The sequence below is a fragment of the Ranitomeya variabilis genome, chromosome 4 (genome assembly GCF_051348905.1).
Source record: "Ranitomeya variabilis isolate aRanVar5 chromosome 4, aRanVar5.hap1, whole genome shotgun sequence".
Lineage (NCBI taxonomy): Eukaryota > Metazoa > Chordata > Amphibia > Anura > Dendrobatidae > Ranitomeya > Ranitomeya variabilis.
This window is the reverse complement of record NC_135235.1, coordinates 82,294,555-82,366,643: the sequence shown is the minus strand read 5'-3', so window position 1 is coordinate 82,366,643 and position 72,089 is coordinate 82,294,555. Positions and strand designations below refer to the sequence as shown.

At 46.6% G+C, this 72,089-nt stretch overlaps 1 protein-coding gene across 1 annotated transcript; it reads left to right on the top strand.

The window, feature by feature from the left end:
- Window positions 1–42,603: 42,603 nt before the first annotated feature.
- On the top strand, window positions 42,604–53,241 carry CISD1 (CDGSH iron sulfur domain 1). The gene is made up of 3 exons (XM_077258866.1): window positions 42,604–42,815; window positions 51,605–51,807; window positions 52,846–53,241. Exons 1-3 carry the CDS (start codon window positions 42,791–42,793, stop codon window positions 52,933–52,935), a joined length of 318 nt encoding a protein of 105 aa, XP_077114981.1. The 5' UTR covers window positions 42,604–42,790; the 3' UTR covers window positions 52,936–53,241.
- The last annotated feature ends 18,848 nt before the right edge of the window (window positions 53,242–72,089 follow it).

Here is a 72,089-nt window from a genome sequence, read left to right as displayed (position 1 = left end):
TCTCTGTAGTCATTGGAAATGGGAGTGCGTCTATCAGACAGTGATGACTTATCCTGTGGACAGACAATGACTATTTATTGTGGAAATACCCTTTTATTAGACTGTTTCGTGTTTAATGGAATTTCTATGAGTTGAAAAATTCTAAACTTGAAAAGTTTTTGTGTTGAAAATTATTTCAATGCATTTTTTTCTTGCTTTGCTTTTTATTTCTGGCCCATTATCCTGGTCACATGCCAGTCATTTGCTTTCAGGCTTGTGGTCACTTTGCCAGTTCAGCTTACTACAAATATAACTGTACATTGTGGCCTCCTGTTCCCACCATCTTTATCCGGCCACTATACCTCTTTGTTCTGTAAGGCCAACGACATCTCCTTTTCCATCTATCTCCACCCAATACATCTCTTGTTGCACTAATATATTCTATTCCCATTACATCCCCTTGCTCCAGGTCACCTTTCCATGTGTGATGGGCTGGAGGCGACTGAGATGGTGCACGGTGTTGGGTCAGTACAGTGACTATGGAATATGGCGTCCTCTACACTTGGGGTAAAGAGCAGTCGCTGATGATGTTCGCCCGATCCCATGTACTACATGTGATTGATGCTCCGGTGCACATTGGGGCAGTGACATTAGTCTGGGAAAGCAATATGACAGTCGGCCATAATATCGCTGTCATGGTGGGAAAAAGTCGGCAGCGAGATCACGAGACCCAACTCCCCGCAAAAAACATAGGATTCACTCTTAATATCTTTCCATTTGTAACATTCACTACAGCAGCCCAAAATTATAATAAAAATCTCAGCGGAATTAACAGAATATAAAGAAGACACAGACACAATAAATAGAGTTTATTCATTTTTATTCTTATTTACTATCAAATTTGGTTTAATTTAATCATCCAGCGCCATTTATAAGATTTACTGCATAAAAAGGATGTGAACCAGAGGAAGGCGAAACAACCCCATGTGTGGGGAAAAATTCCTTCCCGACCCCAAGTGCTGGCGATCGGCTAATCCCTGGGTCACTGCAGTGTTGGCTCTGGATGGGCCTGTCACACTTTATAGAGGATATTTTATACATAGCTAACACATGTTTCTATATTATCGTTATATCTAGACTACTTAAGATTATTTTATTGAATTCTAAAATATACTTATCCTTATCTATACTTTTTTTTTATTATTTTTCAAATATACTTATCTTTTCTATCCATACTTATCCTTTCTTACCTATATTTACCTATACATAAAGGAAATCTGTCACCTCTGGACGATTTTGATCTATTACTATGGGCATATGGAGATATTAATTTATAATCATTTATACTAATGATTTCTTCCAGTGTCCGTGGCGTGCAGTGCCTGGAAGAAATCCCTGCCTCCTGATTTCGCTAGAATGGTACCCCCTCCCATCAGCGTCACACTGACCTGTTCGGAGCTGTCATCCCACACATGCACCATGCACACGCACAGTTACACAAAGCCTGTTCGCCCTTGTATGAGCAATGTCTGCATTGATCTTCCTCGCCGGGGCAGACACTGCTCATACAAGGGCGGACAGGGTTCGCATAACCACGTGCATCACACCTTCCATTTTTGCCACTTGCTCTACAACCTGTCAAAGATGGGCTGTAGGAACACTGTATGTATAGGTTTTCATTAGCCAATAACTTTTGGGAGCCTCCCATGGACATTTTTTAAAAACGGATCCGTCGTAAACCGGATAAAAAAAACTGAAGAAATGGATGAAAAACTGATGCGACGGATCTTTTTTTTTCACCGGATTCGCTAGTCGGATCCGGCGAAAAAACGGATCCGTCGCATTAGTTTTTCACAATCTACGAGGATCTGTCGAGCCAACGGATTTTGACTGATGGCAAAAAACTGATGTGTGAAAGGGGCCTTATTTATCTACAGAGGTTACATTGTGGACTCACTGATAATGCTATATTTACTCTAATATAATGAAATCATGTCACTTTGAGGGTATAAACATTATTCACTGTGGTCACTTATTCACACTCACTCATCATTGCTTGTTTGAATATGTAACAATTATAGATATTCTTTTTCTCTCTTCACCTTTTATCATCACTTACATTTAAACATTACACACTTTTTATTATATTCAATGCATTATTTATATTATATTTTTATTATATTTATACAATCAATCCTTTTCCATTTCATGCTGTTTTTCAGCGTTTGTCACTATAGATATTATCATTAATATGTGTCTTATTTGTGGCAATATTAATATCCCAATGTCATAATATCACATACTATGATGCTCCTTTACACCATCTTGTGGCCTTTTTTGAGTATTACGCTTCCACTGTGCACATTGTTGATTTCTCCCAAGTATGAATGCTCGGCTACTCTTGCAGATCGGCCCGGCAGCGCACATGTGGATCTGGTGTCCGGCCGCCTCTCCTCATCCTGCATCATATGTGCCCTTTGGTGTCACAACCCAGTCACGTAACTCGGTCACGTAACACGGGTCAGGGCAAGCTCCTAGATTTAACCAGTTCAGGCTTGTGTCACTTCACATCACGTCCCTCTCCTACTGGCTAGCGCTGCATTGTTATACTCCCTCTTCCTGTGATGACCCCCAAGTATGTACTAAACTAAACTAAACTGAGTGTACGCTGAATATTTGACCGTGGGTGTCAGGAGAGACCCTGTCACAGCAGTACAGAGGATGTCAGGAGAGGTCCTGGTACAGAAATATAGAGGGTGTCAGGAGAGGCCTTGTTACAGCAGCGCAGAGGGTGTCAGGAGAGATCCTGTCACAGCAGCACAGAGGGTGTCAGGAGAGGTCCTGTCACAGCAGCGCAGAGGGTGTCAGGAGAGGCCCTGTCACAGCAGCGCAGAGGGTGTCAGGGGAGGCCCTGTCACAGCAGCGCAGAGGGTGTCAGGAGAGGCCCGTCAAAGCAGCGCAGAGGGTGTCAGGAGAGGCCCTGTCACAGCAGCGCAGAGGGTGTCAGGAGCGCCCTGTCACAGCAGCGCAGAGGGTGTCAGGAGAGGCCCTGTCACAGCAGCACAGAGGGTGTTAAGAGAGGCCCTGTCACAGCAGCACAGAGGGTGTCAGGAGAGATCCTGTCACAGCAGCACAGAGAGTGTCAGGAGAGGTCCTGTCACAGCAGCACAGAGGGTGTCAAGAGAGGCCCTGTCACAGCAGCACAGAGAGAGTCAGGAGAGATCCTGTCACAGCAGCTCAGAGGGTGTCAGGAGAGGTCCTGTCACAGCAGCACAGAGGGTGTCAGGAGAGATCCTGTCACAGCAGCTCAGAGGGTGTCAGGAGAGGCCCTGTCACAGCAGCACAGAGGGTGTCAGGAGAGGCCCTGTCACAGCAGCTCAGAGGGTGTCAGGAGAGGCCCTGTCACAGCAGCACAGAGGGTGTCAGGAGAGGCCCTGTCACAGCAGCACAGAGGGTGTCAGGAGAGGTCCTGTCACAGCAGCACAGAGAGTGTCAGGACATATCCTGTCACAGCAGCACAGAGAGTGTCAGGAGAGGCCCTGTCACAGCAGCACAGTGTCAGGAGAGATCCTGTCACAGCAGCGCAGAGGGTGTCAGGAGAGATCCTGTCACAGCAGCGCAGAGGGTGTCAGGAGAGATCCTGTCACAGCAGCGCAGAGGGTGTCAGGAGAGGTCCTGTCACAGCAGCACAGAGGGTGTCAGGAGAGGCCCTGTCACAGCAGCACAGAGGGTGTCAAGAGAGGCCCTGTCACAGCAGCACAGAGGGTGTCAGGAGAGATCCTGTCACAGCAGCACAGAGAGTGTCAGGAGAGGTCCTGTCACAGCAGCGCAGAGGGTGTCAGGAGAGATCCTGTCACAGCAGCTCAGAGGGTATCAGGAGAGGCCCTGTCACAGCAGCGCAGAGGGTGTCAGGAGAGGCCCTGTCACAGCAGCACAGAGTGTCAGGAGAGATCCTGTCACAGCAGCGCAGAGAGTGTCAGGAGAGATCCTGTCACAGCAGCGCAGAGGGTGTCAGGAGAGATCCTGTCACAGCAGCACAGAGGGTGTCAAGAGAGGCCCTGTCACAGCAGCACAGAGGGTGTCAGGAGAGGTCCTGTCACAGCAGCACAGAGGGTGTCAGGAGAGGCCCTGTCACAGCAGCACAGAGGGTGTCAGGAGAGGCCCTGTCACAGCAGCACAGAGGGTGTCAAGAGAGGCCCTGTCACAGCAGCACAGAGGGTGTCAGGAGAGGCCCTGTCACAGCAGCGCAGAGAGTGTCAGGAGAGGTCCTGTCACAGCAGCACAGAGGGTGTCAGGAGAGGTCCTGTCACAGCAGCGCAGAGTTTCAGGAGAGGCCCTGTCACAGCAGCACAGAGGATGTCAGGAGAGATCCTGTCACAGCAGCAGCACAGCGGGTGTCAGGATAGAGAGAGAGAGCTCACACAGAGTCCGGCTGACAGAGGAGTCCCTGTGCTCCCAGCAGGGGAATTCCCGACTTCAGTGCTGCAAGCTTATGATGGGGACTTGCAGCGCCCCAGAGTCCTGGTCGTTGCAGTAATGTCGCTCTGCCGCTAAGGAGGGTGATGTTATGTCTGATGTATTGTCGCTTGCCGCCAAAAGTGCCCGCCAAAATCCGCCATAGCTTTGTGGGCGGAGTCGGCCGCAAAGAGCGCGGAGCGAGGAGATGCGGTGAGGTGCCGACTCCGGGAGAGGAACCCCGACTCCCACCAGGTTAACAAAGGGGAGGAGCGGCCATGTCTGATCCGGGAGGAGCGAAGGCGGCAGCCGCAGCCTCAGGGGCACCTCCAGGCCCCGCAGTAGACGCAGCTGCGGGCCTTGTATCACCGCCGGATGCCGCAGAGCTTGCCGCCCCCATCAGCCCGCTGGATACCGCCGCGGCTACGGCAGCCATCATGCCCTTCTCCATGCCGTACCTACCTGGAGCAGCCTGGCTCCCGCGATACTCTGGAGAATCCCATACAATAACTGACTTTAAAGAAGGGATTTGTAGCCTGCTTGAGTTTTATCCCTTGACGGAGCCTCAGAAAGTTCATATGATAACCGGCCAACTCTTTGGAGCGGCTCTGAGAGAAGTGAAGTCCTGGCCCGCCACGGATAAGAGAACTGCGCAGCAGGTCTTTGCAAAGCTCAAAGCCACCTTTGACACCCGCACCGCTACGGAAATTAAATTGACATTCTATGGGTGCAAGCAGAGGCCACAGGATAGCTTACAGGACTATGCCCTTAATCTTCAGGAGGCACTGCGGGCCATCAAGCAGAGTGACCCAAACAGCATGCAAGATGAAGATAAACTCCTGAAAGAGCGGTTCATCGAGGGGCTCCTGTGCAGTCACCAAAGGGCCCAACTGCACTTCCTGGCCATGCAGAATCCAGACCTGACTTTTGCGCAATTCAAAGATAAAGCCATCCAGGCACTACCAGAGCAACAGCCCAGCCGTGCCGTACCTCCCAGGCGTCAAGCCCTCACATACCACCAGGAGGTGGTGCCGGACGCACCCGTTTCCACTGAGGCCGATGCCCAGATCCTGGAGGACGACTCCCCTGCAGGACTGCGCCTCCAGATGCAGGAGCTGACCAAGAGCGTTGCGGCCCTAGCCCGGACCATCCAATCCCTGCAGGAGGCCCCCAAGGAGAAGATCCAGCTGGCTTCCAGACCGGAGGATGTCCCCTGGCAGCGAGAGAGGAGGGTTCCGTCGACCAGAGGCAGAGACGACAATCGTTTTCATCGGGATGGACGACCTATCTGCCGCCGCTGCCACCAGGTGGGCCATCTTGCAAGGTACTGTCATTTAAACGAGCAACCCCTGGGGCAGAGGGCCTACCTCCAGGAGTAGGACGGTTAGGCCCGCAAAATTGGAGAGCCAAATACATCGGAGGGCGGCCAGTTCTCCCCATCGTGATCGACGGTATCCCCATGAACGCTTTGCTGGATACCGGTTCCCAGGTGACGACTATGCCTTACATCCTTTATAGACGTTATTGGGAGGACACCGACATTACCCGTGGCCCCGATGATTTCACCATAATAGCTAGTAATGGTCAGCCATTGCCACAAGTGGGGTATAAAGAGGTCACCATCAAGGTGGGGCGGGTAGAATTGGAAGCCCAGGGAATTGTCATTGTTGATATTGACCGACGCGAATGTAACCCCATGATGACCATTGGTACTAATGTTATAGAAAATTGTCTTGCAGAAGTTATTGTCTTGTTGCAGCAGGTAGCAGAAACAGCTGGCTACGTGAACAATGTGCCTTGCAGAAAAAAATCAGAGCTCTGATGCAGAGACAGCAGGTGGAGTTGACTGGTGGTGAGATTGGCCGGGTCACAGTGAGTGATTCAAACCCCATAGCAATACCCCCCAGGAGTGAAATGTTAATCTGGTGTCGGGCAGCCATAGGTCTCAGGGGTAAAGACTATCAGGCCCTGGTAGAACCTGTGTATTCAGATCATAGGCCTACTCTCCTGACAGCCAGAGGGGTGGTTGACGTCCGCAAGGGAAGGGTGCCAGTACGTGTTCTTAACAGTGGGGAGGAAGAGGTCCACCTAACCAAATATGTCACACTTGCCAAGCTGTTTACTGTTAATAATAGTGTGATACAGGCACCCGGGCCCTTGATCCCGTCCAATCCGGAGGAGGACAACGGCTGTGCAGGGCAGACGAAAGATTGGTGCCGGGAATTACACGTGGGCACTGACTCTACCCCGTCTCATCAGAAACAGGGAGCTTACAGGGTGGTTCATGAGTATGAGCGGGTATTCAGCAAGCACCCCTAGATTTCGGGCAGGTAAAAGGGATTCAACATCATATCCCCACAGGAGATCACCCCCCCATAAAAGAAAGATACCGTCCTGTACCCCCAGCTCATTATCAGTGTGCCAAGGACATGTTGCGAGAGATGAAGGAGGCTGGGGTAGTGAGAGACAGTTGTAGCCCCTGGACAGCTCCCTTAGTCCTTGTTAGGAAGAAAGATGGCACCATGAGGATGTGTGTGGACTATAGGCAACTAAACCGCATTACACATAAGGATGCATAACCCCTGCCCAGGATAGAGGAGTCCTTGGCTGCTTTAAAATCTGCTAACCACTTCTCTACCTTGGATCTCACTAGTGGGTACTGGCAGGTTCCTGTGGCAGAGGCGGACAAAGAAAAGACGGCCTTCACGACGCCGATGGGTCTCTGTGAATTCAACTACATGCCGTTCGGATTGTGTAACGCACCGGGAACGTTCCAGAGGATGATGGAGTGCTGTCTGGGACACAAGGACTTTGAAACCATGCTGCTATATCTGGATGACGTCATTGTCTTCTCTAAGACCTATGAAGACCATTTGAAGCACCTGGCCGAGGTGTTTGAAGCTCTGTCCAACTTTGGCTTAAAGGTGAAACCGTTCAAATGCCATCTGCTAAAGTGCAGTACCTGGGTGAGTGCTGAAGGAGTGGCCCCCGACCCCGACAAGGTCACGGTGATCAAGGACTGGCCGACGCCTGGTAACCTTCATGAAGTCCGGCAGTTCCTCGGGTTGGTGGGCTACTACCGGAGGTTTATCAAGGACTTCACCAAGAAGGCCGCGCCATTGCAAGACCTGTTGGTGGGCCAATCCAAGAAACCCAAGGGTAAGAATACCCCATCTGATTGGAACGATGGGCTGGAAGGATCGTTCACCTGCTTAAAGTCGGCGCTGATGGGAGACGAGGTACTGGCCTACCCTGAATATGACCAGCCATTTGTATTGTATACGGACGGCAGCAACGTGGGGTTGGGAGCCGTGCTGTCCCAGGTCCAGAAAGGCAAGGAAAGAGTAATCGCTTACGCCAGTAGGAAGCTTCGCCCCACTGAAAGGAACCCTGACAACTACAGTTCCTTTAAGCTGGAGTTCCTTGCCGTCGTCTGGGTCATGACGGAGAGGTTCAAACACTACCTGGCCTCAGCGAAATTCAACGTCTTCACGGATAATAATCCGCTAACGCATTTGGACACAGCAAAACTCGGCGCCTTGGAGCAGCGGTGGATGGCCCGGTTGTCCAATTACGACTTCACCATCAAGTACCGAGCAGGGCACAAGAGTGCGAATGCCGATGCATTGTCCCGAATGCCCCACTTGCCCGAAACGGAGGAAGATCCAGAAGCATTTGAAGAGGTAGAGCTGCCCGCTTTCCATCGCCCCAAGGCCACCCAGTGCTCCCATCAGGTGGAGAACATGCGCAGGAATAAGCAGAGCGCCCCGTTGAATCCCCTGCCCCATCACGGGTGGGCAGAGAACCAGGATGGTGACCCTGCGGTCCGTCGGGTGAAAGAGCTCCTGACGCAGGCAGGTTTGCATCCCGGCCCGGATGATCCACTAAAGGCATTACAGCTGTGGAAGGAGAGGGGCAAACTGTTTATTCACGATGGTAAACTGTGCCGGAGAAGCATCGACCCACGCACTCATGAATTGGTATGGCAGATTGTGGTCCCAAGACCAGATGTGCCAATGGTCCTGGGAGCGTACCACGATGGGGCAGGACATTTCGGATGGAGGAAGCTAGAGAGGCTACTCCGAGGGAGGTTCTACTGGATCGGCATGAAGAAAACCATCGAGAAGTGGTGTCGAGAGTGTGGCCCATGTAGTCTGCGCAGGAAGGATCGTGACAGCCAACGGGCTCCCTAACAGCCCATCCTCACTAAACGGCCGCTCGAGCTGGTCGCGCTAGATCACGTGAAACTAACACCTAGCCGGTCAGGTTACATCTACGCTCTCACCATCGTGGACCACTATTCCAGGTTCCTGGTAGTCGTGCCGGTCAAAGATCTAACGGCTAGGACGGCTGCCAAAACCTTCCAGCAGTACTTCTGTAGACCCCATGGGTACCCGGAAAAGGTACTGACCGATCAGGGGCCAGCATTTGAAGCGGAGGTATTCCAGGAGTTCTGCAATTTGTACAGGTGTAAGAAGATCAGAACCACACCGTACCATCCACAAACCAAAGGGATGTGTGAGAAGATGAACCAGGTGGTGATCGACTTATTGAAGACCTTACCTGTGGAAGAACGGAACTTGTGGCCCACAAAGTTGCCGGACCTGGTGGATATGTACAACCACATCCAGGTGAATTCCACCAACTGCACTCCAGCGTACCTGATGCGAGGAAGGTCTAGCAAGTTACCGTTTGATCTGGTCATGGGGGTCCTGACCCCCGAAGATATCCCGCCAGATGCGGATTGGGATACAGAGAGGCAACAAAGGTACCGCGAAGTACAGGAGTGTGTGGAAAGGAGTCTCGCTCAAGCCAGACAAAAACAAGAAAGAGACTACAACCAGCATGCTCCTGCAATTCCCTTGTCACCCGGTGAGCAAGTCCTCAAACGGAAGAGGAGACTACACAGGCTTGATGACCACTGGGAAGCGGAACCGTATACCATCCTGCCATCCGACTTCGACAATACGAAGGTCTGTCTCATCAGCAAAGATGGAGGGGAAACCTCAGCGGCAATATCCAGGGACCACCTTAAAATATGCCCTGACAAGCTGAGAGATAGGGAGACAGACCCCGGGACATCTCCCCCTGTGGAAGAAGAGAAGATGATACACACTGTCCTTGGCGATTTTCCCCAGTCTTGGACTCAAATAAATCAGGCCATTGGGGTACCGGTCCTAACGTTTCGTCAACCGAAACCGCCAGAACTAAATGTGGTGCCGGGTCATCTGAGCCCGCAAGCACAGCCGACCCCACCGGAAGATGCCATGCCAGCAGTTGAACCGGCAAGTCCTCCCTCTGCTATCGGTGAACCTGCCATGCCCACCATTAGTAGCAACAGCCCTGAGAGCTCCAACATGCCAGTGCTACCTAGGCTTACTAGAAGTGTAGCTAGGAGACAGTGCACTACACCAGCGATAGCAAGTGCAGCGGGCCCTGTTAGGCCGGTAGCCACTCCTGCACTGCGGAGGTCCACACGTAGCACCAAGAATCAAACTCCCCTTCACTACAAAACTTGGAAATATTAACGATAGCTGTCATTTGGTTGAAAGTGTTTGTGTAAATATCTTTGTTACAAGTTCAAAACAATGGACAATGGAGTAATGGACGGTGAATTGCTCCAAAACTTTCAAAAGGGATCCCTTTGTTTACCCGGGATCCCTGCTGTTTCAAGTTTGCACCCACTGAACTGGGAGTCATGAACTGTGCATGACCAAAACTTTCGCAACGTTCAAGTGTTCTCACCTCCCATAAAGGGAAGCACTGTTATATTTACTTGTTCATAGTGTTTAATTGTTTATAGTATTTCAAAATTTTGTGTGTTTTCTGCTAACGTGTATTGTTGTTCTTATTTTCCCAGTCCGGGAGTACTGGATTTAACCGGGGGGGGAGTGCAGCGCCCCAGAGTCCTGGTCATTGCAGTAATGTCGCTCTGCCGCTAAGGAGGGTGACGTTACGTCTGATTGCACTAAAGGAGTTCACCTGACCAGGTAACACACACACACTACACTTCATATTCCGGCCACCAGGGGGACTGGTTCTATCTAGTAGGCCACTCCTCACGCTCTGGTAAAACTGGGGGTTGGACAGGAAGTTAGGGAGGAAGCAGCCCGAGAGAGTTCGGGAGAGGACCTGTCAGGGGTGGGATCCTGACAGTGGCCTAGCGAAAAGGACAGATCGTTACGGAGCCGTGCTTGAAGGATATAGCCGCAGGCTTCTTAGAAAGGACACGAAGCGAGGTTTATTGTGGAGAAGTGAGAAGCGAGATCACAGCACAAAGGAGAATAGAACCAGTAGGAGTCGTGCCTTAAGATCGTGGCAACATCCTACTGAGGCGCATAGCCGGTGGCCGGGGCACCGAGGAAGTAACAGACTCCAAGCATTACTTCAAACAGCGGCAGGACAGTTAACTACAGGTTGGTTGTCTCACCCTTTTACACCTAACGAAGACAACGGAGGCAATTGTGGGAGAGGGGCATCTCTAGGGTCCCTATAAAATAACTCCAGGCCTACCCCGTCATACGGGTGCGTCTTAGCCATATCATCTGGGGGACAGAGAGAAAGAACATCAGAAACAGATACAACAGTTGTGAGGACTATCCCGTGATGCTCAGCAGGGAGGTACTACAACACACAGGCGCTAGAAGGTAGGCACTGATTTCCACCTGCAAAGGGAACTCTGGATGTGCCTTCGGACCAGCCGGTCTCAGCCAGCCCTGTTAGCAGTGCTCTGGATTGCGGATCCCAAAGCCTTCAGTAAAGAGGTAAAGAGACTGCAACCCTGTGTCCTCGTTATTCATCGCACCTTGCACCGCACACCATCATCACACCTTTCATTGGACGCCCCTTAGCAGGGTCACGGACCGGGTCTAGCCACCGCGACAACCCCAGGACCGAGACAGAAAAGGCCCGGTACCGAGTACCCCACGGCCCTGCGTCTGGGGGCGCTCCAGACTGGAACGTCTCTCTCTCCTGTCCGGCCGTTGAGTACAGGTCTCCTGGAAAACTTCTCGATTGACTTACATTATGCTTGGTACTCGAATCGAGCACAGGTGCAGTCTGACCTGCTCAATCCGAGTACCCGAGCAGTTTACTGCTCACTCATCACTAATTTTTATGACTCTCTATATTGACTTATCAGGGTTTTTTTGTGTCTTTTCAATTTTGGGCCCTGTCTTTCTATGACCAGTGTTATGCTGTTGTTGCATCATATTTAGGCCTCCATGTAATGTATATGGTGGTACATAAAAGCTACACAGATATCTCTGACGGATGATGCACACTGGCATGTGTCTCCATAGAAATTCATTGCAAAAAATAGTATACAATAAAGATATTTTACTTATGTATCCTTTTTCCAACACCCCAAGTAAGCAAAAAAAAGGAATGGATAAAACAAAAAGTTAGGGGGGGGGGGGGGGGGTGTGCAGGCAGGTTTGAAGACTAATAGAATTATTATATACCAGTCACGTGCATCCTTTCAGCATAAACACATAAAAGCATAACTAGTGTATACATTAACAAATGTCCATATATGATGTGAACATTGTCTTACTGGTCAGATCCAGAGAAACATCAAACATGAGGGGTATACCTGCCATCGAAAGAGCCTGTCTGCAGACAGACGGCATTACCCTGCAGGAGGGGAGTCATTGTAGATAAATATTATATTACTAGATCGTGGCCCGATTCTAACGTATCGGGTATTCTAGAATATGTAGGTAGTATATAGCACAGGCTACGTACTATATTGCACAGTGACGTAGTATATAACACAACCGATGTAGTATATAACATAGCTACGTAGTATATAACAGAGCTACGTAGTATGTAACACAGCGTACGTAGTATATAGCAGAGCTACGTAGTATATAACACAGCCACGTAGTATATAACATAGCCACGTAGTGTATTGCACAGGTATGTAGTATATTGGTCAGCCACGTAGTATATAGCAGAGCCACATAGTATGTAACATAGCCACGTAGTATATTGTAGAGGCACGTAGTATATTGCAAAGCTACGTAGTATATTGCACAGCCACGTAGTATATAACAGAGCCACGTAGTATATTGCACAGTCGACGTAGTATATAACAGAACCGACACAGCCACATAGTATATTGCACAGCTACGTAGTATATAACACAGAGCACGTAGTATATTGCACAGCCACGTAGTATATTGGACAGTCACGTTGTATATTGCACAGTCACGTTGTATATTGCCCAGCTACATAGTATATAGCACAGAATTGTAGTATATAACAGAGCCCATGCAGTATGTAACACAGCCCACGTAGTATATAGCAATGTGGGCACTATATGCGTGGTTAAAAAAGACTTAAAAAATAAACATATACTCACTTTCCGAAGGCCCCTTGAAGTCCTGGCGCCTTTGTGCGGTGCATGTGGCAGCTTCCGGTCCCAGGGTTGGTATGAGCGCAGGACCTGTGATGACGTCGCGGTCACATGTCACACAGGGTTAATAGCTGCGTTAACGGAGTGCGTTATACCACGGCATAACGCTGTCTGTTAACGCTGCCCTTAACCCTGTGTGAGGGCTGACTGGAGGGGATTATGGAGCGGGCACTGACTGTGGGGAGTAGGGTGTGGCCATTTTGCCGCCAGACTGTGCCCGTCGCTGATTGGTCATGGTCGTGGGCGTTTTGCCACGATCAATCAGCGACTTGGATTTCCATGACAGACAGAGGCCGCGACCAATGAATATCCGTGACAGACAGACAGAAAGACGGAAGTGACCATTAGACAATTATATAGTAGATACATGTACAGCAATCTAATTGGAAGAGCGGCTGCAGGGAGAAAATAAAGTTACGCTCTCCCTGCAGCCACTCGCTCCAGTCATTGGCGCTCAGGCAGTGAACAGTCAGTGATCTGTACACACTGAGCGCTCTGTAATCACACCGACCGCTCTGACATCCATAGAGCAGGATGTCAGTGATAGAAAAGGGGAGAGATTACAGCTCACAGTGTAGTGGTCACTGATAGTGATGAGCGCGTGTACTTGTTGCTTGGGTTTTGCCGAGCACTCTCGGGTGGTCTCCGAGTATTTATGACTGCTCGGAGATCAAGTTTTCATTGCGGCAGCTGAATAATTTACAGCTATTAGCCAGCTTGATTACATGTGGGGATTCCCAAGCAACCAGGCAACCCCACATGTACTCAGGCTGGATAGTAGCTGTAAATCATTCAACTGACGTGATGAAAACTAAATCTCCGAACACTAACAAATACTCGGAGGTCACCCTCGCTCATCACTAATCACTGACTGTTTGCTGCCCTGGTGCTGCCCCAAGAACAGGAAGCGAGCGGCTGCAGGGAGAACACAACTTCATGTTTCCCCGCTACCAATTAGATGTTCCACATTGTAAAAAAACAGCATTTATCTGCAGTTTTTTTTTTTTTTTTAAAGACTGTAAAACTATAAATCTGTTGTACAGCTCCTTCCCGATCACATAATGTGCTCATTTCTGCTCCTAGCTCTGTGTACACTGTGTAATGTGAATGTACTGGGCTCTGTGAACGGTATAGGGGGTACAAAGAATGACACTTGCCACACGATGACCAGTAATAGAAGATGTAATCCACTAAATCCGGCAAAAATTAAAAAAGGGGAAATGAGGAAGGGTATAAATGGGAAGGAAAGGAAATAAATGGCAAAATCCGGGGCCTTTGAGGCTAAAATCTCTCCCGATGCTCCTTGTAGACAAGTCGCTGCCGTCGCTCTCGCCCAACTGTCACCTGAGATTCCAATGATAACCAGTAACTGCCACTCACCGCAGTCACATGACCTCCTCACTGCATCCAGCACATTTCTTAGAAGTGGAACCTACGAGGAAAGATTTCACCCGATTCCCCCAGATTGGCAGTTTCCATGTCGGAATGTGCTGGTTTCTGGGCCTCAGGCTGAGATTTATTGGCCACGCATTCTGCCTGCATGAGCTCCTGAGTCTTTTTTGGGCGTCTGCAGTAATTTTGGCTAATACTGAGCTGATGGAAATTTCACTTTTGTCAAAGAATTACAGCAGAGTCTGAAGATTCATTAAATACACTACAAACCACTGTGGCCCGATTCATCATTTGTGATTTATTGAAGTCACTTTTCTTTTTTTTAATCTTGGGGCATTTACTGGCGTTTTTTGCATCAAATGCTTCAGAATAGCGGCACACGGTCCATGAATTTGGGGCAAAAGCAAAAATGCTTTTTATTGTTGTTTTCAATAGTTTTTTCTCCTTTTCAGCACCAAAACTCACGTAAGTTGCAGAAATGCGCCACATGAAAATTCCTCCAGAAATCTTACTCCAGGTGGGGACTGGATAGAGATGAGCCAAAGAATGTGATATTTGGCAAAAGCTGCAATTCGTCAATCTAAAACATCTGGATCAGAAAAGTTGTAAAGAAAAAAATATTAAAAAAGACTTGAAAACGAAAGAAAACTTAAAAATAAGGTGCAAATACTAAGGCCACTAAAAATGGGCTAATTGCTCCAGAAAAATGGAGAAAAGGCAATGATGTATCAGGGCTTATATGATTTTTGCTAAAGGCAAGCACTGTCAGGAGGGGGCTTATTGGGGAAGGGTCAGCAATTATAGGATGGGGCACAACTACAATGGGTGCAGGGGTTGCAATCGCACTTGAGCTCTGGAGCCTAGATGGCCCAAAATGTCCCTTTGGTTTGTATGAAAAGACCAATACTATTAAAGACTTGCCATTAATTTGAGGGCCTGTTGGAGCTTTTGCATTGGGGCCGATGAGCTTCAAGTTACGTTACTGATTATAGGAAGAGTTGAGAAAGTGCAAGTTCAGCTAAGGTCCCTGAGTGAGTAAAAAAAAAAAGCTCAGCCATGTGGATCAGTCAGATTGTTGGCAGCGGTAACGTTCTTATCTAATGAGAAAGCAGGCGGCAGGGAAGCTGAGAATGGAAACCTGTGAGGTGGAAGAACACTATAAGGCTATGTGCCCACGTTGCGAATTTGTGTGCAGATTTTTCCACACCGTTTTTGCAAAATCTGCAGGTAAAACGCACTGCGTTTTACCTGCGGATTTACCGTGGAATTCCTGCGTTTTTTGTGCGGATTTCACCTGTGGTTTTACACCTGCGGATTCCTATTGAGGAGCAGGTGTAAAACGCTTCAGAGTCCGCACAAAGAATTGACATACTGCGGAAAATACAACGCAGTGTTTCCGCACGGTATTTTCCGTAGCATGTGCACTGCGGATTTGGTTTTCCATAGGTTTACATGATACTGTACAACGCATGAAAAACAGCTGCAGATCCGCAGCCAAATCCGCAACGTGTGCACATACCCTAAACCTGCTGTCATGGTTTGCCTAGCTTGTGGGAAAAGGTAGGTTTAGGGTTAATCTAGATGGCCTCACTCTGGGATTCTGGGAGGCTTCTTATAGCCTCATTGTGGGTCCGATCCTTGTCGCTTATACTCTGACCCTTGGCTGAGTGTGTCTGACCCTGTTGCGCCTATGCTTTGTGCTACGTTTCGGCTGTCTGGTTCTGATTTGGCTGTGTCCGTTACGAGTTTTGCCTGCCCCTTTTGTACTGCGCTGCCCTCTCTGTGTATGACCTCTTGGTTACGTCCTGACTACCCTCTGCCTGCTTCTCTTGTACTGCGCTGCCCTCTCTGTGTGTGATCCCTTGGCTATGTTCTGACTATCCGTTCTGTCTTTGCCCCTGGATAACTTTGTCCCGTAGTTATCTTTCCAGGAGTTTTCCTTCACCTCCTGACTCTCCGGAGTTAGGCCATGCCCCCCAGAAGTCACGTGCTTCAGGTCCTGTTTGTCTGAAGCACGCATCTTCATCGCTACTGCCCTGCTCCACAGGTACTGTATCTTTAGGCACAGTTTGTTTACTCAGAACATGCGCACTGGCTCAGTTAGCAAGTGTAGTGCGGTGTTCCTGACACCTGCAGATAGCTGGTTACTCTCTGCAGGTTAATAGTGCTATGAAAGTGCCTGGCCGCTGTACTGAAAGTGCCGCACTTAGGAGAAGATGAACTTTAGTCAGTGAATGTTCCGGGGCGTGCTTATATCCGCCGGTCACAGCATTGTGAGTGGTGACTGTACCCACTGTAAACGCCAGCTGATTGGTGGAGGTGCTCAGTCGACTGGGGTTGAGCAGATCTGCCAGCGCTCTGTCCAGTCCCCCAAGTTCCCTGGGCAGTATAGAGTGTGACATGTGAAGTGTGATCTCATTTGTACTGGACTCTGAAGAAAGGAAATGCACAGGACACGACAATAGCACTTTAGGGAGTGCTACTTATCTGACCAGCTCCAGATCATGGACGCAGCTAGTGATGACTGAATTTATTGCAGGCAGCAGCAGATGTCCTACCTTTTAATGGATTTTTGCACCCTAGGGCAAACTATCAGCAAGTAGTGCAACTAGAAAAATAGTAACAATGTGTAATAGTCTACAGTACAGCCTCACTCAATAGAACATCAAGGGAATGAAAAGCTAGCTGACGTGTGACAGCAAGTATGCAAACCGCGGTGCTGCCCTGTCAAACTGGCTAGCAGAGCCGAATCCTAACATTGTTTGTATTGCACATTGATATTATTCGGCAAGCTACACTGAACGCTGAAAGTTTCTCCTGTGGTGGAAGACCCCTTTACCTGCGTTTTAATTAATCCAGAGTTTTTCTGATGCTACAAAACAGATTTTGCATCATTTTTGTAAATTCAGAGTGAAGACTGATAGGCATTGCTGCCACCAACATTACCCCCCCAAAAAATCACCTTTTTTAATTTGGCTTTTAAACATGTAAAAAAACAAAACAGTGGATACTCCTATATTATTTGTATAAAATCCCCCAGAATCCAGTGCATATGCTGATCTGGTTCCCAACCACTGTCTGGCTGCAGGAGTCATTGCTGCTACAATGTAAACAATCATTGACCGCAGTGGGGATCCTACGCCTGACCACTGTGCCCATCGAGTGCTAGGGCCCGTGCTGATATGGCACGTCATTGCTGCTACAATGAATTCCTACTGGTGGTGGATATTATAGCAGCAGAGTCGCATTATCGGGGATCATACACAGCTGTAATCCACTGTAGACTTATTAAGAATATGCAGGGCCAGCGTTAGGGATGAGTTACTGGGCATTTGCCCACTCTACAGGGGCCCTCAGTGTCTACAGGAAAAATTAGATTGGTAATATCAATCCAATTTCTGATACTGGACCTTCGGTGATGTCACCACAGGTTTTGCAGTCTTGTTCTCTGCAGGACTTCAGGACCTTTGGTGACATTACAATCATATGACGGGTCACAGTGATGTCACCAAAGGTCCTTTATTGTGCGGACGAAGAGGGACCTGGGATTTAATTGATTTCCTATTCTTTTGCGTGTTTGTCAGACTTAAATGATTCAGACCATCAAATTAAAATATTAGACAATGATAACACAAGTAAACACAAAATGCAGTTTTTAAATGAAGGTCTTTATTATTAAAGGGAACATGTCAACAGGCTTGTGCAGAGTAACCAGACAGTGTCAGGTCTGCGCCGTTATACTGATTAAAATCATACCTTGCTTGATGAAATACGTCTTGTGGTTGTTATTTAATATTTATTTGTAGTTTTCAGCTAATGATATGCTCGTGCTCCAGGGCGGCCTGTGGGGGGTCTTCATGTGGTGCTCTCATTAGGTATTCACACTGATGGCTTATGACAGGTCACTGATCTCTCAGTGACCTGCCCCTTATTTTACATACTGAATATAATTAAAAATTCTTATTCAGCAGGCAGGCGTCGGTGCCTGCGCTGTAGCATGATCACATCTATAATATCTATTTAATTATTTTATTTAGTGATATTAATTTCCTCAGAAATTTTTTTTTCTCAAAATGGCGCCGGCTGCGCCTGCACAGTAGCATCTATTGGCGATCTGATAGATGCTACTGAGCAGGTGCCGCCGGCAACATTTTGCTAGAGGAAAAAAATTTCTCTCCACCAAGATGGCGCCAACGACATCTGCGCAGTAGCGTCTATCGGACTGAAACTCTCCCACGGCGCTCGCACTGACGTCAGTTAGGTGAAGTGAGTTCAGATTATAGGAGTTCACCACGAGACAATGAGCAGCAGTAGCAGATGCTGGATGGCAGGCTGGATGGTCGCATCATGCTGTATGGTCACATCATGCTGCATGGTCGCATTAAACGGCACGTGAATCTTTATCTACTGGTGTGCTGCCTTATATTTTTGGGGATTTAGCTATCTATTTATATATCTATCTTTTATAAAAAAAATGACTGACCAGCACCTCCTAAGTGAACAGGTGCAAGCTGCGATGACTGCATTATATAGAAAAAAAGAAAAACACAGCAGCACTCTGCATAAGCCTGAAAACATCTAGACTGTGTTACTATTCTAAATTATGTACTTACAAAAACAAAGGTTCTTAGCGCATAAATTGGCCAATTCATGTATACCCATCCACCACAGCAAGGTGACCTCCCTATGATGGGTCCTGTATCTACTGAATATGCCACGCTTGGGCTGTCTACCTACAGATAAATAGACAAACCTGTCTCCTGGGCTGTGAATCTACAATTTATGTGCAAGTAGAACAGATTGTGATCACCTGTAGATCAATGGGAGGAGTGCCGAATCAGATAATCAGTTTTGTCAGGAGGAATGGGCCCAACTATTGTGAGAATCTTGTGGAAGGAGATCCCAAACGTTTGACCCAAGTGATTCAGTTTAAGGGCAATGATACCAAATACTGTAAACTTGTGACTTTGCAGTAAGTAATAAAAATGTCTGAACACATTCATTCTCTCTCTCTCTCTCTGGGAAATGGGAAAGGTTTATTCTATAATATATATATATATATATATACACTCACCGGCCACTTTATTAGGTACACCTGTCCAACTTCTTGTTAACACTTAATTTCTAATCAGCCAATCACATGGCGGCAACTCAGTGCATTTAGGCATGTAGACATGGTCAAGACAATCTCCTGCAGTTCAAACCGAGCATCAGTATGGGGAAGAAAGGTGATTTGAGTGCCTTTGAACGTGGCATGGTTGTTGGTGCCAGAAGGGCTGGTCTGAGTATTTCAGAAACTGCTGATCTACTGGGATTTTCACGCACAACCATCTCTAGGGTTTACAGAGAATGGTCCGAAAAAGAAAAAAAATCCAGTGAGCGGCAGTTCTGTGGGCGGAAATGCCTTGTTGATGCCAGAGGTCAGAGGAGAATGGGCAGACTGGTTCGAGCTGATAGAAAGGCAACAGTGACTCAAATCGCCACCCGTTACAACCAAGGTAGGCCTAAGAGCATCTCTGAACGCACAGTGCGTCGAACTTTGAGGCAGATGGGCTACAGCAGCAGAAGACCACACCGGGTACCACTCCTTTCAGCTAAGAACAGGAAACTGAGGCTACAATTTGTACAAGCTCATCGAAATTGGACAGTAGAAGATTGGAAAAACGTTGCTTGGTCTGATGAGTCTCGATTTCTGCTGCGACATTCGGATGGTAGGGTCAGAATTTGGCGTAAACAACATGAAAGCATGGATCCATCCTGCCTTGTGTGGAGCATCTTTGGGATGTGCAGCCGACAAATCTGCGGCAACTGTGTGATGCCATCATGTCAATATGGACCAAAATCTCTGAGGAATGCTTCCAGCACCTTGTTGAATCTATGCCACGAAGAATTGAGGCAGTTCTGAAGGCAAAAGGGGGTCCAACCCGTTACTAGCATGGTGTACCTAATAAAGTGGCCGGTGAGTGTATATATATATATATATATATAATATATATATTATACACATGCAGCGCCCCCACTGCCGCAGGGCCGAGGGGTACCCGGTACCGGGCCTCTGAGTCTCTGCTCTGGGGTTGTCACGGTGGCTAGACCCGGTCCGTGACCCTGCTGAGGGGCGTACAGTGATAGATGTATGTGGATAGTAGTGGTGGTGCGGTGCAGTAAATAACGAGGACACCAGGTTGCAGTCTCTTTACCTCTTTACTGAAGATCTCTGAGTCCTCAGTCCGGAATACGGTTCACCAGGCTGCGCAAGTCCGGCCGGTCCAATGGCACCTCCAGAGTTCTCTTTGCAGGTGGAAATCTTTGCCTTCCTGCTAGCGCTATGTGTTGTGGTCCTCCCCTGCTGTGCTTACGGAAAGTCCCCACAACTGTTGTGTCTGTTTCTCGTGTTCCCTCACAACAACTCGATTAGATGATGTTCTGCTAATCCTCCGTCCCTCCCGGTGTTATGGTTGGGACGCACCCGTATGACGGGTAGGCTCGGAGCTCTTCCGGGACCCTAGAGTCGCCCCTCTCCACAGGTTGCCCCCCAAGTCTGCATAGGTGATTTAGGTGAGGCAGCCCGCCTGTGACTGACTGTCCTGCCGTTGGTTTGAAGTATTGCTTGGAGCTAGATATATGAATACTTCCTCGGCGTTCTGGCCGCCGGTTGTGCGCCTCAGTAGGATGTTGCCTCGGTCTTACAGCACGACTCCTACTGGTATTCTCCTTCTTGCTATGATCTCGTTTCTCACTCAGCACAATATATCTCGCTTCTGATCCTTTCTTAGGGCACCGCCGCTATGCTGAGCAGGCACGGTCCCGTGACGTTCCTTCTTGTAGCCAGGCCTCTGTCAGGGTCCAAAACCTGACAGGGGCCCTACCGAATCTTCCCCCACAACACCCTCTGCCACCAGGTGTTGTCCGGTTCCAACCCAGTCAGCTTTCTGTCTAACTTCCTGCCTGACCCCCAGTTTACCCACACGGTGAGGAGTGGCCTAATAAATAGCACCCTTAGCTCCCCCTGGAGGCCCGACTGTGAAATGTATTGGTGTATGTGATACCTGGTCAGATGAACTCCTTCAGTGCCATCAGACGTACCATAGCCCCCCTTAGCGGCGGAGCCACAGTACTGCAACGACCAGGACTCTGGGGCGCTGCACACAGATATCACATATATATATTCATGGAGGTAGAAAACAGGAACACTGTCTCTTCAAATCTTCTTTTAGCAAAACAGGAAAATAAAAAAATGAAAAGCTGTAACAAAGTCCATGCATTTGCGTGAAGCTGCCCACTCTGCAGCAACACAGGTATAGCACAGGTGCAGTCTTTCCTCCTCAGGACACAAAGCACTGGAGATCCTCTCTCCAGCCATAATGAACCCCTACTGCTTATGAAGGCCAGCTATTAAAGCCCCAGACCGCACCCTGGGGAGAAGATAAGGTGGACAATCTCCCACCCACTCAATGGTTGTCCACAAAAACCCAGCCCATTACATAAATTAGCTGTTAACCCCTCGCAGCACTTAATGTCTGGGTTTTACATCACTGACGCCATTAAGCACAGTGAAACATATCTCCCCTCCAGCACTTTACCAGTGACTTTGTATAAACTTTCTCTTTCCATCAATTATAGGCTTTGATTGCATATAATTGCTAGATCAGTGACATGTACATGATAAACCGATATATTTTGTTCCTAGCAGGACATATACGTTTTGTGGTGGGACCGTACCCTCATATTATTGCATGCCATGTATCCAAGCTCTGCCTCCCTGTATTGGTTGTGTTCATTGTTAATCTCAATTTATATGAGTGTGAAAAAAAATCTTTTTCCTTATTTGGGCAATTCTAGGTAGCATGACCTTGATATTTAGTGTCGTGCATATGTTGATCAAATAAAATATTTAGATTTTTTATCCTTGAAGCTAAATGGACTCATTCTTCGGTCTTTAGTATGATATAGTATGCTGAGTCTTCTTAGTTACTATGAAACTTATTGTCCTGAGATTCTTTTTTGTTGGGGTTGTAATATTGCTGCAAAACAGCAGAACTGTGAGAGATGCAGCTGCTAAGGCCCTTTTCACACATCAGGTTTTTGCTGTCAAGCACAATTCGGCGAATTAAAAAAAAAATGGATCCTGCAAAAGTTGCTGCCAGATCCGTTTTTTTTGTCATAGACTTGTATTAGCGCCAGATGTCCATGTAGATGACTTGGGAGGGCTGATTCTACTGATAGATTTCTAACTCATTAAGAATCTTAGAACCCCTCCATGTTGGGTCGCTATTGTATGTTTGGTTTCTAGCAATAAGCATTGTTAGCTAATATTAGGATTGGCCTTTTTAAGGACAAACCCTTCTCATTTAAAGGAACCTGTCGGCAGGATTCTGCTGAGTAACCTATAGACAGTGTCAGGTTGGCGCCGTTATACTGATTAAAATGATACCTGGGTTGATGAAATCCGTCTTATGGTTAATGAGAATCTCGTGCTTCGGGGCGGCCTGTGGGGGGTCTTTATGTGGTGCTTTGCTTAGGTATTCATCTGTATGGCTTATAACAGGTCACTGATCTTTCAGTAACCTTCCCCCTATTTACATCCTGAATACTATAGGAATTGAAAAAGAAAAAATCACATTCAGCAGTCTCCGGCGGTGGCGCCTGTGCTGCAGCATGATCGCATGTATAATATGCATTACATTGTTTTATTTAGTCATATGCATTTATTCAGGAAAAAAAAACTTTCTCAAAATGACTCTGGCCAAGCCTGTGCAGTAGCATCTATCCGCGATCTGATATATGCTACCGCGCCACTTCTGGGGAGCTGCGAAGGGCCCATTAGCCAGGCATCTTCCCAGCCTAATAAAATCCGCTTACTGCTGTCTGCTTTGCCTTTGTTTTTTTTCAAAAATGGGGGGACACCCTGTCATTTTTATTACGGTCTTCACCGTTTTTTATAACCAGCAAAAGCACAGCAGACAGTTGTGAGCTGATATTATCAGGCTGGGAAGGTCCATGGTTATCTGTCCCTTCTCAGTATAAAAATACCAACCCGGAGCTGTCTGTTTTCCCTTAGCTGGTTATTAAAAATGTAGGTTATTAAAAATCTGTCTGTGTGCTGCCCTGTTAAGTAGATGTAAATGCAAAATGAATATTCACTGCTTTCCATGCCAACCTCTCCCAACCTCTCGGCGCTGGGTCAGTGATAGTAAAAATTTTCTCAAGCACCGAGAGGTAGGCAGGAGGAGAGTGTGCCGAGCATCGTGTCATCGGATCTTCTATAAGACCCAATGACACAACGCAGCCGGTCAATTACAGTAACACCAATATCCAACATGGCCATGGCATTACTGTGTATGGCGGGGAATCCCCACATTTTTAGTGGCTGACTAACAGCTAAGAAACATGTGGGACGGGGACACGAGCACCCACGATTGTTGGCACTGCTCGATACTCGATTGAGCATCTCGATGTTCGATCAAGTACTGAACAGTGCTGAGCACGCTCACTGATGATAAATGCAGATAACCGAGTCTGTGAACAGACCCTACAGGGTTTTCTGACAATGTGAATATAATTAGCATAGAAATGATAAATCCCCCGCAGCTTCGGCACTGATGCTTCGATGGTCTGTGCCATTTTTGGCACTTGGCTGCAGTGATCTTGTGACTTTACTTCTGTTATAACTGCAAAGTGAGTAACGACCAACAGGGACACTGGTGCTCGGCACTGAAGCCAGAGGGGATTTTGCAGGTTAGTTTGGGGGACAGATAGGACTTTTTATTCTGCCGTTTATGAGGTAGGATGTACAAAAAAGACGACAATTTTGTTATTGTTTCCATTGTTTGATTGTTAGGGCTCTTTCATACAACCGTATTTTCAGTTTCAACCGTGAAAAAACACAGACAACACTCAGACCAATGTTATCCAAGGGGCTGTGCAGATGATTGATTTTTATTTTTATTTTTTTCACTAATCATATCTACATGTGAAAAAAAAATTGCAGCCTGCACTAGTTTCTTTCAGAAATGAGATGAGATTAGCCCATTCAAGTCTATGGGTGTGTGAAAAAAAATCGGATGCCACAGAATATGATCCTATTTTTGCATAAACATTACAGTTCTGTAACATAGGAAAATGTTAATGGTCATGTAAATAATTAATAGCTGCTGCTGTAAAAACTCAGATTGCACATGGATGACAAGTGAGAAAATTTCTCCACTTCTTTTAATGAAACTCTGAACCATTTTTCATACGGTCATGTGAACCTACCCTAAGGCCCACTTCACACGTCCGTGTGTCTGGTACGTTTTACATCCGTACAGTACGTGTGCCATTTTTTCACGGAGGCCAAATATACCCATTTTATCCTATAGTGCTCACATGTCCGTGCTTTCCCGACAGCACGGATGACAAGGACCAATCCAAGTCCATGGGTCCGTGTATCTCTGTGCGTCCATATGTTGTACATGTTTAACATTGAAATTATAGGAGAAGCTTTGCAATTTCATTTCCAGTATCCATCCCGGAAAACACCGACAGCACCACACAGATGGCACACTGATTACATCGGTACTGGTGTAACACGTATGTGTTTTATACGGCCGTGTGAAAGGGGCCTAGTAGTGTTGTTGGCGTAATGTTTCAGGATTGGGGCCCCACTCTGAATCTTGCCCAGGGCCCCAATTTGTCTAAAATCAGCCCTGAGTGCACCATACAGTATAATGGCCCCACATAGCTAAAGAGGTTATCCAGCTTTTCAAAATTGAAAATTTCTCCTCAAGACAAGACAACTTCTCCTCAAGACAAGACAAGCCATCATCACCAGCCATTAGATTGGTGAAGTTCTGACTATCAAAACTCACTCCAATAAACTGTGAAGGGAGCCTGCGGTGCTTATGGAAGCGCTGGGGCCTCCCCATTATTTAAATCAGATAGCAAAACGATGCAGTGATGATGGAAGATATTGTATAGCATTCACCTCTGGGACATGACGCAGTTCTATAGGCACATGCCACTTTTTTTTTCTTAACTTAATATTAAGGCCCCCTGTAATGTAATCACATAGAGAGACCCCCTTGTAATCTAATCACATATAGAGGCCCCCTGTAATGTAATCACATATAGAGACCCCCTGTAATGTAATCACATATAGAGACCCCCTTGTAATCTAATCACATATAGAGGCCCCCTGTAATGTAATCACATATAGAGACCCCCTGTAATGTAATCACATATAGAGACCCCCCTGTAATCTAATCACATATAGAGGCCCCCTGTAGTGTAATCACATATAGAGACCCCCTGTAATGTAATCACAGATAGAGACCCCCCTGTAATCTAATCACATATAGAGGCCCCCTGTAGTGTAATCACATATAAAGGCCCCCTGTAGTGTGATCACATATAGAGACCCCCTGTAGTGTAATCACATATAGAGGCCCCCTGTAGTGTAATCACATATGGAGACCCCCCCTGTAATCTAATCACATATAGAGGCCCCCTGTGCTGTTATCACATATAGAGGCCCCCTGTAGTGTAATCACATATAGAGGCCCCCTGTAGTGTAATCACATATGGAGACCCCCCCTGTAATCTAATCACATATAGAGGCCCCCTGTGCTGTTATCACATATAGAGACCCCCCTGTACTGTAATAACATATAGAGGCCCTCTTGTAATCTAATCACATATAGAGGCCCCCTGTAGTGTAATCACATATGGAGACCCCCCTGTAATCTAATCACATATAGAGGCCCCCTGTACTGTTATCACATATAGAGGCTGTCACGGGTGTGTCAGGTGTGACAGACAGTCATCCTGGATCCGGCTGTAGAATATCATTGCGATTAGCTCAAGCACCTTCTTGATTTTTGCATCTCTGTTATGGAACAATATTAGTGATGAGCGAGTATACTCGTTGCTCGGATGGTCTCCGAGTATTTGTGACTGCTCCGAGATTAAGTTTTTGTTGACTCGGCTGCATGATTTACGGCTGCTAGCGAGCCTGAGTACATGTGGGGGTTGCCTGGTTGCTAGGGAATCCCCCCATGTAATCAAGCTGTCCAGCAGCCGCAAATCAAGAAGCTGATGCAAGGAAAATTAAATCTTCGAGCAGTCACAAATACTCGGAGACCACCCGAGCGTGCTGGGGAAAACCCAAGTAACGAGTATACTCGCTCATCACTAAGTTACGATATCCTTCTCCCTCTAGGACCCAACAGTTACCTCCACCTTTGCTGGAGTTTTAAAAATACATTTACTTCCAGCAGCATGGTGCTGGTCTTAGCTCAAATTTGCCTCTGTCTTGTTGGAAGTACTAGCAGTCAGTTAGTGTCTTCTCAGAGGACCCTTAGAGGATTGCTGGAGTTTTCTCAAGCTAAGTGTATCCCATCATTCGTCCATCATCTTTGTCTTTGGTTGTAGTTTGGGCTGACTATTCCCTACCCAGTTCCCTCCCTATCCAGGGCCTATTGCTAGGGTCAGGCAGGGATTACTGTATTTTTTGGACTATAAGATACACTTTTTTTTCTCCAGAAATGTGGAGTAAAATGGGGTTGTGTGTCTTATAGTCTGGATGTACCAGCTCTGACTGTGGTGGGGAGAGGTGTGTGAGTGGCATCAGAGTAGCATTCTGTCACAGGAGGCTAGAGCCAGCAGCTGCGGCTAACTCCTGTGTCCACTGCTAAAGAAAAATGAATATTCACAGCATTCCACGTCCATGGGCGTGGAGGGCAGTGAATATTCATCTCTCTTTAATAGCGTCCTGGTATGATTGACCCCCAACCCCAGTCCTGGTATGCATGGCCCCATCCTTATGATTGGCCCCCACCCTGGTATGCATGGCCCCATCAGAAAAAAACAAAACCAATACACTTACCTTCCCGCTGCTCCCTTGCAGCTTCCTGCTTGGTTGCCAGCAGCTGCTTTATGCTTGTAAGCAGCACATGGCAGGGACATCATACGCTGCTCCAAGCAGAGCACAATTGCCGAAATACTCACTGCTCCGCATGCCGGGACTGTGCACGCAAAGAGCAGTGAGTATTCATTGCTCTTCAGTAATGCGCACAGTGTCAGGCAGAGCCTTCTTGCAGCTGCCGGCGGTCACGTGTGCCGCTACTTGAGAGAGGTGAATATTAATTTCTCTAATGTTTTTGTATTTTTTTTTTTATGTTTTCTGATTGGGCCATGCATATCAGGATGGGGATGGGGGCCAATTATAAGGATGCGGCCAAACATACCAGAATAGGGATGGGGACATGCATATTAGGACAAGAAGGACGTCCTGCATACCAGGATAAGGATGGGGGCTATGCATACCAGGACGAGATGGGGGCCCTGCATACCAGGACAGTGATGGGGCCATGCATACTAGGATGAGATGGGGCCCTGCATACCAGGACAAGATGGGGCCCCTGCATACCAGGACGAGATGTGGGCCCTGCATACCAGGATAGGAATGGGGCCATGCATAACAGGATAGGGAAGGGGCCATGCATACTAGGATACAAATGAGGGCGATCATTCCTGACAGGATAGGGATGAGAGATCCATGTATACCAAGATAGGGATGAGGGGGCCGTGCAAACCAGGGTAGGGATGAGGGGGCCATGCATACCAAGATAGGGATGAGGGGGCCAAGCATACCAGGATAGGGATGAGGGATCCATGCATACCAAGATAGGGATGAGGGGGCCGTGCAAACCAGGGTAGGGATGAGGGGGCCATGCATACCAAGATAGGGATGAGGGGGCCAAGCATACCAGGATAGGGATGAGGGGGCCATGCATACCAAGATAGGGATGAGGGGGCCATGTGTATCAGGATGGGGACGAGGGGACCATATATACTAGGACAGGGGATATTAAGTACAGAATTGACCACATTTTTTGTTTACATTTTTTTCCTAATTTCCTCCTCTAAAACCTAAGTCTTATGGTCCAGTGCGTCTTATAGTCCAATAAATACGGCAGGTTCCTGCTCGGTGCAGAACTTAAATAGGGATGTTTAGGACAGACAGGGTGTTTTTAAATCTGCCTAGAGGACTCCACTCCCCCCGTCCCTAGTGTTTGGGGCTTCCCCCGCCCCTTTTCCCGTTGTTGTGCAGTTTTACTTCTCCCTCACCCAGCATGACAGAGACCCCCTGTAATGCAATCACATATAGAGACCACCTGTAATGTAATCACATATAGAGAACCGCCTGTAATGCAATCACATGTAGAGACCCCCCTGTAGTGTAATCACATATAGAAGCCCCCTGTAATGTAATCACATAGAGACCCCTGTAATGTAATCACATACAGATTCCCTCCTTTAATGTAATCACATATAGAGACCCCCTGTAGTGTAATCACATATAGAAGCCCCCTGTAATGTAATCACATATAGAGCCCCTGTAGTGTAATCACATATAGAGACCCCCTGTAGTGTACTAACATATAGAAGCCCCCCTGTAATGTAATCCCATACAGAGACCCCCTGTAATGCAATCACATAGAGACCCCCAGCAATGTAATCACATAGAGACTCCCTGTAATGTAATCACATATAGAGAACTGCCTGTAATGCAATCACATGTAGAGACCCCCCCTGTAGTGTAAATGCAGCGCCCCCACTGTCGCAGGGCCGAGGGATACCCGGTACCGGGTCTCTAAGTCTCTGTTCTGGAGTTGTCACGGTGGCTAGACCCGGTCCGTGACCCTGCTGAGGGGCGTACAATGAAGGTGGAGGTATGGGATGTCGTTATGGTGCGGTGAAGTGCCGGTCGCGGTAAATAACGAGGACACCAGGTTGCAGTCTCTTTACCTCTTTACTGAAGGCTTCAGGATCCTCAATCCGGAATATGGTTAACCGGGCCGCGCAAGCCTGGCCGGTCCGATGGCACATCCAGAGCTCCCTTTGCAGGTGGAAATCTGTGCCTACCTTCTAGCGCTTGTGTGTTGTGGTCCTCCCCTGCTGTGCTTACGGGATAGTCCCCACAACTGTTGTGTCTGTTTCTCGTGTTCCCTCACAACTCGATTCTGATGTTCTTCCACGTCCCCCAGATCTTATGATTAGGACGCACCCGTATGACGGGGAGGCTCGGAGCTCTTCCGGGACTCTAGCGTCGCCCCACTCCTGTTGATACCCCCCCTGTGTCTTCCTAGGTCAATTGGGTGAGACAGCCCGCCTATAACTGACTGTCCTGCCGTAGGTTTGAAGTTTGGCCTGGAGCTCTATACTTCCTCGGCGTTCCGGCCACCGGTTACGCGCCTCAATAGGATGTTGCCTCGTCTTACAGCACGACTCCTACTGGTATTCTCCTTGTTGCGTTGATCTCGTTTCTCACTCAGCACAATAAACCTCGCTTCTTGTCCTTTCTTGGGGTACCGCCGCTATATCGTGCAGGAGCGGTCCCGTAGCATTCTCTCTGGTTGCTAGGGCTCTGTCAGGATCCCACCCCTGACAGGGACCCCTCTGAATCTTCCCCTACAACACCCTCTGCCACAAGGTGTTGCCTGGTTCCAACCCAGTCAGCTTTCTGATCTAACTTCCTATCCAACCCCCAGTTTTACCAGACTGTGAGGAGTGGCCTAATGCATAGTGCCCTTAGCTCCCCCTGGAGGCCAGACTGTGAAATGTATTGGTGTCTGTGATACCTGGTCAGATGAACTCCTTCTGTGCCATCAGACGTTCCATAGCCCCCCTTAGTGGCAGAGCAACAGTACTGCAACGACCAGGACTCTGGGGCGCTGCACTCCCCCCCCCGGTTAAATCCAGTACTCCTGGACTGGGAAGAAAACAACAATACATGTCAGCAAAAAGACATACAATTTTTGAAATGCAATAACAAGTAAACTTTAACAGAGCTTCCCTTTATGGGAGGTGAGGACACTTGAACGTTACAAACATGGTTAAATATTTAAGTAACATACTATAAATAACTTCTTTTACCCAACCGGGTATTCTACTAAGTGCAAATTTTTGAACAATAATTTAACTTTGCCTTTAAGGACGTACTCGCTGAATCCACTAAAGACCTTCTTATAAAACATTATAAGGCTAATCAACTTTTCTGTATTCTCCTTCTTTACATCTGCAGGACCGCCTGTCCTATCTGCTCCAGGCCTACTGCCTCTCCTTTCTGTTACAGGACCGCCCCTTTCTGCCCGGGCCTACTGCCTTTCTACTACTATACACGGTATAGAACTTATCATCCATCTTTCAGTTCAGGATTACTGAGCCATCTCTGTATGGCTCCTAGGAGGACTCACTGACTAACCCCGTACGGGTTCACTTTCTGTCCTCATTCTTCTATCAACATCATTAAACATTTCTCACAACCAACTAGTTAGCTACATTTAACTTCTTCTTTCAAGACATTATTGCCATTTAACCATCTTAAGGCAACACTGTTCATAAGTGCAATATGTGAACATCCCCTTTAAGAGGGGACCAAGTCTCTATGAGGTAGTGCAACTTCTCAAGCTGCAAGTCTGTTCGCAGTAAGGACTCCGGTGCTGGTTCCAAGACCAGTGTCTTCACAAAGAGTCCTTTCCTTGTGTAAAACCAGTAGAGAGCGCCTTTAAGAAGGTGCAAACTATGTACAAAAAGTTTGTAATCATGCATTGTTCATGATTCAGCAGTTCTTTCAATGATGAATAAACAGGAAACAAAAACAAAAACCAGAAGAAGGGATCCCGGGTAAACAAAGGGATCCCTTTAAGAGTTAACCCTGATCGGGTTGTAGCAGCAAAAACATCAGAAGGACAAACAGTTAACTATATACATGTGATGAAGCATTCTTGCTTACTCAGTTTCTGGCAGCGCAGGGGGCGGTCTCCTTCCGGGTCTCACCCGGCCAACGGGTCGCGTTGACGGGACAAGGACCGGTCCCGGCTCCAGCAACGACAGGATCCCTCTTCGGGATGCCCTCCTTGCTTGTGGGCGAGCGCGACCCAGAGGCACGCGGTGGGCCCGGACCTCCTGAGGTTCCGTGGGGACGGGCTCCGGCACCTTCCCTGCAGGAGGCTCGTCCTCCGACGTTCCGGCAGCAGCCTGGGGTGCGACGCACCGTTGGACGCCTCAAGCTATTCAGCCAGTTTCGCCAGTTTCCCTCCTCCACCGGGTATAGGTCACTGCGTCGCCAGGCTCCAGGTCGCAATCGTACCTTCCCCCGCAGGGCTCCACTTCTTCTCGATCAACACGGACCTGTAGTGGCTCCCCGATCTCTTGAATAACTCCCCTTCCTTTCCGGGAGTTGAAGGACACCACAACACCCCAGTGTGACGGCGGGGTCTCTTCGACGCTCGTCAGATCGACCTGGGCTGCAGGCTGGGGTCTGTTCCGCCACGCTGTCATCAGCCACCGCAGGTGTTCTGCCTCCGGCAGGATCCTCAGCCCCTGCGCCTGCAGCTCACACTCTGCCGCTGCCGGGATGGAGGAAGCAGGGGACACCGGAGTTAGGCGGACCTCCGTAGGCTGACCCAGCCGAGCGATCACACGAGTGTCGGCCTCAAGGTGGCGTGCTATCTGCCGGGCCTCGGCTGCGGCCACACACTCCTCAGATGGCGGCCAGTTGGGTCTGCCCGTCGGTAACTCCGTAAGGGCCAGTCCCTGCAACGATGGGGCATCTGGGGCTGTGTCAGGTGGTACAACCTCATGCTGGGTCAGGTCGTTCCCACGCGGTACTCCCGGCGTCGCCATCTTTGTTTCTTCTCCAGTGTCCTCTTCCCGCGGTCTCTTTTGTGGGCGGCCCCGTCTCCATGGTCTCCACCCTCCAAAGAGGATGAGAAGGCGGACCTCGGCTGTTGACGGACACGTCCTCAGGATGCAGAAATATTTAGACTGGGCGGCCATTGTCTTTCGCGCTCTTCAGCTGGCCTACGCCTACTCCACGCCCCTCTTCTTCTCCTGCGCTCTCCTCAGCGCTGCAATGGCGGCGTTTTTTTGTGTTTTTTTTGGCGGCAAATGGCAATCCACAGTCTTTGCAATAAGTCACAGTCCAAGTATAATAAATCACAGTTCCAAGGCACACATGACCCGATTCTTCAGGCTTAAGTAGATCCTGTTCGTGACGCCAAGTTTGCAGCGCCCCCACTGTCGCAGGGCCGAGGGATACCCGGTACCGGGTCTCTAAGTCTCTGTTCTGGAGTTGTCACGGTGGCTAGACCCGGTCCGTGACCCTGCTGAGGGGCGTACAATGAAGGTGGAGGTATGGGATGTCGTTATGGTGCGGTGAAGTGCCGGTCGCGGTAAATAACGAGGACACCAGGTTGCAGTCTCTTTACCTCTTTACTGAAGGCTTCAGGATCCTCAATCCGGAATACGGTTAACCGGGCCGCGCAAGCCTGGCCGGTCCGATGGCACATCCAGAGCTCCCTTTGCAGGTGGAAATCTGTGCCTACCTTCTAGCGCTTGTGTGTTGTGGTCCTCCCCTGCTGTGCTTACGGGATAGTCCCCACAACTGTTGTGTCTGTTTCTCGTGTTCCCTCACAACTCGATTCTGATGTTCTTCCACGTCCCCCAGATCTTATGGTTAGGACACACCCGTATGACGGGGAGGCTCGGAGCTCTTCCGGGACTCTAGCGTCGCCCCACTCCTGTTGTTACCCCCCCTGTGTCTTCCTAGGTCAATTGGGTGAGACAGCCCGCCTATAACTGACTGTCCTGCCGTAGGTTTGAAGTTTGGCCTGGAGCTCTATACTTCCTCGGCGTTCCGGCCACCGGTTACGCGCCTCAATAGGATGTTGCCTCGTCTTACAGCACGATTCCTACTGGTATTCTCCTTGTTGCGTTGATCTCGTTTCTCACTCAGCACAATAAACCTCGCTTCTTGTCCTTTCTTGGGGTACCGCCGCTATATCGTGCAGGCGCGGTCCTGTAGCGTTCTCTCTGGTTGCTAGGCCTCTGTCAGGATCCCACCCCTGACAGGGACCCCTCTGAATCTTCCCCTACAACACCCTCTGCCACAAGGTGTTGCCTGGTTCCAACCCAGTCAGCTTTCTGATCTCACTTCCTATCCAACCCCCAGTTTTACCAGACTGTGAGGAGTGGCCTAATGCATAGTGCCCTTAGCTCCCCCTGGAGGCCAGACTGTGAAATGTATTGGTGTCTGTGATACCTGGTCAGATGAACTCCTTCAGTGCCATCAGACGTTCCATAGCCCCCCTTAGTGGCGGAGCAACAGTACTGCAACGACCAGGACTCTGGGGCGCTGCATAAACACATATAGATTCTCTCTTGTAATGTAATCACATATAGAGACCCCCTGTAGTTTAATAACATATAGAAGCCCCCTGTAATGTAATCACACATAGAGCCCCCTGTAATGTAATCACATATAGAGCCCCCCTGTAGTGTAATCACATATAGATTCCCTCCTGTTATGTAATCACATATAGAGACCCCCCTCTAGTGTAATCACATATAGATTTCCTTCTGTAATGTAATCACCTATAGAGACCCGCCTGTAATGCAATCACATAAAGAGACCCCCTGTAGTGTAATAACATATAGAAGCCCCCCTGTAGTGTAATCACATACAGAGACCCCTTGTGATGTAATCACATAGAGACTCCCCTGTAGTGTAATTACATATAGAGACCCCCTGCAGTATAATCACATAGAGACCCCCCTGTAATGAAATCACACATAGAGTCCCTGTAATGTAATCAGATATAGAGGCCCACCTGTAGTGTAATTACATATAGTCGCCATGACAACACAGTATGACAAAACCATCACCATGACAACACACTATGACATCATTGCATCATTGTCATCATGACACCCCACTATGACATCTATGTCACCATGACAACACCGTTACCATGACAACTCACTATGACATCATTGCATATTGTCGCCATGACACCCCACTATGACATCTATGTCACCATGACAACACTGTTACCATGACAACTCACTATGACATCATTGCATTATTGTCGCTATGACATCTGTCGCCATAACAACACTGTTACCATGACTATACACTATGACATCATCGTTGCCATGACAGCATACTATATCACTGTCACCATGGCAACGCACTATGACATCATCGTCGCCACGACAACACACTTTGACATTATCATCGCCATGACAACAAAGTATGACATCATCGTAGCCATGACAACAAACTTTCTATATCATCACCGCCTTGACAGCACACTATGACAACATCTTTGCCATGACAACCCACTATGACATCTTCATCGCCATGGCAACTCACTATGGCATCATTGCTGAAATAACACCCCATTATGACATCATCGCCATGACAACACTATGACACCATCATCATGACAACACACTATGACATCATTGTCGCCATGACAACATACATATCATAGTCGCCATGGCAACACACTATGACGTCATAGTCACCATGCCAACACGCTATTACGTTATTGGCAAGACACTATGATATCATCGTCGTCATGACAACCCACTATGACATCACTGACACCATGGCAACCTAGTAAGACATTGTCGCCATGACAACCCACTATGACATTGTCACCTCGACAACACGCTATGTCAACACATCTTGCCATGACAACACATTATGACATAATCGTCACCATAACAACCCACTATGACATCGTCGTCATGACAACCCACAATTACATCGTCGCCATAACAACACACCATGACGTCAATTTCACCATGGCAACACACTATGACATCATCGTCACCATGAAAACCTACTATTACATCATCGTCATGACAACACACTATGACATCATTGTCGCCATAGCAACACATTTTGACATCATCGTTACTATGACACCAGTCGCCATGACAACACACTGGCATCATCATTGCCATGACAATTCACTATGACATCACCGTCGCCATGGCAAACCACTGACATCGTTGACATAGCAACACACTTTGACATCATCGTTACTATGACAACACAGTCATCACGACAACACACTGACATCATTGTTGCCATGACAACACACTGTGACATCATTGTTGTCATGACAACACACGATGAAATCACTGCCTCTATGACAACCCACTGTTACATCATTGTCATCATGACAGCTTACTTTGATACATGACACCCACTATATTAGTCGCCATAGCAACACATTATGATATAATTGTCACCATGACAACACACTACGTCAACATCATCACCATGACAACCAACTATGACATCACTGTCGCCATGACAACCCACTATTACATCATTTTTTCGTTTACTTTAACTTCATCATCGCCGTGGCAACCGATTATGACATCACTGGTGCCATAACACCCTATTATGACACTGTCGCCATGACAACACTATGACAACACCGTCATCATGACAAAACACTGACATCATTGTCGCCATGACAACACACTTTGAGATCATCGTCACCATGACAACACACCATGACATAATTCGCCATGGCAATACATTATGACGTCATGGTCACCATTCCAACATATTATGACATTGTCAACATGGCAACACACTATGACATTATCGTTGTCATGACAACACACTGTGACATCATTTTCTCCATTACAACCCACTATGACATCATCGTCACCATGGCAAACCACTATGACAAAGGCGCCATAGCAACACACAATTACATCATCGTTGCCATGAAAACCCACTGTGTCAACACCTTTCACCATGACATCACCGTCGCTATAACAACACATTTTGACATCATTGTCTCCATGACTACCCTCTATGACATTATCTTCACCATGGCATCCCACTATGACATTATCGTCTCCATAGCAACACACTATGATAACACACTATGTCATCACTGTCGGCATGACAACTATGACATCACCATCACCATGACAACACACTATGACATCATTGTCATCATGACAACACATTATGACTTCATTGCCATCTAGCATCTACCATCTACCATCTATGATAACGCAGTCGCCACGACACCACACTGACATCATCGTTGCCATGACAACCCACTATGACATCACTGTTGCCTTGACAACTTTTCCATAATTTTCGCCATGACAACCCACTATGGTATAATTGTTGCCATGACAATCCAGTATGACATCACTGTCGACATGGCAACCCACTATGACATCATTGTTGCCATGAGACCCCACTATGACATCATTTTCACCATGACAACACACTATGACACCAACGTCACCATGGCAACATGCTATGGGGTCATCGTCATGGCAACACACTATGAAAATAATTGTCACCATGACAACCCACTATGACATCATTGTAAGCATGGCAACCCATTATTATATCACTGACACCAGTCAACACACTATGACATCATTGTCATCATGGCAACCCACTGTGACATTATTGTTGCCATGACAACCCACTATGACATCACCGTCACCATGACAACCCATGATAACATCATCACCATGATAACCCTCTATGACATCATCTTCGCCATGACAACACACCATGACATCATAGTCGCCATAGCAATACACTATGACATTATTGCCGCCATGGCAACACACTATGACATCATCGTCACCATGACAACCCGCTATGTCAACATAGTCGCCATGGCAACCCATTATGACATTGTCGCCATGCCAACACACTATGACAGTTGTCACCATGGCAACACACTATGACATCATCATCACCATGACAACACACTATGACATCTCCGTCGCCATGCCAACCCACTATGACATCATCATCACCATGACAACAAACTATGACATCATTGTTGACATGACAATCCACTGTGACTTCATCGTCACCATGACAGCACACTATGACATCACCATCGCCATGTCAACCCACTATGACATAATTGTTGCCATGACACCCCACTATGACATCATCATCGCCATGACAACACGGTAACCATGACAACACACTATGACATTATCACTGAAATGACCCCCCACTATGACATCATCATCGCCATGACAACATGGTAACCATGACAACACTATGACATCATCACTGACATGACAACCCACTATGACATCATCATCACCATGACAACAAACTATTTCATCATCTCCATGACCCTTTGCTAGGTGAAGAGAATGGGGCATCAGACTGCGCTGCTCGCCTGTCAGGATAATGTACCAGAGAAGTTCAAGTAGATGTAATAGAATATAGACTAAAGTCTATTTTGTATTACATCTACTTGGTCTTCTCTGGTACATTATCCTGACAGGCGAGCAGCGCAGTCTGATGCCCCATTCTCTTCACCTAGCAAAGGATCATCACACCGGGGCTTGCAGCAGCCGCCAATGCTAAGTGCAGTGGTTGTGTCTTACACAACCATAATAGGTGAGTGAATTCATACTATCTCTCACGAATATTCCCTTTTTTCTCGGATAAGACCCTATTTGCGCTCTATATTCCTTCTAGCTACCCTATCATCTCCATGACAACGCACTATGACATCATCGTTGCCATGACAACACACTATGTCAACACCGTCGTCATGATAACCAACTATGACATCATCGTCGCCATGAAGGCTGGTGTTAATAGTCTAGGACGGGGTCAATATCCTTGGCCCCATCCCAGCCTATTAATATCAGCCTTCAACTGTCTGTTTAGCCTTTGCTGGTTAATAAAAGTAGGGGGGCCCCACTTAAAATTTTTCCTAGATCCCCTCTTTTTAATAACCAGTAAACGTTAAACGGACAGCTGTGAGCTTATATTTATAGGCTAGAAACCTGTATGGATATTGGCCCATTCCCATTGTGCTTGTTTTTATTATGTATACCCCTCCTCACATGTAAAGTGCCATGGAATAAATGGCACTATAATAATAATTCCCAGAATAATAACACGAGCCCCCAGCTGTGTGCCTTCCCTTACCTGATTAATAAAAATAAAAGGGACTCCACGCCATTTTTTTTAGTTATTCACCCCACGTCATCCACTTACATGCCGTTATAAGCGGTGGCGTTTGAAGTGACCAGGGTGCCATTTAAAGGGATGGAAAGTATTGTAATCCGGATATACTGCTAGATGTGAGGAAGATTCCCTATGGCTAAGAAAGCCAGCAAGAGGGACATGCCACCTATACTGAGAACCAGGGTTGAAGTTGTATCCCGTACCTGTGAGAAAGATGACAACCCCTTGGGACTTATCTTTTGCATCTGCTTGTAAATACAGTACAGACTGCCATTCACAAAGTAAAAGTTTGTTTTTTTATAAACCATGTGCCTCCTGGATTAATTGCTGCCCTGGTTCCAGAAGAATGATTCCTGGACTCAGAAGAGGCCTGCAAACCAGAAGTAAGTGGAAAGGACCACATATTAGCAGCACACCAGGGCTGGGTTACACCTTGTCTGTAGGATGCCAGAGCGAGTAGGGACCGAAGCTCGCCCACGACTACCTCGTTTGGGCATCTTACACTAGCACTTAGGTTCTCTGTATATGGAGTCCACAAACTATTTTAGGAAAATCTGCACTCCAGGTTGCAAATAGCGCTCCATCCCTCCCGAGTCTTACAGTGTGGCTAAGCAGTATTGTAGAGCCACATATGGGGTATTGCCACGTTCAGTAGAAATTGTGGGGCAACTTTTGGTGCCATTTTTACCCATTTTCCAGTAAGAAAATGTAAAATTTGGGGCTAAAACACAATCTTGGTGGTAAAAATGTAAATTATTTTTTCTTCACTGCCCAATGGTATAAAATTCTGTGACACACCTGTGGTGTCAAAATGATCACTGCACCCCTAGATGAATTCATTGAGAGGCGAAGTTTGTAAAATTGAGTAACTTATGGGGGTTCTGCTGTTCTGGCACCTCAGGACCTGTCAAAGTGACACGGCACCCTCAAACCAGTGCAACAAAATCTGCACTGTAATATGGCGCTACTTCTCTTCTGAGCTTTGCACTGTGCCTCAAAAGCAGTTTTTTGACCACATATTAGGTATCCTTGTACTCAGGAGAAACTGCACAACAAATTTTGGGGTCCATTTTCTCCTGTTGCCTTTTTAAAAATGCTAAATTTGGGGCTAAAAAAACATTTTTGTTGGAAAATGTGATTTTTTTTATTGTCACAGCTCACCATTATAAACTTCTGTGAAACACCTGGAGGATCAAAGTGCTCACCTCACATCTAAATAAGTTCCCTGAGGGGCCTAGTTTCCAAAATAGTGTCACTTGTGGCGGGTTTCCACTGTTTAGGCACATTAGCTGCTCTCCAAACGCGACATGGCATCTGCTAATTTTACACACAAAAAGTGAACTGGCGCTTCTTCCCTTCCGAGCCATGCTGTGCGCCCAAACTGTAGTTTTCCCCCACATATTGGGTATCTTCATAAACACGAGAAATTGCATAACACATTTTATATTCCATTTTCCTCTGCTACTCTTGCAAAAGTTAAAACAATTAGGTCTAAAGGAAACTTTTTGTGGGAAAAAAGTGAACTGTTTATTTTTTCATTCCATTAATTCCTGTGAAGCACCTGAAGTGTTAATAAACTTCTTGAATGTGGTTTTGAGCACCTTGAGCGGTGTGGGTTTTAGAATGGGTATTTTCTGTCATATAGGCCTCTTAAAGTCACTTCAAATGTGATGTAGTCCTAAAAAAATGTTTTTGGAAATTTTAACCCTTATAACTTCCTAACAAAAAAAATTGTTTCCAAAATTGTGCTGATGTAAAGTAGACATGTGGGAACTGTTATTTATTAACTATTTTGTGTGACATATTGCTGTGATTTAAGGGCATAAAAATTAAAAGTTTTAAAATTGAAACATTTTCTCTGAATTTCTGATTTTTTCACAAATAAACATGTCATATCAAATAAATTTTACCGCTATCATGAAGTACAATATGTCACGAAAAAAACAGTGTCAGAATCAGTCGGATGCGTTGAAACGTTCCAGAGTTATTATCTCATAAAGTGAGTGGTCAGAATTGTAAAAACTGGTCTGTCAGGAAGGTGAAAACAGGCTTGGGGTGAAGGGGTTAGGCCATGTTCACACAATGCGTTTTTTACCGCGGAACCGCAGCGATTTTGCCGCTGCGGGTCCGCAGCTGTTTTCCATGCAGGGTACAGTACAATGTAACCCTATGGAAAACAGGAAACGCTGTGCACATGATCCTGAAATTCACTAAAAAAGCCGCGCTGAATAGCTGCGGTAAAAAAGAAGGACCATGTCACTTCTTTGTGCGGAACTGCAGCGGTTCTGCACCCATAGACCTCCATTGTGAGGTCAAACCCGCAGTAAAACCCGCAGATCAAAAATATATCTGCGGGTTTTATTGCGGTTATGGGTGGAGAAACCGCTGCAGCAGGAAGTGCGGGGAAGCGGGAGGAAGTACGTGGGCGGAAGTGCGTGGGCGGAGTGTGTTCCGAAGTGACGGAGGCATACCGTCGCATGGGGATCGATGCCGGCTGTTTGATAGATTTGGTATGTGTGTGTGTGTGTGTGTATATGTGTGTGTGTGTGTGTGTGTGTCTATGTGTGTGTGTATGTGTGTGTGTGTGTGTGTGTGTGTGTGTGTGTCCCCATGCGACGCTAGTGCCACCACTGTGCTAAGTCGCCGTATGGGACTACTACTCCCATTCGGTATTAGGATGGGAGAGTTCTCCCTGTGTCCGGCGACTTAGCACAGTTGTAAAGTTACACAAAACACCTACACACAATACACATACATGACACACAGTACATACAACATATAACACAGAGTATATACTCACCAACAGCACACTGGTAGGCGAAGCCCTCGATCCCCTAGAAAAAATCCCAAAATAAAAAATCAAATTCATACTCCCTGTCCGCAGACTCCATAAAACAAGTGTCCCACACCGATCCCCTGCTCTCCGGCGATACACTGCCAGGAGCGAAGCTCCTAGCAGTGTATTGCGTACTGTTCCGGAGTTCAATGGCTCCGGTGTCTCGGTTAACGGCAGTACAGCTGCGTTGAACTTTCCCACGCAGCACTGCCGTTAAGCGAGAGTGCCGGGGTCAATGACCGCCGGTAAACTCGCTCGCGCATGCGCAGTGACACACCGACAGGAACTATGGCTCCTGTCAGTGTGTTGCTGCAGGCGTGGAGAGCAGACATATCTCTGGATGTGTCTGTTCTCCATGGTAGATCTTCGTGGGACCCTCGATGGATTTCTGCAGACAGGGCCAGGGAGTATGAATTTGTTTTTTTATTTTGCGTCTTTTTCAGGTCGAGGGTCTTCAGGACGGATTGAGTGTACAATAAAATATGGTCAAAAAGTGGGTGTCTTTATTTCATTAAAATATTTTTTTTCTAGTGTTTGTGGGTTTTTTTTTAACCCTTTCATAGGATTAATAATGGATAGGCGTCTTATTGACGCCTCTCCATTATTAACCGGGCTTAATGCCACCTTACAATAGCAAGGTGGCATTAACCCCTCATTACCCCATATCCCACCGCTACAGGGAGTGGGAAGAGAGGGGCTAAGTGCCGGAATTGGCACATCATTTTGATGTGCCTTTTCTGGGGCGGCTGCGGGCTTATATTTGTAGCCAGGGGGGGGGCAAATATCCATGGCCCCTTTCCTAGGCTATGAATATAAGCCCACGGCTGTCTGCGTAGCCTTTCTGGCCTAAAAATATAGGGGGACCCCAACACTTTTTTTGGGGGGGGCTCTCCCTTTATTTCTGAGCCAGAAAGGCTACGCAGACAGCTGTGGGCTTCATATTCATGGCCTGGGAACAGCCATGGGTATTTTAACCCCTTCCCAGGCCACAAATATTGGCCCGCAGCAGTCTGCCTAGCCTTTCTGGCCTAAAAATATAGGGGGACCCTATGTCATTTTTTTTTTTTTGGGGGGGTCCCCCTATATTTTTTTTGATCATTTTAATAGCATTAATAATGGATCCGCGGGCTGTGATCTGGCCTACGCTCAGCACTCTGCGGAGCGCTGTCATTCAAAACACGTCCACTCATTTTGGTGTTTAGTCCCAAAATGGAGGATGGAAGAAGAAAAGGGTTGGACAAGGAAATGACATCATTTCTTTTTTTTTTCCCCACTGCAGTTAAAGCTTTGTGTCAAACACAGACAATCTGCAGAGAAAACCTCATCCAAAAACGCACCAAAAACGCACCAAAAACCACACCTGCGTTTTCTGCCAAGAGCTGCGGTTTTTAGTGCAGAAAAACAGCAGGGAAATCAGGAACGTGTGAACATGGCCTTAAAGTTTGGAAATAAAAAGTGCAAAGCGCTGCTTCCCCATCTCTTCTGGAAGGGCTCCTCCATTTCCCTGAATGTTTCAGGAAAGCAGTCAAGTGTATTGTCATATTTGCTCAGACTTTAGCCATTGTTCTGCCCGAACTACAAATGGCCACAAGAGCTTCCCAACCCCGAGTACCCAACGCTCCCTCCCATAGGCTGCGCCAGAGAACAGGCAATCAGCCGGCAGCCATTTTGTTGTAGCCAGCAGCACAATAGTACGTGGTAGAGGACGCCGGCTGCACCGCACACACTGCGGACCCAGAGACGTGTTCTGGGACAGTCATGGCCTTTCCTCTTGTGCTCGTCTGTTTCTCTCCTCTCTCAGCACGGACTGTAGATATCACTGAGCAGCGAGCGCCCAGTGTCCTTGAGACTTCCCCAGTGAGGAGGAGCAGCGGACGGAGACATGAGCGCTAACTACGGCCTGCGAGGTGAGAGGCCGGCGCGGTTACCGTATTACCGCTGTGTGTGACTTCTGCACTCACAACATTATGTAACTGCGCGGACGCCGGGTGTCTGCCCTGCTGTACTGAGTCCCGGCAGGCACTGCGCTAGTCAGGGCTTACTGATACTTGTAGTCCTGATTTGCAGAGGTTTTTCATAAGCACGCACATCTGTACAGTACCTATAGTGTATGTACATAGTATAAAGTGCTGTCATGTTATATTCGGTGGTGGGCTACTATCTGGGACCCCCACAAATCCTACGGACAAGGGCAGTGGAGCAGGGTAAGACCAGGACAGTGCTGCGCCCCCTACTGATCGTACAGGTCACTTTATGCCATCACCTTACACAATGGCATCGCCCTTTATAGGGTTATTAGCAGTGATCTGCTGCAGTCTGGCGGGTCGGACCCCCAACTCTGACAACCGCTCTCCGGGCCAGATCTACTGACCTCCATTCACTGTATATGTGACCGCCGCGGAGAGATCTGAGTACTGTGCTCTGCTTCTCCAGCAGTCCCATAGAGAATGAATGGAGCATTGCGCAGCCCCTGTTCTTGAAATAGGTCACACCGGTCGGACCCCCATGATTAATCTGTAAGTTCTCCTCTATTCATTTGTAAGATTTGACAACTTTTAATGTTGGAATACCCATTTAATCTCCGTAAAAGGATTATACCATATTAAATACCTACCAGGATGGTGAGCGGACTGCAAACTATGTCCTACGGGGAACAGGTAAAGGATCTGGGAATGTTAACTTGCAAATAATGCTAAGAGGAGACTCAATAGCGGTCTATAAATATCTGGAGGGCTGTCACAGTGTAGAGGGGTCATCATTACTCTTATTTACACATGGAAACATGAGAAGCAATGGACTGAAACTGAGAGGGAGAAGATACAGGTTAGATATTAGAAATGAGGGTGATCAATGAGTGGAACAGGCTGCCACGAGAGGTGGTGAGTTCTCCTTCAATGGAAGTCTTCAAACAGAGGCTGGACAGACACCTGTCTGAGATGGTTTAGTGAGTCCTGCATTGAGCAGGGGGTTGGACACGATGACCCTGGAGGTCTCTTCCAACTCTAATATTCTATGATTCTAAATCTAGATCTGCTAATGGAGGCGACAGGTTTTGTTCTTTTCCCTAGAGTCATGGTAAATAGTCACGAGATTTTCATCTCGGTGGTGTTTGCACCTTCCCATATTCTGTGTATGTCGGTAATTCCCAATGTGAGTGCAGGCGTTGCTGTACAGACCGGCCACGGGTCTACGCACCTGGACTTGGCAGTCTCATAGGTGGCTCAGGAGACCCCCGCCTGTCCTGTACATGGCCGCCTGTACTCAGACCGTGACACGAGGCCGTGCGCTCATCTGATCTTGTAATTGCATTTCCGCAGAATCCTCTTGTGTGAGATCTATTGATCCAGTGTTGGCCCAGGACTGAGCTGAAGCCTGGAGGGGGGGTGTTCGGATCCCCTGAGATGAATAATGCATTGTAGATTGCTCTCTGCTGAGTTGCATTATGGTTTACAAGTCGCTGTGTACACAGCCGGTCTGTGTGCTGCTGGAGCAGATCCTGTTCAGCTGGATTGCCCTTTCGGGAGTCTCGCTGAGGCCCCGCTGTCTGCTTTGCCATGTGCATGTAGTAGATACATTGTTTCACCGGCGCACACTCAGAGTTTTCCTGCAAATAATCTTTAATGATTGTTCAACATAAGTGCAAGTGGCGGACAAAGTGAAGGCATATACAAAGAAGCAATTCTAACGTTTCGACCTGCTTCTGGGCCTTGATTACAAAGTCGCTGTGCATAAGGAAAAGAGGTCCAAATGCCACGTGGAGATCCCAGTAGGGACAGGTCACAGGAGGTGCCGGAGTGACACTTACCAAGGAACTTGCTATATACCTGTCCCTACTGGGATCTCCACGTGGCATTTGGACCTCTTTTCCTTATGCACAGCGACTTTGTAATCATAATCGAGGCTCCGGAGCAGGTCGAAACGTTAGAATCGCTTCTTTGTATATGCCTTCACTTTGTCCGCCACTTGCACTTATGTTGAACAATCATTAAAGATTATTTGCAGGAAAACTCTCCATTGTGCGGTGAAACAATTTACTACATGATCTAGGAGTTTGCCACTCCCTTCCACCGGCACCTCTTCCTCCGGCTGTGTGCACGCCACCGTCTTCTACACCGCCATGTGCATGGGCCCAAAGGCCTCAGACCGTGTTTCAAGGACTTGTTCTAGAAAACGTGTACAATAACAAACTGTATTGTGGTACCGTGTTAGCCAGAAATAATTATTATATGTGGTTCTCTTCGTTCGGCTACTTACCTACATAAGTCTGAATTTGGTTGTATGTTATGTGAAGTGCCATAGCTTGCTATAAATTGAGCTTTCCCATTCTGCAGGGTGGGAATGATGGGTGATAGCCATTTGTGGAGCTGTAGTTTTGGCCATATTACTTATCTCCCTGCTTTTCTAAAGACTCCAGTACCAGCAACTATTTTTATTTTAGGATGAAAGGTTTTTTTTAAAATTAAATAAAAAAATGTAATCCAATCACCTTCTTCTGGTCATCTTAATCCAATTTTCTGCGGGAAGGCTGGTTCCATTTAGGCTATGTGCCCGCGGTCATGATTTTTAGCGTTTTTTTGCGGCGGTTTTCCACCGCAAAAATGCTTTCATTAAGCATCCCATCATTTTAATGCATTCCGCAATTTTTGTGCCCATGCTGCGTTTTTTTTCCGCGAAAAAAAACGCATAGCAGAAAAAAACGCAGCATGTTCATTTAATTAAACGCAAGCGGATTTTCTGCGCAGGGAGTCTGGTTTTGCTCAGGAAAATTCTGTAGACATTCGCAACGTGGGCACATAGCCTAAGGCTACTTTCACACTTCTGTTTTTTTTGTGTCCGTCGTAGTGCAGCAAAATGACGGATCGACGGACGTCATGAAAATAGTGAAAAACGTGTGCGACGCATCCAGTGTAATGTCCGGGGACGAGAGAGATATTTTTTTTTATCAGATTTCGTGACATTTCCTGGGTTTATATCAACTTTGCAGAAACTCATTAATTGTTGCAAGAACGGGGTGTGACGTTACATTACTTTCACGAACGGCTTCTGCCCTTCTGGGTTGGGTGGGATTAGTAGCACGCTTGACTTTATTTGGACTCTTGGTGCCCAGCGTGCGTGCTTGTCCCTACAAGTTATTGGAAGATTAACCCCTCCCAGCCGAGGCCAAGTTTTGTTCTTGTGCTTTTGGTTTTACCTTCACTTTCTTCTATATGCCACAACTCCAAACCCAGAGTGCAACAAAATAATGAATATAGGGGAGGTGGTTGTAAGCAATTCAGCCATTGATTTTATTAGGTTTGATTATCAGTATTCATTGTGTTGTAAAAATGACTTGACAACTTGTCAGAACAATCAGTGATTGCAGGGAGGGGTGGGAGGGCGTGACAACTGAAAGCCACGATTTTGGCTTTTTTATCTTCATTTTTTGTGGACCTGTATGGCCAAATATAAACAGAATAATATTTATTCGGACTCCCATGACGACACCACGAGAGAGAGGGGATCCGCCCATTAGGAACAGGAAACCTATAGATACAAAAGGGCGGCACCTCTCCCACGTATCAGTTGGTTTCCTGTTCCTAAAGGGACTGGATCCTACAGGAAGACCTTAGGAATCCCAGGCCGGCCGGTTCAGGTAGCGGGGGGGTCTCCTACCTCGGCCGGTGCGGAGTTCCTGAAGTGCTCACGGTGGTCCTGGAAGGGCTACACGGCGGTGGCACATCCAGCAGGGAGCGGTCACCAGGGGGTGTCCTGTCTCCAGGGCCAGCGCGAGGTAAGTATTCCGGTTCCCCGCTCTCATGCGATGCCGTACGGGGCTCTGTTGGGGCGGTGGTATCATGGTGGCGCCACCCGGGGGTGTAGCTGGCTCCGTCGGCGTCCCACGTTGCTCGCAGCTCTGACAGGGAAGTGCTGCGGGCCGGGGTGACGTCAGGAGGTGGAGCCGGCGGTTACTTCCGGGTTGCGGGGGTTCTGCGCATGCGCAGTAACTCCAGAGAATAACACGCCGCTCACCCTCAAGCCCTGGGGCGGTCTCTTGCAGCTGGTGGGGAGGTGGATAATGTTCCGGAAGAAGCGCTGAGCAGATCTGCTGACGGAGGAGGGGCTATATAATGGCTCTCCCGGTGTGTGTTCCTGGCTTCTGGCCTCCAGTTAAGGATGGAATCTGAGCAGGATCAGCAGCCTCTGCTGCTGGAAGAAGCATCACAGAAGCCCAAGGATGTGGAACACAGTAGAAGGAGCAATGGATCTGGCCGCAAAAGCTCCTCCAGACAGGGGTCTGGAGCTTCAGCCAGGAAGGATACCCCTCGTACTCCGGTATCTCTCTGATTTTGGGACCACTGGTAAGTGATCTTCGAGAAAGTTCACCCAGTGACTGTCTCCCCTCGTATGTTTTGTTATAGGGGAAGAAGAGCGTCAGTAAAGCGAAACATAGGGAATGTGCCATCTGCGGGGTTCCCTTACCTGACTCATGCCCTAAAAAAACTATGTGACCTCTGTATCCAGCAGACGGTGAGGTCCTGGAAAGGGGGAGGGGATAGCGGCATAGATCTATATAGACTAGATTGCCTTGCTTGCCCCCTCAGGTAGTAGAAGAATCCTCTTCTATTGCGGCCAGCCTGAAAGAAATGGTCAGGATGGAGGTTAAACAGTCCATTAAAGACCTATCTCATGCAGGAAGCTCTAGGCAAAAAGGCCAGTGGATATCCGATTCGTCTGTGGACGAAGACAAGGGTGACATCTCCAGCGATTCGGCTGCATCATCCTCCTCTTCGGATGAAGACGCTGCCCGTTTTTGCTTACCCCTGGAAAGGATAGACAAATTAGTAAAGGCAGTCAGGGGAACAATGGGTATAACAGAACCCAAGCCTCAACTGTCCAAAGAAGACATGATGTTCAGTGGACTAGAACAAAAGAAACGTAGAGTTTTTCCTTTAAATGAAAAAATGCAGCAACTAATCAACAGGGAGTGGAAAAAAACGGAGAAAAAAGGTTCCCTGCCACCAGCACAGAAGCGTAGGTATCCCTTTGATGACCCAACAGTCAGCAATTGGGAAAAAGCCCCCAAGTTAGATGCAGCAATTGCGAAAGTGGCAAAACGAGCCTCTCTCCCATTTGAGGATATGGGATCCCTCAAAGACCCCCTGGACAGGAAGGCAGACACCTTTCTAAAGGGTACCTGGGAGATGCCAGCTGGCGCCTTAAGACCTGCGGTAGCATCAACCTCTACTGCAAGGTCAATGATGGTTTGGCTGGACCAGTTAGAGACCCAGTTGAAGCAGGGGGCTTCTAGAGACACTCTACTAGCGGCGTTACCAGTGATTCAGGAGGGGGCTGCTTTCTTGTCAGACGCTTCCATTGATTCTGTTAAGTTGGTAGCTAGAGCAGCAGGACTCTCCAATGCCGCTAGAAGAGCCCTATGGTTAAAATGCTGGCCGGGAGATATGCAAGCAAGAGCAAAGCTCTGTGCTATCCCTTGCAAGGGAGAATATTTATTTGGGCCCACCTTGGACGAACTCCTGGAGAAAGCAGGGAATGAAAAAAAGAAATTTCCTAGTTTATTTGGGTCATATCGTCGTCCCTTCAACAAAAGGAAGTTCAATCGGGGAGGGAAGCGCACCTTTTCCCCCATCAGAGATCGGTCCAGATGGGATGATAAAAGAAAACAAGGTACAGGATTCATGTTCCGCCGTTCTTCGAGAGAAAGAAAAAAAACCAGACCAATGACTAGAAAGACCTGTGAGGGGGAGATTGTTACACTTTACTGCAGAGTGGTTGAAAATTACAAATAGTGTTTGGATACAAGACACTATTTCCCAGGGACTCAAATTTGAGTTCATTCATACCCCACGGGGTGGACTCATTTTTAATAAAGTGGGATTTTCCACTGGCCTATGCTTTTCCACCGTTGAACCTGTTACCTCTAGTGGTGAGGAAAATCAGGGAAGACCGAGCAAAAGTCATTCTTATTGCTCCTTTCTGGCCCAGAAGGACCTGGTTCGCCTGGCTCAGGACAATGTTGGTGTCTGCTCCCTGGGTGTTACCGGAGATGCCGGACTTGCTTTCTCAAGGACCGATCTGCCATCCACAAGTGGCAGCACTCCATTAAACGGCTTGGAGTTTGAGCGGTCATTATTAGAACATAGAGGCTTCTCTCCAAAATTGGTAGACACACTCCTGAAGAGTAGAAAGCAGATAACAACGAGAATTTACTCCAGAACCTGGAGGAAGTTCTTGTCCAGTTCAGATTTTAATATGCAGGAAGGAGTGCCGATACATCAAATCTTAGTTTCTGCAGAGAGGGCTAGAATTAAATCTCTCTACCAGTACCTTTAAAAGTGCAGGTTTCAGCCCTGGGTGCCCTGTTTTCTTGCAATATTGCTAACAACTATTGGGTATCAAGATTCATTAAGGCAGCCTATAGAACTAGACCATTACATAAAGACAGGATGGTTCCGTGGGATCCAAATTTAGTTCTTTCATCACGAAGTCCCAGTTTGAACCTCTACAAGAAGCCTCAATAAAAATGTTGTCCCTCAAGACAGCTTTTCTAGTGGCCATAACATCAGCTCGCAGAATAGGGGACATCCAAGCGCTTTCCAGACTGCACCCATACACGGAATTCTTATCAGATAGAGTAATCCTTAGGCCAGACCCTGCGTACTTGCCGAAAGTAGTAACACGATTTCATAGATCACAAGAGATAGTTCTACCATCGTTTATACCTAATCCTTCTAATCCTAAAGAGGAAGAGCTTCATACACTAGACGTTAAAAGATGTCTTCTACAGTATATTTCAGTCACCAATGGTTGGAAAAGAGATAATGCACTATTTCTTTCCTTCCAAGGTCCTAGTAAAGGGAGTAGAGCATCGAAGTATACACCAGCTAGATGGATTAGGGAGGCTATCTCTCTCACATACACAGCAGGTGGGGGTCCAGCTCCACAGAATCTGAAGGCACATTCCACCCGGGCCATGGCGTCATCTTGGGCGGAAAGGTCTGGAGCGTCACTAGATCAGATATGTAAGGCGGCCACATGGTCATCCCCTTCCACCTTTTTTAAACATTATCGGTTGGACTTGGGGTTCCCTTCTGATCTCACCTTCGGGCTAAGGGTACTTCAGGCTGTAGTCCCTCCCTAAGATGGTTTACGTCTCTGTAAAATCTCGTGGTGCCGTCATGGGAGTCCGAATAAGGCATTAAGCTACTCACCGGTAGCAGTTTTTTTCGGAGGCCCATGACGGCACCCTTAGTTGCCTCCCTTTTCACGTGGGGGTTGCACGTCCTTTAAAGAAGTTTTCTTTCCACCGGGTGATATCTGGATTAATAATTTATTAAAAATGTCATATTGTATATTATGCTTGTCACTAACCGCGGTAGTCCTCTCAGGCTCTGTAAAACAACTGATACGTGGGAGAGGTGCCGCCCTTTTGTATCTGTAGGTTTCCTGTTCCTAATGGGCAGATTCCTTCTCTCTCGTGGTGCCGTCATGGGCCTCCGAAAAAAACTGCTACCAGTGAGTAGCTTAATGCTTTTTCCATAAAGCCCAGTTTCAGGCTGGGCTTTACAGGAGGACAAAAGATGGCGGCTATGGGGGCTTTCAGTAATCTACACTCTCTGGTTGCATCACAGGGAAAACTGATGAGAGCCGGAGCACTCACAGCATGCGTATGACTTAAATGCCGCTGTCAGTGAGTAAGCAGAGCCAGCTCTGATTCCTGCAGATGCTGCCTATGTAATGGTATGTTTCCACGTTCAGTATTTGCTGGGGATTGGACGCTGCTTACAGCCGCAGTGTCCAATCCGCAGCGGCCAGATGTTACAGCATAGTGGATGGGATTTTATGAAATTCCATCTGCACTATTCGTTCAAAGACTCAGGTGGCAAACCTGCGTATACGCACATGCAGCGCGTCTTTCTAGACTGCAGCATGTCTATTTATCTCGGGGAGACACACAGTCTCCGCAGTATAAATAGCACCGTCCTTTGGATAGGATGTGGTGATTCCGCATGGTTCAATGAACACATGCGGAATCACAGTGCGTACAAAAGCCGGCAGCACTTTGGACGGAGCGGGTATCTCCTGCGTCCAAAGCGCTTCCTTTATGGAGCTTGGAAACATACCCTAACACAACCAGCTTCTGTCTGGTATTGTGTGGGCTCGGTGGTATTTTCATTCTGTTGGTTCTAAACATGTTACATGGGACAGTGGTGGGCTGTGCCGCCATCGTGCTGTGTATGGGAGACAACTAGCTCAGACAACTGAAATTAGAGGGGGAAACGGGTGGAAAATGTAGGATCCAAGTCATGTAAAGGCCTGGAATTAGTGTTACTCCTCATGTACCCACGACTGCTTTTTGTGCCAGTCTCTACTCCTGGGCAAGAGGGCACCAGATCCATTACTCATATCGGTCAAGTGATTAACGTCTCTGGGTATTTGGTGGTGGGCACATGTACACGTAATGTGTCAATCTTAGGATCTATGTAGCTGATGGGACCAACATCATCCTATGGTCATTTTAAAAACTCTATAGAGTAAAGCAGAAATAATGAGCGATTATAACACAGATGCTAATCTGACTGGTGCATTGCCTTTCAAGCGTTACTCCAGGCAGAACTCCTCGCATTGTCTCTCAGGACTGTTTCTCTTTATGGCTCTATGCACAATATTTGACTTTTGTTTGTTTCCTCATTGGCAGAATGGGCTTGTGCTGCCACTTTGGCCGTCGGTGCTGGCGCTGTAGGGTACCTGGCTTACAGATCCTTCTCCTGCAAAGACAAGTGCTGCAGATCCATGGTGAACCAGGACATACAGAAAGACAATCCTAAGGTTGTTCACGCCTTTGACATGGAGGACCTGGGAGATAAAGCAGTGTATTGCCGCTGCTGGAGGTCACAGAAGGTAATGAACCCTAAAAATAAAGAACTGCCCACTGTCATTCCCTGTATGATAAATACATATTTTATTAAAAAGCTGCCTAGTGATGTCTTCAGTATTGTATGTATTCACGATGCAAAGGATTCTGTAGGAATCTGTTGTGTTTAGTGATTGACTAAAAGTGTTTCATATACAGTGGTGAAAATAAGTATTTGATACACTGCCGATTTTGCAAGTTTTCCCACCTACAAAGAATGGAGAGGTCTGTAATTTTTATTTTATGTACACTTCAACTGTGAGAATCTTTAAAAAAAAAAAAAAATCACATTGTATGATTTTTAAATAATTGCATTTTGGTGAACGAAAGAAGTACTTGTTCACTTACCAACCAGCAAGAATTCTGTGTCTCACAAACTTGTTAGTGGTTTGTTTGTTTTTATTTTAGGAAGCCCTTTAAACTCTGCCCTCATTACTTGTATAAAAGCCACCTGTCCACACACTCAATCACTCTCCAACCTTTCCACCACGGCCAAGACCAAAGAGCTGGCTAAAGACACCAGAGACAAAATTGTAGACCTGCACAAGGCCTCTGCGATTGAAAACAAAGGTTTCTGTCCCAAAATTTTAAGTTCTGGCTTTCTATTGTATCAAATACTTACTTTGTGCAATAAAATGCTAATTAATTATGCAAGAATCATACAATGCTCCATCAGTGTTTGCCAAAACCAGTACTTTCTCCAAAACACATTTGTATGCTCCACTTCTGATTTTGGCCTGAAAACACTGATGAAAAATCACTGTTGTCTGAATGAGCCCTAAAGGGTTGGAATAAGTTATTAGATAAGCAACATAGCGAATCAGAAGAACTATACTACATTTCTAATTGGAGGTTTTTGCTAATATTATTACTATACCTATTACATATTGGGATAAGATCTTGGAGATGAGAATACCCCTTTTTAAAGGATCGCTTTAGGTTTGGTAATGAAACTCACATGTAACTTTTTGTAGACAACATTTTTTTTTTGTTTTCCCTTTGATTCATTTTTCTTTATCTTTCAGTTCCCATTTTGTGATGGAGCGCACATAAAACACAACGAAGAAACCGGCGACAACATTGGACCTTTGATCATTAAGAAAAAAGAATCCTAAACAATGACGGGGCGACATTAATAATAAACCACAGTATCAATCATTGCTCTATGGCAGAGAAATCTTTCCTTCCAGAAAACTCCACCGCCCGTACCTGTCATCTGCCTTACATGTTATATCCCGCGGTGATGGAAGATCTCGTCTCTTCTGGTGGGGGAAATACTCGATTAGATCTGTACTTGTATAAAATCACTGTATAAGCTGTTTATTACTCAGGTGGACTCCCACTTTTCTTTTATGTTGTGAACTGGTGACATTGGAATGTAGAACCGATACACGGACATTAAATTATGTACAAAAATCTGATCTGAGTAATGTTTACTGTTGTAGCACATGGACCGACCAAAGACAAAAGTGAAGGTAACGCTGGGTCATGCGCCTATTTGAGATACACTAGAAGTAATACTGGACCGATCCCACTAGGGGGCAGAGGTAACCCACAAAGTGCAGCAGGAAAATAGACAGATAATTCAATCACACAATTATAAAGGCGAAAATTACCTATTAAATAACATTGTGTTACATGTATTTTATTTATATTTAATTTTGTACCTTTTTTTCCAGATCATTATTATTAAAGGGAACCTTTTACCAGGTGTGGCCGATTAAGAGATATGGCAATCACTTTTCAGGGCTGATATACAGCATTCTATAATGCTATATATCTGCCCCCAACCCGACCTGCAAGAGAAAAAAAATATATTTATTATACTCACCTGCGGTCTGGTCCGATGGCCGTGGCCGGTCTTGGTCCAGCGCCTCCCTTCTTCTTGCGATGCCGCCCTCCTGCTTGCTTTGTGTGGATGACACGTCTCCTCGGCACCGCGCTCCTGCGCAGGTGCACTTCCCTGGCCTGTTGAAAGTACTGCACAGGCTGGGAAAGGTCAAGAGCCCCACACATAAACACTGCAGTACTTTGCTCTGCCCTCGACAGGACAGAAAAGTGCGCCTAGAGCGCTGTGCCGAGGAGACTTTGTGGATGATGCAGGAGAACCGCGATCATAAGAAGAGGGGAGGTGCTGGACCAAGACCAGCGACACCCACCGGACTGCCCCACAGGTGAGTATAATAAAACTTAAATTTCTTGTCTAACAGGACGCATCTCTTACCGGCCAAACCTGGTGACAGGTTCCCTTTAAAGAACAAAATTAGTACTCTTGCGATTTTCACCCTGACCACTGGGGCTTTATAAGGCTGGGTTCACATTTACGTTAGTGGCGTCCGTTAGACGGACTACATTACACAGCGGCATAACGCGGTGTAACGTAGTCTAACGCCACCATTGACTCCAATGTTGGACGCATCACTAGCGCACACCCACAATGGGATGTGCCGTCATTGAGTGACAGACCCTGAGACGCGGGCTGCAGCGTTTCCGGGTCCGTCACTGCTAGCGCAGATAGAGCTAGCAGATGCTCTATCTGCGCTAGCGTGCTGCCATACCGGCACTTACGTTTACAGCAGCCCGTTACCGTATGTGTTGAACGGGCTGCTGTAAACGTAATGTGAACCTAGCCTTAGATTCTTACCTTCGGTCCTTTCAGGAAGTGTTTCCAGCAATCTCCTTATAATTAGAAAATATAAGTAAACTGACTGAACAGCAATCTAGTCTGAACTGGTGCATAACCAAAAAAGTCTTACATAGCAAATAGATCAATGGCTGCACTCAACTGTACTAAAGCAAGGAAATGTGCGATACATGAAATATGAATAGCATACTGGCTCGTGAAATCTATGAAAAAACACATGAGATTCTTAGCACAAGATTTGGCCAAAAATTGTGAGCCCATCCACCAAACGTCAAGGTAATCTCAGATCGGATGGGTACCTGACCTCTCTGCCTAGTGTGAACACTTACCTATGGCTAATAACATGGTAAAGCCTGCATTTATAGGAAGGTCAGAACCAACTGCGTTTGGATGTAATTAAAATCACAGCATGGTGAAGGGCGAGGCGTTCAAGTCAGAAAAAATAGTACATAGTAAATATAAGTAAACTGACTGAACAGCAACTGTACTGAACTGGCTGTTCAGTCAGTTTACTTATATTTACTATGTACTATTTTTTCTGACTTGAACGCCCCGCCCTTCACCATGCTGCGATTTTAATTACATCCAAACACAGTTGGTTCTGACCTTCCTACTATAAATGCAGGCTTTACCATGTTATTAGCCATAGGTAAGTGTTCACACTAGGCAGTCAGGTCAGGTACCCATCCGATTTGAGATTACCTTGACGTTTGGTGGATGGGCTCACATTTTTTGGCCAAATCTTGTGCTAAGCATCTCATGTGTTTTTTCATAGATTTCACGAGCCATTAAGCTATTCACATTTCATGTATCGCACATTTCCTTGCTTTAGTACAGTTGAGTGCAGCCATTGATCTATTCCTTATAATTAGAGGCAGGATCACAATGCTAGGTAATGGCTCTATACAGATTACACAGGATCCACCAGTGACAGTAGGTGAGGTCACAGCTGACCCTGTGGGTGATCACCCAATAGGTGATTTTCTGATGATGGCTTCCCTTTGAGTGAAGATGAGCTAATCTTAATCCAGTAGCCCAACAATTCACAGGGAAATCGAAAAGAATCCTCAGCCTCAAGTGATGGATGAGTCAGTCACAACTGTATAAATCTGAGCGAGATCGGAACACAGTGCACAGACTGGCCAACGTGATCGTGACTGCTTCATGTATTTCCATGCATTTGTCATGCTCGGTTCGGGGAGCCGCCGGCCAGTCTGTGTTCTGATCTCACTCCGATTTATCTGGCCATCGGAATGCAATGCGCCTTGGTTGTGGTTCACCTTTTTTAAGCCATGATAAAAGGTTGTGTGGATGGTAAATCGCTCTCCACCATTACGGTTTATTAGAGGTGAAATACATTTTTCAAAGAAATTTCAGTTATTGTTTTAATATCAAGTTACAGAGATTTGTCGTATCCCGGATACAGAAGGGTAACGGTTATATGCTGTGCTGCCTTGGGATATGCCTGCAGGGAGACACATGGTGAGTGTGACACGACGATAGACCTCTCATTACACAATGCTGCCATGGTAACAGATTGCTGACGATCCGGGTTGTCTTCTGAATACATCCTAGGTTTATTGGCCAAGTGTCTGTGGAGTCCGAATATGCTGTAGAGCAGAGGTGTCAAACTGCATTCTTCGAGGGCCGCCAACAGGTCATGTTTTCAGGATTTCCTTAGCATTCCACAAGGTGCTGGAATCATTCTGTGCAGGTGATTAAATTATCACCTGTGCAATACAAGGAAATTCTGAAAACATGGCCTGTTGGCGGCCCACGAGGAATGCAGTTTGACACCTCTGCTGTAGAGCATTGTTCCCCCAACTCTGGTCCTCAAGAGCCACCAACAGGTCATGTTTTCAGGATTTCCTTAGTATTGCACAGGTGATTGAATGCTTGCCTGGCCAGGTAATGCAGTTATCACCTGTGCAATACTAAGGAAATCCTGAAAACATGACCTGTTGGGGAACACTGCTGTAGAGAATGAAGCCTAGCATGACCTATCACTTATCTGTACTTCAGTGACTTGTCATTCAGTTTCCTGTATATCTTTCCCAGGGCTAGAAATGTGCAGGGACCCCCTATGGCAGACATGTGGTCTAATACTACTGTACGGTAGGACTTGTAGAGACCACTGCTATAGACAGGTCTCACTGTGACCCCCCGAGGTCGGCTGTTACACAGATTAATAGTTCTCTGGTAAAGAAGTCTGGTCTCCTCTGGAGATTGAACCTCTTTTTCTTCAGCTGATGGGAGTTCCCCCTTGTCTTGAGGTTTTGTTTTTTTTTTTACATGAAACGGCTTTTGACCATAGTTTTTGTATGGGCCATTTATGTGTTTGTAAAACTTAATCATGACCCCTCCCCCTTCAAAAGACTACAATAATTTTATATTTTCTCATCGCTAAGGTCCTTTATCAGTTTTGTTGCTCTTCATACCGTTTTGAGTTTTTTGCACATGAAAATCTTAACTCCTGATGTAATAAACTGATTAGATTATAAACCACTTGGTGCAGAATCTACTAAACACTTTTACATCTCATTGATGGGGTTTCTTGGTAACTCATCCTAAAGCTACACAAATAGCTGAATTGGATACTTCTTTTGCTGCTAATACATGACCGTCATATAGTAGGTAATGAAATTGATCTCTCATTTGAAGTTATTTAAAAAATAAGTCTAAAACAAATTGGGTATTGCTGAATTTGTAAGTCCAAATTAATAAAATGTTGCATCATTTATCTTGCAAATTCAACACACCAAAAAAATTAAACAATTGCTGTATTTTGAGGCGCTCACCAACCTTTAAAATAAAATATAAAATATCAAACAGTAATATGTATATCATAATACTACCAATAAAAACTACAGCTCGCCTCTCTGCAAGCAGTCACAGCTACTTTGATGAAAAAGTTTTAGCTTGTTTTCTAAAAGTAGTAAATCAAACATGTATTTGGCAACAATGTAATCGTATACACCTGCAGGATGAAGTAAAAGGGGTTGTCTGCAACTTTTTTTTTTTATCTTGATGGCCTATCCCTTCAATTTCTATCCAAGTTTTTTGGCTAGAAAAAACATGCCCAGTAGGAAATATTAAATGTAGCAATTGTATATTCTGCTAATTTCATAATAATATTCCCTTACAAACAGGTTCCATTATAGACAGAGTATTCCAGTTTATCTCCTGTAAGCACACTGGTGTGTGTACATATATAATGTATCCATGCAAATTTTATGTTGGTAAAACCATTAGATCCCCCTTATGTTAGCTTCCATTAGTTCTATTCATTCAGGGAATGGCTCCCCAGGGTTAATCAAACATCCAAGACTGACATGAGGGTAAGGGCCCCTTCACACTGGTCGATTCTGCTACGATTACGACGCATTTGCGTCATATTCGACATCGCAGTACGAGCTCGTAGCCAGCGGTCACACTCTACGATGTTAACGCTTTTTCTGACGTAGTTGCGATGTGAACGTCACGCGTCGCAATCGTACGCTACCCTTCACACCGCCATAGTCCTACGACTCCGAGCGTGACGTATTACCAGCATGGGCGTGCTAAAACGTCACGCCCAATCAGGAGACAGGTATGCGGAAGCCCAACCCACGTAGTCGCATTACGAGCTCGTATGACCGCCGTCACATACTACGATTTCGACCGCCACAGCGAGACATTTACGACGAAAGAAAGTTCTGCTCTTTCTTTCACATCGTACGATGCTGGGCTGCGTCGCAAATCGTAACGCCATGTCACACTTTGCAACCTCGGAACGAGGACGGATAAACGTCACAAATCGAACGCTCGTTCAGACTTTGATTGCACAGTGTGAAGGGGCCCTAATGCTGAAACCCTGCGATTTTCTGGTTTAGAAAGAGTTAACGCTCCTGTGCAGGGATCGCCTGACAAACGATGAATCCCTGCGTGTGTTGCGACTGTTGATCAGCAGCGAGATGTGCAGCCGTAGTCCTCACGCTTCCTGCATTCCCCAGCTACCAGCTTTTACGCCTCCCATGTGATGGATTTTACAGGATGATGAGTGCCGCTTTTTCCTCTTCTGCTGGATTATAGACTTTTGGATGGAGCTGAGCACCATGGTATCGCCTAGACCCCACACTGCGCTTGCGATGACGACGTATAACCGATATCTCAGTGTGGATAGTGCCGCATTGCTCTTTTTTGGTTACTAGGTCATCAACATCTAATCAGTTGGGATGCAACAACCATCACCCATTGATCAGCTGTTTTGGAGCAAAACTACACAGCGCCATCACCAGCTTAGTGGCCACATGGGGTACTGCACACCCACCCCCTACTGATGTGACTATGGGATATGTGCAGTAGCCGGCCGTGGTCACTATACAATTAATGGGCCTACATATCCTGTGCTGTCGGCATCAGGAGCAGCTGATCGGCGGGGCTGCCGGGTGTCTCACTCCCACTGATCAAATATTGATGATCTATTCTAAGGATAGGCCATCAATATAGAAATCCCAGAAAACCATTTCGATATTTGAATTTTATTTTCCATTCCAACCCATACATTTTTTTAAATTGATTTTCAATACATGATCTGGTAAATTATTGCTTTGCAGATATGCGCATAATTTGGGTGTCATTTTCTCATTTCTGATGGGACAGAGTTTAGTGGCGAATGCTGTGATTTATATTTTTTTTTACCCTCAGACACAGTGTGAATAGTGCTGCCATTGTCTATTGGAAGGTCTATCTGCAATCTGCTGCGCACGTGGAACAACAAACACTTGTGTGAACAGGCCCTTTGTCTTCATCTGAGGAGCTGTTAGGGTATCCATTACTTGGTATTTTGATGAACAATTAGAGGAAAAGTATAAAGGTACCGTCACACTAAGCAACGTCGCCAGCGATCTGTGACGTTGCAGCGTCCTAGGGAGCGATATCGCTGTATTTGACACGCAGCAGCGATCAGAATCCCGCTGTGAAATTGCTGGTCGCTGCTAGAAGGTCTGCACATTATTTGGTCGCTAGGTCGCCGTGTATCGCCGTGTTTGACAGCAAAAGCAACCATACCAGCGACATTTTACGCTGGTAACCAGGGTAAACATCGGGTTACTAAGCGCAGGGCCGCGCTTAGTAACCCGATGTTTACCCTGGTTACCAGCGTAAAATGTAAGTACATACTCACATGTTTCCCCCGGCGTCCGCTTCCCACACTGACTGAGCGCCGCAAATTGAAAGTGAAAGCACAGCACAGCGGTGACGTCACCGCTGTGCCCTGCTACTGCCGGCGCTCAGTCATTACAGGAAGCGGACGCCGGGGGACGCATGTAAGTATGTACTTACATTTTACGCTGGTAACCAGGGTAAACATCGGGTTACTAAGCGCGGCCCTGCGCTTAGCAACCCGATGTTTACCCTGGTTACCCGGGGACCTCGGCATCGTTGGTCGCTGGAGAGCGGTCTGTGTGACAGCTCTCCAGCGACCAAACAGCGACGCTGCAGCGATCGCCATCGCTGTCGCTATCGCTGCAGCGTCGCTTAGTGTGACGGTACCTTAACAAATGCAAAAGTGGTGCATATGTTTCTATCACCCACTCCTGGTTTTGGCTTACAAATACTGATGAAAAATCCTGACCAAATCCTGAACGTGGGCACATACCCTTAGACATCCCATAGCTGTAGCCATCAGCTGTGAAGTCTCCAGTGACTGCGAACAGCAGACTGTCAGCCTTCTTGGAATACATGGCTGTGTAGATCATCAAAATACCAAGTAATGGATGCCTGATTAGCCGCAAAGCGCTGCTCCTGCACTAAGAAATCTGCTCTTACAATATTTGCTAATGTCGGTCCAGCAGAAAGTAGAGCTGTCAGTCACGGTGAGGAAGGTGGAACCGGGCAGGGAGTCAGGAATACTAATACTGCACTTGCCCTGTACCAGTCCGCCCCCCAATACACTTCCTGCCTCATTAGCATATATGGTAAGAACAGGATTTCTTAGACTACTGCTTTGGGGCCACTGAGATGTTCATTAGCTTGTAGGTCCAGTGCCTACATTCATGGCCATGCCGTCTGTTGGGGGAGTCAGCTGATCAGATTCCCTTTAGCTTATATGGACCTAAGGGTACTGTCACACCGTGCAATTTTCGTCGCTACGACGGCACGATCCGTGACGTCGCAGCGTCGTATGAGTATCGCTCCAGCGTCGTAGACTGCGGTCACACGTTGCAATCACGGCGCTGGAGCGATGCCGAGGTTCGCTGGTAACCAGGGTAAACATCGGGTTACTAAGCGCAGGGCCGCGCTTAGTAACCCGATGTTTACCGTGGTTACCAGCGTAAAAGTAAAAAAAAAACAAACCGTACATGCTCACCATCTGATGTCCGTCAGGTCCCTTGCCGTCTGCTTCCCGCTCTGACTGAGTGCAGCCGTACACTGAGAGCAGAGCGCAGCGGTGACGTCACCGCTGTGATCTGCTCTCACTTTCCGGCCGGCGCTCACAGTCAGAGCGGGAAGCAGACTGCAAGGGACCTGACGGACATCAGATGGTGAGTATGTACGGTTTTTTTTTTTTTACTTTTACACTGGTAACCACGGTAAACATCGGGTTACTAAGCGCGGCCCTGCGCTTAGTTACCCGATGTTTACCCTGGTTACCAGCGAACGCATCGCTGGATCGCTGTCACACACAACGATCCAGCGATGACAGCGGGAGATCCAGCGACGAAAGAAAGTTTCAAACGATCTGCTACGACGTACGATTCTCAGCAGGGTCCCTGATCGCTGCTGCGTGTCAGACACTGCGATATCGTAACGATATCGCTAGAACGTCACGAATCGTACCGTCGTAGCGATCAAAATTGCACTGTGTGACAGTACCCTAAGCTGCAGTAACAGATAGAAGCCAGGACTGGGCCTGGTGCTGATCCTGGAGGAAAGCAGACAGGTTTTTCTAATATTTATAAAAAAAAAAATTCTCAAGAACAGTGGGGGTTCAGTTAGTCAGAAAGCGAATGAAATATCCTGATGTTATGCTATGACTTTCACTGATGGGGTTACCCCTTTAATGCACCATTCCCACAGGTTTTTTTTGTAGCACTAGAGTGGTGCCACTAATCTAAGGTCACTGACCCTAGTACTATACTCACCAGGCGACATTTTCAGCTCTTCCTAGTAACGCTCTGGTTCTGCACCGCCATCTTGTGACCGCAGCTTCTGACTGACTGAATGTCAGCGGTAATGGTCACAACAAGCTCTCAGAGTAAGGCCGGCCTCACACTAGCGAGTTTTACGGACGTATGAGCGCATAAACTACGTCCGTAAAATTCGCCTTACACACGGCCCAATGAATCTCTATGGCCCAGCTCATGTCTGCCGTATATTACGCATCCATAATATACGGTCTTGTACGGCCGTAGAAAATCGCAGCATGCTGCGTTTGTCACCGTATTGCGCAAAAAAATTGTCAATGAAAGTCTATGGGGGCGAGAAAAATACGGATTCCACACGGACCAGCAGTGTGACTTGTGAGAAATACGCAGCGCTGTTAGTGAAAAGTCGGTAATTCAATTGCCGGCTTTTCATTTCTCCTTCACAAACCCGACATGATATGAGACATGGTTTACATACAGTAAACCATCTCATATCACTTTTTTTTTTTGCATATTCCACACTACTAATGTTAGTAGTGTGTATGTGCAAAATTTGGGCGCTGTAGCTGCTAAAATAAAGGGTTAAATGGCGGAAAAAATTGGCGTGGGCTCCCGTGCAATTTTCTCTGCCAGAGTGGTAAAGCCAGTGACTGAGGGCAGATATTAATAGCCTAGAGAGGGTCCATGGTTATTGGCCCCCCCGTGGCTAAAAACATCTGCCCCCAGCCACCCCAGAAAAGGCACATCTGGAAGATGCGCCTATTCTGGCACTTGGCCACTCTCTTCCCACTCCCGTGTAGCGGTGGGATATGGGGTAATGAAGGGTTAATGTCACCTTGCTATTGTAAGGTGACATTAAGCCAGGTTAATAATGGAGAGGCGTCAATTATGACACCTATCTATTATTAATCCAATTGTATGAAAGGGTTAAAAAACACACACTATTAAAAAGTATTTTAAGGACTTCCGGGGGCGGAGCCATCTAAGATGGCCGCGTTTTAGTAGTGCTCCCTGATAGTGCGAGACTCTATCCAAAGCCATCCCTGATTTCAGCCTTTATTTGCGGGCTGATTATATGGGATACGATTCCCCTTGAGAAGGGGATCACAGGGATAGGCATATTTTCCAGCCCGGGAGTCCCTGCCTTTCATTGTCCTCACCAGAGGAGGAGACCTAACCTGTGGCCTGAAGGGAGACCACGAGGCGCTGAGCCACGCTGCAGAGACCCTGACTGCATCGCAGGGAGGGCTAGAAGATACCTGGCCAGAGGACGGGATTTGTGTCTCCGTGAGGCTCCGGCTCGGGCTGCGGCTGAAGGGTGACGAGGAGAGCTGAGGAGAGACGGCGCTTCTTTGGAGTGACGATCGGGAGTTGGAAGACGTGCGGCGGTTGCTCCTGATCATTATACTTACCGGTCGGATCTGGTCAGCCCTGGTCGAATCTCGTGGAGCGGTACACCTGGCGGGCGAGCTGGAGGTGGGAGTTCCGGTCCGGTCTGGCGGCTTTGGAGCATCGTGGTTGCGGTGTGGGGGCACCTTCCCGCCATATTAGGCCTAGATTGGAGCTGGATTGCCGGACCTCTGAGTTGGCAGCCAATAACAACGGAGGGGAAGTGGCTGCTGGGGAGGAGGTGAGCGGAGCTGTCTGGTGTGTCAGGCGAGATATTGTGGCCCCAGCGACTGAATAATCCCCTGGGTTTGCAGGGCCCTTGCTGGTTATAGGCAGTGTGGCCCTCAGACCCCACTGTTGTGGCTGAGACCTTGCCTTAGTGTGAAGTGCATTCCCCTGGAATCTTCCCTGGTGAGAAGACAAGGACTTCCTTGATATTGGGAAGCACAGGCAGAGTCAATTCTATTTCTATTTTTATTATATTTACTCATTTATTTTTTATTTTTCTTTTCTTTTTCTCCTCAAATTTTTCTGGTTATAATTTTTCTTCCCTCATAATTCCTTTTTTTTTTTTTTTTGGTGACTCAGCGGAGCGGGGCTTTGAAGGGAAGAGAGAGAAAGGAACAAACTTTTTATACCCCGTTATATGGCAGTTTAGGAGGAACAGCAGGAGGTTATTGACTGTTAGTTCATAATTAATTTTGCCTTTTCCTCCTTCTTTCTATGGACATTGCTTGGAGCCACATTCTTGAGATTTTCAACCAAATAACGCCACCTAGTGGTGCTACAATATTTTGGTCATCATATTGCACAAAATTATTGTACCTAATGTTTATTTTTCCTTCTTCTTTTGGTTATAACGTACATACTTATTAATATTTGCTATTTTGCTCATAGTTATTCTTTATATGCCGTTTTATCATTTGCATAATTGTCATTTTTGCTGTGGTCTCTTACTTTCACGGATCTTGGACCTTAATCTCACAAGCCTAGGTGATAGTGAGGACGGAGAATAGTGGGTCCAAACTTAAAGCATATTACTGAGGCCTTGGGTGGAGGGGAGGCCTTTGTGCTACTACGTCATGGAAAAATATTTGGATAAATCACAGACTCCCTCACAGAAAGGGACCACATCTAGACGCACTAAACAAAAGAATAAGAGTAGAACGGAGGGTGGATCTTCAGCTGGAGGGTCTCTGGATCGGTTGTGGCCGGGGGAGGGGTCGCAGGACTCCTCTGACTCACAGCTCTCACATGAACCTCACACTGCTACGGCTCAAGCAGTATCAAAAATTCTTCTCCCATATTTTGACAAAAAATTTGAAACTTGGAATAAGGCCCTAGAGGCAACAGTGACTGCTGTGTCGGCTAATACATCTCGGATTACCGAAGCTGAGCAGCGGATTAGTGATATGGAAGACACTGCAGTGAATACCCAAACCACGGTGGAGGCACAAAAGATTCTCATTGGTTCTTTGTTAGATAAGGTGGAGGACCTGGAGAATCGTAGTAGGAGATCTAACCTCCGGTTCATTGGTATTCCTGAGAGCTGCAAGGGAGCGGATCTTATTCGGTTCTTAACGGTTGATCTGATGGAGGCCCTTCAGCTGGAGCCTAGTTCTTCTAGACAAATTGAGAGGGCACATCGGGTGGGACCAGAGAGGAGAGAGTCTGGTGCGAGACCTCGCCCGGTTATTACTAAATACTTCCATTATCATGACAAGGAGAGAGTTCTGGCAGCAGCCAGAAATCTTAGAGATGTCACTATCCAAGGGTCAAAGATCCTGGTGTTTCAGGATTTCTCAGCAGTTGTTTCTCGGCGTAGAAAGGAGTTTGGTCCGGTTTGTCGGTTTCTCATTGATCAAGGGGTTCGTTTTGCTCTGGCTTATCCGGCTAGGCTCCGAGTAACACTGGGTACGGAGACAAAGTTGTTTGATGACCCTAAGATTGCTTTGGATCAGCTGAGAAGGGACCTTGCTCCCCCAGACACTTGAAAACACATTTTAACAACTAGGGTGAAACTGGATACGAAACTAATAGATCCTTCTTTAATTAAGTCAAAATGACATGGAATATGAGATATATAGTGATATTGACTATACTGTGGTTAAAATTAATTTTGTATAAAAATAAGAATCTGGTTGTTGTATTTTTGTATAAGTGTATTGTTGCTAATGATGTCACACACCTATCTACTTCAGAGGGTAGCGGAGCAGCTGGGACTCCGAGACCCTGTGTGCTCTTATACTTTGAAAAGGCTCTGCCTCTATGCCACTTCTATCCACCATGATGACAACTTCGTATAAGCCTGACCGAAAAGAGACAGGTAATCCTTTAAAAATCTTATCATGGAATGTTGCGGGTCTCAACTCGCCGGTTAAACGACGTCGTGTACTTCAGGCACTGAAACGAGCTAAGCCTGATGTTATGTTTCTACAAGAAACCCATTGGTCACATAAGGATATATTACATTTGAAAGATAACTGGTTGGGCCAGACTTATGCTACCACATACTCTTCAAAAAAGCGGGGAGTGGCCATAGTCTTTGCTAGACATTTGCGTGTGACTCCGGGGGACGTGGTGACTGACCCTCAGAGTAGGTTCCTTCTCATGAAAGTGACTATTGAAGATACCCCTTACTCGTTGTTAAACATCTATGCCCCTAATGTTGATAATGCCCCCTTTTTTGCATCTGTCTCCCAGATGATTTTAACAATGGACTTGCCTAACTTGGTGGTGGGGGGTGACTTTAATGCAGTGCTAGATCCGCAATTAGATAGGTCTGCGATCTTGCCCACTCCCTACTTCGGATCGGGACCTGGTTTGACTAACCTCATGCGTGACACTCCTGTAGTAGATATATGGCGAGTATTACATCCGACGGAAAGGGACTACACTTGCATTTCCAAGGCACATAAGTCCCTCTCACGTATAGACATGTTTTTGGTAGGTGAGTCTCTTTTGTCGGGGGTGATGGAAGCAGCTATAGGGGATGCGGGGATTTCTGACCATACTCCTATCACTTTACTCCTTCGCTGTGGTCGTGATCCGCGTCAGCCAGGCTCTTGGAGATTCCCAGCCTACTTGTCTAAAAGTAGAGAGTTTGAGACATTCCTCAAACAAGAGTGGGGTAATTTTGTGGATGATAACATACAGCACTGGGATGACTCTGTACTTATGTGGGAGACGGGCAAGGCAGTTATGAGAGGGAGAATTATTGCTTATGTGGCAGGGAAAAAGCGCAAAACGGGACAGGAAACGAGAGACCTCCAGAGTTTGGCTATATTGGCCTATAGACGGTACCTGGCTTCTAATGTTTCTGAGGATTGGTCTCATTGGCAGGATGCTTTATCGTTGTTAAATGCGCATTTGACTAAGATTGCCCAACAGAAAGTAGACTTTAACAGGCAACATTTCTTTAGATGGGGTAATAAAATAGGAATCCTGCTGGCTAGGTTGGCAAATCCAAAAGGTCCCAGACAGAAAATTCCGCTTTTAGTTGATCCTATATCAGGGTCTCACTTGACTGATAGTGAGGCCATAATACAGGCGATTCATGCTCATTACACGGCTCTCTACTCTACACGGGGAGGAGACGCCTCTTCTTCGGCACATGCTCTAAATACTTTGCAACTACCAATGTTGACAGAGTCTCAGCGTGCAACTCTGGAGATGCCTATCACACTAATGGAAATAGGTTCTGCTATTAAAGCAATGGCAAACGGTAAGTCACCAGGACCGGATGGTTTGCCTGCAGAATATTATAAATTGCTCTCTCCTGATATAGTTCCTCTCCTCAAGGACCTATTTAATCATTATTTATATGGGGGCGCATCCCCAACTTCTTTTAATTCTGCATTGACTTCCCTCATTTTGAAGCCAGGAAAGAGCCCAACGCAGATAACATCATACAGACCCATATCCTTGTTAAACCTGGACTATAAATTGTTGACAAAGATTATGGCTAATAGAATTCAGGTGTTTCTCGCTGAGATTCTGTCACCCAACCAGTATGGCTTCACCCGAAACAGACACTCGACTATTGCGGTTCGTACGGCAATTGCGGCTACCATAGTTTCAGCTAGATATAAGAACACTCCCAATGTCTTGCTGAGCCTGGACGCAGAGGCTGCGTTTGATAGTGTAGAGTGGCATTGGATACATGCGGTGTTAGAAAAGCAGGGATTTGGAGAGAGATTTGCGGGATTGATCAGGTTATTATATAATTCACCTATGTCTAAAATTATAGTCAATCAACAATTAACAGAGGGGGTGGAGCTAACTAGAGGTACTCGTCAGGGCTGCCCACTTTCCCCCATATTATTCAACCTTGCCCTTGATCCCCTTATACGTGCTGTGGAATCCTTGCCATTGTTTCAAGGGATACGGGTAGGGAGATTGAGTTTGAAGCTCACGGCATTTGCTGATGACATTTTGTTATACATTGCTAACCCAGAGGAAGCCCTTCCTGAAATTATGGCCCTTATAAATAAATTGGGATCTATGTCTGGATATTTGATTAATCCAACCAAATCTAAGGCACTCATTTTACGTGCTGGGCGCAAACCACCATGGGTGGGGTTATACACCTTTGAATGGTGCAGGGAAGCTTTGCCTTACTTGGGGGTGCTTATAACTAGGAACCCTCATGATCTTCAGAGAAGTAATCTCGCTCCTCTTATCCAAAAAATTAGAAGGGAACTAGAAGGTTGGCAGCATTTAACACTTTCATATTTAGGTCGGGCATATTTGTTAAAAATGGTGGTTTTCCCGCAGATTTTATATTTTATACAGTCTCTTCCAATACTGCTTTCCTCTAGTGAATTGAGGCTAATAAATGGTATGTTTCGCACTTTCATCTGGGGGAAGAAGCATTATGCTATTAGTATGGCCATTTTGGAACAGCGCATATCGAATGGAGGTATTAATTTTCCAAATTTGGAGAATTACAATCTAGCGGCGCTGCTTCGTTATTTGAAAGACTGGATCCAAGATACTTCTATATACACTAACACTCAGTTAGACCAGAATTTGATACCTCATACTAATTTGTTATATCTACTACATACACACAGGGAGTTGTTGCCCTCCTCAGTGTTGGGTAATCCTTTGATAATGGTGATGTGGACGATATGGCATAGGCTACGCCACAAATTTTTACTTAATGCACATTCCTCACTTTTCTTGCCAATATTTGGGAATCGAGACGTAGGGTTGAGATGTGGGATTGAGAATTGGAGCACTAGGTTTCGGGCGGTGACAGTGGGCTCTATAACGGATTCCTCGTCACGTAGACCATACTCTTGGACATATATTAGGCGATGCCTTCCTTTGACTGTGGGGTGTCTTGTGAATTGCGCAATTTTGGAGGATTATGCTACAGGGGTAGGAGAACGGCTTTCGGAGCTTGATTGGGATAACCCACTAGACACCATGTTACGAAACGGGTCCTTATTATTTTACTCCACTTCCAGATTCTATAGCTTGTTGAGAGGGGAGGTGGACTATACTAAACGAAAAACAGGTCTCCCAAGATGGCTTACTCGTTTTCCAGATTTAACTTTGGAACATATCCTCAGGACAATGTCTTATATATGGAAGGCCTTACCGGCTTCTTCTTATAGGGAGATGTTGCTTAGATTGTACCATGGCACATATGTATCCCCACATCGTTCGTTTCTTATGGGTTTATCTCAATCGGCTAATTGTCTGAAATGTGAGGCTCCTGGGGCTGATCTTTACCACCAGTTTTGGGATTGTACAGTGATTAGGGGATTTTGGAGCGAGGTGGAAAATTTTTGTCTAGATCACCTCCTAAATTATATGCCTTGTACGCCAGAATGGGCGATATTGGGAATATGGCCGGGAGAGGGATCAAGAATCACAAGAGGGGCCAAACGTCTGATATCTATAGTTTCCATGGTGGGGAAAAAATGTATCTTACAACAGTGGATAACAGCGGAACCTCCTACGTTGACAATGTTCCTAAATAAATTAAAACATGTGTTTCGTATGGAATGGATAGAGGCACAGCTGGGCGAAGATCGTTTGGTGTCCCGCTTTTTTGATACTTGGGAGAGTTTTATCGATATGTTATCTGAGGAGATGAAAACCCATCTTATGGCTTGTTTTGAACAGTCCTCGTGGTATATTAATAGGATATTAGCAGGAGATCCTCCGATTTGTCATGGAGGGCATGCTAGGGTGTGACTGAAGCGACAATGCATTTAATAATTGTTACCAGTAGGTTAATGTGATACTGACAAGGTAAAGTTATTGGTTTGTTCTTTTATTTTTATTTTGGTGTTTGGAAAAAGAAATAAAATAAGTTAAAAATGAAGGCCATTTCTTTTTGAGTGTGCAATGCTGTTGATTCTATTGTTCTCATGGACTCTGATTGCAATGTTACATGTTTCAATTGTATAATGCCCATGAGATGTAAAATTGTATACTATTGTATTGATTTCTGTATTGCATATGTTGTGAATATGAATATTATATCCTTCAATAAAAAACTTCTTAAACAAAAAAAGTATTTTAATGAAATAAACAAACAGGTTTTAATATTTTATTGCTCTCTCAATCCACCTGAAGACCCTCGCTCAGAAAAATAATAAACTAACAATATACATACCTTCAGATGATCTGTCACGTCCCACGAAGTAAATCCATCTGAAGGGGTTAAATCATTTTACAGCCAGGAGCTGTGCTAAAGCACTCGCTCGTGCCTGTAAACCCCGGGCACTGAAAGGAAAGCTGGGTGATCTGTACTTACATTGAGTTGCGGTGAGGCGCCCTCTGCTGGATGTCCTCATATGAACTCGAGTGTGGGAACTTTTCCAAGCACATAAATCCATTAGATGTCGGTTTTGCAAGCCTGCGAGAAAATATCGCAGTACGGATGCCATACAGATTACATACGGAGGATGCCATGCGCAAAGTACTCTGACACACCCTGCCTACGGATGACATACGGATCACTATTTTGGGGACTTTTCTGCGTATTACGGCTGTAAAAAACGGACCGTATTTACATACGCTGAGTGTGAGGCCAGCCTAAGTCTATGAGGGACTCGTTCTGGCTCTTGTAGACTTAGTCCAGGGTCACACCAGTGTATATTCTCTCATCCAAGAGAATCATTTTGATTTGGTTAATCACACTCTGTTATACACTCACTGGCCACTTTATTAGGTACACCTGTCCAACTTCTTGTTAACACTTAATTTCTAATCAGCCAATCACATGGCGGCAACTCAGTGCATTTAGGCATGTAGACATGGTCAAGACAATCTCCTGCAGTTCAAACCGAGCATCAGTATGGGGAAGAAAGGTGATTTGAGTGCCTTTGAACGTGGCATGGTTGTTGGTGCCAGAAGGGCTGGTCTGAGTATTTCAGAAACTGCTGATCTACTGGGATTTTCACGCACAACCATCTCTAGGGTTTACAGAGAATGGTCCGAAAAGGAAAAAAAATCCAGTGAGCGGCAGTTCTGTGGGCGGAAATGCCTTGTTGATGCCAGAGGTCAGAGGAGAATGGGCAGACTGGTTCGAGCTGATAGAAAGGCAACAGTGACTCAAATCGCCACCCGTTACAACCAAGGTAGGCCTAAGAGCATCTCTGAACGCACAGTGCGTCGAACTTTGAGGCAGATGGGCTACAGCAGCAGAAGACCACACCGGGTACCACTCCTTTCAGCTAAGAACAGGAAACTGAGGCTACAATTTGTACAAGCTCATCGAAATTGGACAGTAGAAGATTGGAAAAACGTTGCTTGGTCTGATGAGTCTCGATTTCTGCTGCGACATTCGGATGGTAGGGTCAGAATTTGGCGTAAACAACATGAAAGCATGGATCCATCCTGCCTTGTATGGAGCATCTTTGGGATGTGCAGCCGACAAATCTGCGGCACCTGTGTGATGCCATCATGTCAATATGGACCAAAATCTCTGAGGAATGCTTCCAGCACCTTGTTGAATCTATGCCACGAAGAATTGAGGCAGTTCTGAAGGCAAAAGGGGGTCCAACCCGTTACTAGCATGGTGTACCTAATAAAGTGGCCGGTGAGTGTATATGATCATAGTGTAATCTCATTCTCTTGCATGGAGGAAAAGATGGAGAGAGAAAAAAAATACTCCATCCTGCCACTCCGTGGAAATCGGACTGCACTCTGATGCCAGCAGAGTGCAGTGTGATGGTTTCTATGGACTCATTGACTTGCATGGCCGGATGTGATCTGAACATCAGATCAAACTTGGGCATACAAAGATATTTTTTTTTCCTCGGAACAGCTTGGTTCACGGAAAAGTCGGACTTGAGCACGGTCCCATAGACCAACAATGGTTCAAGTGTGATCTGATGTTTTGTCGAATCACACTTTGACCAAAAATACGGGCATGTGCCAGAGTCCTTACAATGTGTTGTGACTTCCGAATCACAGCAAACAGTGGAGCCATACGGCAGGTGGCAACCCAGAGAAGACGACCGAAGTGGCACTGATAACAGATGGTGGCGAGTATAATACTAGGGATAGGAAACTTAGATTAGTGGCTCCACTCCAATGGTAAAATATAGCACCACTCCATTGTTTTGTTTTTTTAAAGTCTGCATAGGAAAGTTTAAATGAGGTTGTCAGCTGCGTAGGAGATGGAGAAAGTAATTTCTCCTGTGCTGTCCGCGGGAATCGCACTGCACTTGAGTAATATCCGAGTGCAGTCTGATGTTTCACTTGTAGTCCAAATTTGGCATGCAATTTTCCTGTCCAATCATGATCCGATCAGGAAAAAAAATTCCATTGAGAACAGAAGCATAGGATTAAATTGGTACGAATGCAAGCTGATTTTTAATGTGATTTCATTCGTCAGAGTTAATAGAAAGTGGGAGCGAGCCCTTAAAAGGGTTTTCCTATGGACAAAGTACATTTTAATCAATAGATCTTCCACCACAGGAAGTGATTAAATACAATGTTCCTGTGCTGAGATAATCTTATAAATGTGCCCCTGCTGTGTCCTGTGTAATGGCTGTGTCTGACCGTACAGGAACGTGGTCTGATCATACCACAGCTGCTGGGCAAAAGAGTATACAGACAGGACAGCAGGGGATCGCAGATG

Bases quoted from the DNA above. Each gene is read 5' to 3' on its own strand.
- CISD1 (XM_077258866.1), top strand. From the start codon at position 42,791: ATGAGCGCTAACTACGGCCTGCGAG. The intron at 42,816-51,604 runs GTGAGAGGCCGG...CCTCATTGGCAG, and splicing joins CGCTAACTACGGCCTGCGAG to AATGGGCTTGTGCTGCCACT. The intron at 51,808-52,845 runs GTAATGAACCCT...TTTATCTTTCAG, and splicing joins GCTGCTGGAGGTCACAGAAG to TTCCCATTTTGTGATGGAGC.